The following is a 72,089-nucleotide window of genomic DNA, read 5'->3' as shown; positions in this document are numbered from 1 at the left end:
TACTTTATGTAATACATATATATTTGAACAAAACACAATAATTGCATTCCTATATAAATCACATTTTATATATCACCATTTGAATATACTCATATAAAGCCTTGTATATATTTGTCCTCATTATGTGTATATATTATCCATTTTCATATACACCGGAGGTCTGTGTGTATGGGTGTGCATGTGACCACAGCTCGTCCAAAAGAATGTCTATCATGTATTTTATAGTAAAGTGGAAAGTATGCTAGGGTTTAAATCATAAAACACAGTCTTTTCAAATGGGGTAAAAAAGGAGAAACAGTGTGTGTGTGTGTACAAATTATATGTATGTATATATATGTATGTGTTTATATATATCTATATAAAGTCATAGAAAGAAATAATTACTATTTGTAAATTTTTAGTTGTTGTATTTGGAATTTTTTACACTGGCATTTTAACCTCAAATCACTTGTGCTGCCAGGTTTCTAAGTCATGTGGTACCACTCTTAATTCAGAGAGGACTATGCAGCAGGGAAATCAAGTATATTGTGATAGGCAGCAGGCTGGAGGGTATGGAATAGAACAGGCACTGAAAAATCAGTGGGCAAGCAAAACAAAACAAAATAAATTTTAAAAGAAACAAAATAGGGAAAGGTGATGATGACGTGCAGGGAGGGTGGGGGAGATGATAAATGCTAGAGGAAACAGAACTCGCCACAAATAAATATTACCATAATCTTTCATCGAAGGCTTTCGTAAGATATTAAATCTGTCTGTGAGACCTGAGCTCAAAGCTTTTTTGGGAGGTAAAGTAGCCAAGAGAGGATGATCTGATAATACATTAAAAGAGTATTTGAATCCAATACGATGTGATGAGATGATAATAAAAACAGTGAAAGGAAACAAAACAAAACAAACAAGCAAAATGCCCTGCTAGAATCCAAGAAATATGTATGAAAGTTTTGGGGTAGAAAAATATGTCTTAGGAAATTTACACAGTAGGGTTTTTTGATATTTAGGCTAATTGCAGAATGTGTTCTATAACATATCAACCAATGCACAGGCATTAGAGATTTCACTAGGATTAGCATTTCCAAAAAAATTTACTGAAAAATACCAACTTTCAAAAATTTCAAAGGGAAATCCATGGGTTTTATTTCCCCAAAGCAGTGATGTAAGCAGACAGGTTCGGTTGCTTATAATCTTAGAGTGTAAGGATTCACCTGCTGCCAGGAAGAGAAAGGGGTGCCGGGATGTGGACTTCTTGTCATCTTCTGGCGAAAATCTAGCTTATATTTCTATCCTGTTTCATAAGAATTGAGTTTATAAATTCCAAATTATACCTCATTAAATTTAAATTCTCCCATTTGGTTGTTTATCTAATTATTGAATTATGACTACTTTTAAAATTTTGTCACTCTTTTCTCTTCCTGGTCAAGCAGATTATATAACATAACTCCTAAAATGTGCAGAAATCAAACAAAAGCAGTTTTGTCCTGGCCGGTGTAGTTCAGTGGTTAGAGTGTTGGCCAGTGCACTAAAGGGTTACGGGTTTGATTCTGGGTCAAGGGCGAGTATCCTGGTTGCAGGTTGGATCCCTGGCCCAGGTCAGATTGGGGAGAGTGTGGGGGGCAGCCAATTGATGTGTCTCTCGCACATCAATGTTTCTCTCTGTCTCTTTGTCCCTCTCTTCCACTCTATCTAAAATCAATGGAAAAACACCCTCCAAGAAGGATTAACAAAGAAAGAAATGAAAAGCAATTTCATGTTAATATTGTGCTCTCTACTTATAGACCCAGCATCGCTGAGTGCTGCAGAATGGTCGGGTTTCAGACAATGCTGAGGTTACCACATTAGGGAAAAAGCTTTGGCTTATTGTTGCCACTACATGGAGGAAACAAGAAAATATGTTCTGCCAGCAACCTAGAAAGAAAGAAAAAGTTTGTTTTTTTTAATAATTCATCAAAATGTACTTACTTAAGCATCCCTTTAAATATGGCCCTCATGACATTACATAAATAAAATCAAGACTACTGGTTGCTGATCTTGTACTTAAAATTTCTTGCTCATGTCTGTTTTTACAAATTTCTTGACACAATTATGGTCAAGAGGCCTGGTTTACTTTGACAAATTATTTTGGGAGGGGATTTTATTTCGCAGAAAATACAAGGCTTGTGAAAAACAAACACATTTTATCACTAAGAGTTGCAATATGTTTAGAAGCTCTTATCTGAGTGATCAGCTCTAGAAATTATTTTTTTTTAATTAAGCTAATAATTTGAAAAAAAATTTCTCCATTTTATTTAATAAGTAAAAAATGACATTGCTAACAGTCAATCTAGCTAAAATTAACTAATTAACAAATCCCTTTACCAACATGGGTGTCTTTGTCATTCTGAGTTTTAAGAATGTTTTTATTTGGAGCCTTTCCAATTCTTTTTTATTTATTTTAATTAATTGATTTATTTTTGTTACAGATGTTTCTCCTTTTTTCCCCTCCAGACACCCTTCTCCCTATTCCAGCCACCCCAAGCATTATTGTCTATGTCCATCAGTTATTATGCGTATATGCACATAAGTTCTTTGATTTATCTCATTCCTCCCCCTACCCCGCTCCTCTGAAGTTAGTCTGAACCATGCTCCTTTCTATGTCTCTGGGCCTATTTTGTTCATCAGCTTTTTTTGTTCAGTATATTCCACAAATAAGTAAGATCATGTGGTATTTGTTTTTTGCTGATTGGCTTATTTCACTTAGCATAATGCTCTCCATGTCCCTCCATGTCAACTTAAAGGATAAGAGATCTTTTTTTCTTACAGCTGCATAGTATTGTGTGTATGTACCACAGCCTTTTTATCCACTCATCTATTGATGGACACTTGGGCTGTTTCCACATCTTAGCAATTGTAAATAGTGCTGCTATGAACAAAGGGGCCCATATATTCTTTCTGATTGGTGTTTCAGGCTTCTTAGGGTATATTCCTAGAAGTGGGATCAGTGGGTCAAATGGCAGTTCCATTTTTAATTTTTTTGAGGTAATACCATACAGTTTTCCATAGTGGCTGCACCAATCTGCATTCCCACCAGCAGTGTACTAGAGTCCCCTTTTCTCCACACCCTCGCCAACACTTGTTTGATGATTTGTTGATGGCAGCCATTCTGGCAGGTGTGAGGTGATACCTCATAGTAGTTTTAATTTGCATCTCTCTGATGATTAGTGATGTTGAGCATTTTGTCATATGTCTCTTGGACATTTGTATGTCCTGTTTGGAGAGGTGTCTATTCATCTCCTCTGCCCATTTTTTAATTGGGTTCTTTGTCTTCTTTTGTTGAGTTGTATGAGTACTCTATATATTTTGGAAATTAACCCCTTATTTGATGTATCATTGGCAGTTATGGTCTCCTATATAGTGGGTTCCCTTTCCATTCTGATGATTGTTTCTTTTGCAATGCAGAAACTTTTGAGTTTGATGTAGTCCCATGTGTTCATTTTTTCCTTTGTTTCTCTTGCCTTAGGTGTTGTATCAGTGAAAATTCTGCTGCATATGATGTCTGAAATTTTGTTGTCTACATTTTCTTCTAGGATTTTTATGGATTCATGAGTCACATCTACGTCTTTTATCCATTTTGAGTTTATTCTTCTGTATGGTGTAAGTTAGTGGTCTAGTTTTATTTTCTTGCATGTATCTGTCCAATTTTCCAAACACCATTTATTAAAGAGGCTGTCTTTACTCCACTGTAAGCTTGTGCCACCTTTGTCAAATATTAACAGAGCATATTGTCTTGTGTCAATTTCTGGGTTCTCTGTTTTGTTCCATTGATCTATATGCCTGTTCTTTTGCCAGGACCAGACGTTTTTGATTACAATGGCTTTGTAGTATAACCTGATACCTGGTAATGTGATCCCTCTTACTTTGCTCTTCTTTTTCAAGATTATTGTGGTTATTCTGGAATTATTCTGATTCCATATGAATTTTTGAATTATTTGTTCTAGTTCTGTGAAATATGTCATTGGTATTTTAATGGGGATTTCATTGAATCTGTAGATTGCTTTGGGTAATATGGACATTTTAATGATGTTAATTCTTCCAAATCATGAACACAGTCTATGCTTCCACTTTTTTATATCTTCCTCTATTTCTTTTTTCAATGACCTTTAGCTTTCTGTGAAGAGGTTGAAGGAGTTCTGAGGATCACGAAAGTGAGACCCACGTACTAAAAACAACTAAGGGCAGCTGCAATCGGCTGAACCTTATTGTGTTCCTACGATCATGCCTGAAGGTTTGCAAATGAGCTCAGGCGCTCCTACGCTGCAAACGGGGAGCCTGAAGGAGCAGTTGCACGCACTGACCTTCCTGGGAACATTCTTACTAAGAACAGTATGTGAACAGACAAAGGACTGTGTTATTCAGATAAAGGGTTCAAGGAAAGAATGAGGAACAAAGTGCAATAAAGCTGCTAAGTAAGCAGGACAGGTTGCCAAACTTTTGCCTTTAAAAATAAACTGCTGCAAGCACTCCGGGCTGCAGCCATGTACTGTCTGTGTGTGTCTTGTCTTCTGTGTGTCTTGTGTTCTGTGTTCATTCCCTTCTTCCTATTATAAAGGAACCGCAACAGAAGTCCTTTAGTTCTTTGGTTAAGATTATTCCTAGGTATCTTAATATTTTTGCTGAGATAGTAAATGGGATTTTTTTTTAGTTTCTCTCTCTGTGAGTTCATCATTGGTGTATAAGAATGCCAACAATTTCTTGATGTTAATTTTATATCCTGCTACTTTGCCAAACTTGTTTATTAAATCTAGTAGATATTTGATGGAGTCTTTAGGGTTTCCTACATACAATATCATGTCATCTGCAAATAATAACAGTTTCACTTCCTCCTTTCCAATTTGGAGCCCTTTTATTTTTTCTTCATGTCTAATTGCTGTGACTAAAATTTTCAGTACTATTTAAATAAAAGTGGAAAAGTGGGCATCCCTGTCTTGTTTCTCTTCTTAAGGGAAATGCTTTTAGTTTTTGCCCATTGAGTATGATGTTGGCTGCAGTTATCTCATATATGGCCTTTATTAGGTCAAGATATGGTCCCTCTATTCCCACATTGTTGAGGGTTTTTATCAGAAATGGGTGCTGTATTTTGTCAAATGCTTTTTCAGCATCTATTGCTATGATTACATAGTTTTTATCTTTTAATTTGTTTGTGTGGTGTATCACATTTAATGATTTGTGAATATTGTACCAGCCTTGCATCCCTGGGATGAATCCCACTTGGTCATGATGCATAATTTTTTAAAATATTGCTGGATCCATTTTGCTAATATTTTGTTAACGATTTTGGCATCTATGTCCATCAGGGATATTGGCCTGTAGTTTTCTTTCTTTATAGTGTCTTTATCTGGTTTTGGAATTAGAATTATGCTGGCCTCATAAAAAGAGTTTAGAACTCTTCCTTCTTCTTAAATTTTTTGGAACAGTTTGAGGAGAATGGGTGTTAGTTCTCCTTTGAATGTTCAGTATAACTCCCCTGTGAAGTCGTCAGGGTCCAGGCTTTTGTTTGCTGGGAGAGTCTTGATTTCATCTTTAATTTCCTTAGTTGTTATTGGTTTGTTCAAGTTTTCTATCTCTTAACGGTTCAGTTTTCGGAGACTGTGCATTTCTAGTAATTTGTCCATTTCTCCTAGATTGTCCAATTTGTCGGCGTGTAATTTGTTATAGTAATTGTTAACAATCCTTTGTACTTCTGTTGTGTCAGTTGTTGCTTCTCCTCTTTCATTTCTGATTTTGTTTATTTGGGTTCTCTCTCTTTGTTTCTTGATAAGTCTAACTAAGGGTCCATTGATCTTGTTTATCTTTTCAAAGAACCAGCTCCTTGTTTCATTGATCTTTTGAATTGTTTATTTAGTTTGTATATCATTTGTTTTTACTCTGATCTTTACTATTTCTTTCCTTCTACTTGCTCTAGATTTTTCTTTTGGTTTGCTTTCTAGTTATTTAAGTTGTGAGGCTAGATAGTCAATTAAAAATGTCTCTTGTTTCCTGAGGTAGGCCTATAGTGTTATGAACTTCCCTCTCAGAACTGTTTTTGCTGCGTGTCATAAATTTTGTGTTGTTGTGTTGTTGAAATCATTTTCATTGGTTTCCAGGAAGTTTTTAATTTTTTTCATGATCTTCTTGGTAACTCATTTACTGTTTAATACCATGCTATTTAACCTGTATGTGTTTAAATGTTTTTGTTGTAATTGATTTCTAGTTTCATGCCATTGTGATCTGAGAAGATGCTTGATATGATTTCAATCTTCTTGAACTTATAAAGTCTTAGTTTATGGCCTAACATGTGTTCTATCTTTGAGAATGTCCCATGTGCACTTGAGAAGAATGTGAATTCTACAGTTTAGGGGTGTAGTTCTCTGCAGATATCTATTAAATTCATTTGATCTAGTCCATCATTTAGAGCCGTGGTTCTCAATCTTCCTAATGCCATGACGCTTTAGTATAGTTTCTCATGTTGTGGTGACCCCCAATCATAAAATTATTTTTGTTGCTATTTCATAACTGTAATTTTGCTACTGTCATTTCTTAGGTGACCCCTGTGAAAGGGTTGTTCGACCCCCAACGAGGTTGCAACCCACAGGTTGAGAACCACTGATTTAGAGTCTCTGTATCCTTGTTCATATTTTGTCTAGAAGATCTATATGGTAACGTCAGTGTGGTGTTGAAGTCTCCTGCTATGATTGTATTGCTGTCGATTTCTCCTTTATAGTCCTCCATAAGTTTTTAAATATATTTTGGTGCTCCTATATTGGGTGCATATATGTTTACCAAGATTATATCTTCCTGTTGGATAGATCCTTTCAATATTATGTAGTGGCCTTCTTTGTCTCTAGTTATGTGGCCTTCATTTTGAAATCTGTTTTATCGGATATGAGTATTGCTACCCCAGCTCTTTTTTCTTTCTGTTTGCTTAGAACATTTTTTCCATCCCTTCACTTTCTATCTATGTGAGTCTTTTGTTGTGAGGTGGGTCTCTTGTAAACAACATATAGATGAGTCATGCTTCTTATCCAATCAGCTACTCTGTGTCTTTTGATCAGAGCATTCAATCCATTTACATTTAAGGTGATTATTGATATGTACTTATTTATTGACATTTTTGTTTATTGTTTAATTTTTTTTCTTATTTCTTCTAGTAATTACAGTAGTCCTTTTAACATTTCTTGGACTGCTGGTTTGATGCTAATATATTCCCTTAGCCTTTTTTTGTGTGCCTCAGAAGCTCTTTATTTCACCTTCTATTTTGAATGATAGCCTTGCTGAGTAGTGTAGTCTTGGATTCAGATCCTTGTGTTTTATTACCTTGATTACTTCATGCCATTTCCTTCTAGTCTGTACTGTTTCTCTTGAGAAGTCAGCTGAGAGCCTTTTGGGAGTCCCTTTGTAGATAACCTGTTGCTTTTCTCTTGCTGCCTTTAGGATTCTCTCTTTGTCTTTAATGTTTGGCATTTTAATTATTGTATGTTTTGGTGTGGGCCTATTTGGGTTCGTCTTACTTGGGGCTCTCTGTGCTTCTTGAACTTGTATACTTTTTTCCTTCACCAAGTTAGGAAAGTTTTCTGTCACTATTTCTTCAAATGTATTCTCTATCCCTTGCTCATTTTCTTCTTCTTTTGGATGTCCTATAATGCTGATGTTGTTATATTTCATATTGTCTGACAGTTCTCTTAGGCTGTCTTCCTGTTTTTTAATGGTTTTTTCTTTTTGGTTTTCTGATTGGGCTATTTTTTCTACCCTGTCTCTTAATTCACTGATTTGATCCTTGGCCTCCTCTATTCTGCTGATTATTCCTTTCAATATTTTCTTTATTTATGCTATGTCATTCTTCATTTCCAATTGGTTGGTTTTCAATGCTTCTATACCTGTACTCATGCTGTTGAGCTTCCTCATGATTATTATTCTGAACTTTCCCTCTGATATCTTACTCAATTCCCTTTCATTTATTTCATCTTCTGTTGAATTATCTTGTTCTTTCATTTGGGATTTATTTCTTTGTTTCACCATTTTGGCTGTCTCAGTGGGTTTTGGAGCCTGCCAAATTTTCCCTGTGGGTGTTGGTGTTCTACTGGTTGTGACACCCTCTACTAGGTTTGGATGAGTGTGGGAGGGCCCTAATTAAATTCTACTGTCAAGTCTTACTTTCCTGGGTAGATTTGCAAGCCCAAGAAAAGTTAACTTATCCTCTAGGTTTTTGCCTGGAGGCTATTTTTCTCAGTTGCTTGATAATCCTTGGGTTTTAGCCCTAAACTAAATGAAAAACTGCCTCAGGTGTTCAGGGTAAGAGGATCTCCAGAGGGTGAGGCAGATGTTTACTGGCCATTAATAATGCTCCATTTGCATTTCTCTGTACTGGCCAGGTGGTGTTAAATTTCTGAGAGAGGAGCTATTGCTTTTCCTTGGGGCTCTGGGACTCTTTGAGTAAGATGGCTACTGTCCTTTGATGGAGTGATTCAGCACAACACTCCCAGTGCCCTTCAAATCCCAAGTCTCTCAACACAGTTTTAGTCTAGTCTGCCCTCCCTCTGCCCATGCCCAAAGTGAGTGGCTGTAGCTAATTTAGTGTTCTGTCCTGGCCCTCTGCACTGTGGAGCCGATTTGGGATATTAACCCCATGGGAGTGGCTCCTAGGCCACCCTGTTGTGCCTCCGCAGTTAGTACCATGCTCAATTTGTGTCTTTTCTCTGTCCCTGGTTATATGGGTCCTCACTAGTTGCTTTCCTGTTGGTTTTTCCTGATGATTTGTCTTTATTTTAGTTGTAATTCCAGTTTGGTCCTGGGAGAAGGTATGTGTAGCTATCATTCACTCCACTGTCATGTGGAAATCTCCCACTCTTCTAATTTTCTACATGTGAGTTAGTACTAACTGGTTTTACTCAGACAACTAAGAAGATGTGATATATGTTTTATCAATATTTGCTGTAAGTTTGTGTGGGTGTGTGTGAATGTGTATCTATTCTAGTATTTGAAATGGGAAGAAATATAAGGAAAACTGTTTTCCTTGCTTGAAGTTTTCTAAAGTCACAATATATCAATGAGCACTTTAAACAGACAGATTTTGTCTCATCCTGAGATCTGATTCAGACCATTCATCATGCCATTCTTGACAGAATTCCAAGATTTCACTTTTTCTGGATGTATGGTGTTACATTTACTCTTCTGAGAATTCTGTGAATGTAACTTAAACTTCTGACATTCTTATCTCTTACTCTGTTATCATTCTTGATTTTTTCATACATTTCTAAGTTTATATAAGAATAATGAAAATGTTAGCATAGCTCATGTGTATTTATAATATTTCCACATAAATTCAACACTGGCAATAAATTGCCTAAAGGTTTCATAAGCAGATGATCTGAAGAAAATCCACAAAATTTTTCTCTCTCTGTGGGACACCCAGATAGATACACTGACCAATGAAATTTTTCTCAAGGAAAAGTGGAAAGATCTTAAGAATCTGGCCCATATGGCTTTAATCAACCACAGATATTTGTGTTCATGTGGCAAGTTGTTTAACTTTTTCTGGGCCTCAGTTTTCCCAAGTGAAACATGATTTATTATTTATAATAATCCCAGGGATTTCAGAATTCATAAGATGCCTAAAGATAAGATAACCACACTATATATATTACTTATCATCTTTCACTGTTTCCAGTAGTGACAACTTCCTAATTCTACAACTGTGACACAACATGACATTTTCCTGATTAAATAGTAAATGTTAACACATTTTTAAAAAAGTTTTTTTTTATGTTTTTTTTTTTCCACAAGTATCTATAGTTGGTTTTGTTCACTACTACTTTTTATTTTATTGATAAGCATAATGAGATCTTTCATAAAGTTTGCCCAGCTGGTGTGTCTCAGCAGATTGAGCACTGTCCTATGGACTAAGAGGTCCCGGTTTGATTTTCAGTCTAGGCACATGCCTAGATTTTGGGCTCAATCCCCAGTAGAGGGCATGCAGGAGGCAGCCAGTTTCTCTCCCACATCAATGTTTCTATCTCTCCCTCCCTTCCTCTCTCTCTAAAAAATCAATTAAAACATATTTAAAATAATAATAATAATAATAATAAATTGGAAACTATGCTGAAATTTCTTTGCAGCTAATTCATACATTAGTTAGGAATATTTATCTCGTCTCTAAAAACTAAGATTAGATAAAAAAAATTAGAATGTAATTACTTTTTATACACTTTTAAAAAAAATTTTGCTTTAATTTAAGCTACCGAAGAAAAACTCAATGGTTAGTCAGTGTTAAATTTGACTATCACAGTGTCAGTTTATGATTAATCTTTGCAACATCTCTTTACTTACCTATTCATGATATCATAGTAAGTAGAATATGTGTTGTTTCCTCTGACAGAACCATAATTTCCTCCAGGAATTAGAGAAAGACATAGCTATTTATAGACTAGCAACTGTATCCATATCCCCCTTTTTCTCTGAAACACAAGGTCTACACATGTTAACATACGGATCCTCTTGATCCTTCACTACAATTAAGAAGTGTTAATAATTAGCCCTGGACAGTTTGAATTAGTGATTAGAACATCAGCCCTCAGATCATGGGTTTGATTCCTGGTCAAGAGCACATGCCTGGGTTGCAGGTTCAATCCTAGCCCCAATCGGGGTCATGCAGTAGGCAACCAATCAATGTGTCTCTATCACATTGATGTTTCCTTCTCCCTCTCTCCCTTCCATTCTATAAAAAAAAAAAAAAAAAAAATCAATGGAAAAAACATCCTTGAGTGAGTATTTTAAAAAGAAGTGTTAATAATTAGAAAGGTTTTTGAATCACTCCATATGATATTTTCAAATTCGTTTAGTTTCTAATCTTTCTCCTCTGAATGATTTTTCCACTTAGGCTTGTCACTAAATTAAAAGCCTCTATTACTTTTTAATTATTGTCTCCTTCAGAATCATGATATGGATCCCCAAATTTAAAGCTAATGATTATATAGACTTTTATTATTATTGATATTGTTGCTTATAGATATTATTTTGAAAATACATAGACTTTTTTAACCTGTATATTCAAGCTTTTAAATAATTTTTCCAGCCTCAACAGTAATGAGTAATATTTGTGTAAGAAGATGTTATAATGAGATGAACATTTATTCATATCATATTTTATTACTTTAATATAGTACATCTCTGAGATTTTATGATGCTACCAAATTAATTGATGTTTGATGCAAATTAAGACAAATTTCAGATTAAATTTTACTAAGTTATAGAATAAAATAATATTATAAAGCATTTGGCCAAATCTAGTGGGAAAATTATAAGGACATTATTTTAAATCATTATTGACTTTTTAACACTAAAAGTTTTTGTTTTATCTTCCTGTATCAACTAAAAAGGAATCTTTGGGATAAAAATGGGACTATAGAAATCATTTATAAAGAAAGCAATTTACTTTAGAACAATTTTAGTCTTTTTGCTGAAACTTTAGCATAATGTGTAAAATAGAGATGGTTTCAATCACCTTTTAATATGCATTTATTTTCATTTCTTCTTAGTAAAACTGTATTTAACCCAATTTTTTCATGTTCGTAAAAACATTAAGTAATTTGTAAGTCTATTTCAGTTACTGATTTTTAAAAATACATTATAATATTCAAAAATATGAACCATTAAGAAATATATAATCAAACTTTAATATAAGACCTTTCTTTTACAGATTTCAAAGACAATGTCCTCTTTTGTTGTTCTTTATTAGCTTAAATTTTATGCTAGCTAATTATGTTTCTGGCAAGATTTTTACCATAACTTGCTCAAAGATGTAAAATATTAGTGATCACACATTGTTTAAAGATTTAACAAAACATGTACAAAAAAGTAGCTTGCAAGTCTGTTTAGAAAAAAATACTTGAAAGCACTAATGTGATATCATCACAATTGCTATATAATTACTATATATCTTTGTGAGTTAATATAAATCTAAGAGCCAATGAAACGTAAAAAAAAACTTTTAAGAGATACCCCAAAATCATTTTAAGCATTTATGTTTTCTAAACTTGAAATGAAATGGGGTGGGAGGGATGGAAAGAGATGAACCAAAAAACTTATATGCATATATGCACAACAAGTCAACATGGACATTAGGCTGGGGAAGGCAGGAGTGGGGTGGGAGCGGGAAGGGGGGGGGTCAATGGGGAAAAAGGGGGCATCTGTAACACTTTTAACAATAAAAGAAAAACAAAAAAAAGAAATGGATAAGTTGCTTTACTAAACACTTTCCTGAAGTGAATACTGTTAGTATCTATACTTAAAAATTAAATTTAATGTCAAAGGGAAATCTTATTACCCATATTCTATACATTGATAGAGCTGTAACATTTTAAGCTGTCACTAACTAGAATTTTCAAGAGTTTAAATTTATTTTGAAACATGAAATAATATTTAATATAAAATCTGGTAAATACACATCTACATAATTAAAATCACATAAAAATTAAAACAGCTAATGATATACATGAAGTACAAAGAAATCCACAAAATTCACCAATTACTGCAATCTAATGTTCACCTAAACCAGAGTTGGCAAACATTTTTCTGGATGGGGTCAGATGACAAAGGTGAAGAATTTCTGAGCAACTCTAACTGCTCTTGTGGCCAAAAGCAGCTGTAGACGGCGCGGAGTGTGGCTTGTTCCAATGACACTCAGTTACACAGGAGAGCCCATGGTAGCTGGTCTCTTCCAACAATACATAGCAACTTTAAGCTCACAGATTCTAACTGAAACACTTTTCTAGTTGAAAGGTGTGTGAACTGAACATTTCATCAGAGTTTATTCATATTCAACTCAATTGTGTGATATAATAGGTTATTCCACATAGTGATGATATTAAGGGAAATAATAACTAGCGTTTACAAATGGAGTTTTTAAAACTTGGAGAAACTTTTTTAAAGGAATACTACTAGAGAGGGGAAAGGATACAAATATATCATATGGGATTATGGTTAATAAATATATTTAAACAACCAATTTCTTAAACACTGATATTTTATGCTAGTATGATATGCCCATAAAACATCAATTGCAGAACTACTTTAATATATGTATATATATATATATACACACACATACACACACACATTTATACAAATACACACAAATATGTATATATAGTTATCTAAGTATATATTCACATCAGTTTGTTAGTTAATTTGGTGCCAGTAACATATATTTATACTTATGTGTGTGTGTGTGTGTGTGTGTGTGTGTGTGTGTGTGTATGCTTGTAAATTCCAAATTTAATTCTGTTTTTAGGGGGGTTTTTGGTCAAATATCTGGACATATAATTCACATATGGTATTTAAGTTTCTAGGTTGTTTTCTGTTTGCCTGGCACTAAAAAACATAAGCAAGAAATGTAAACTTTCACTGTATCTATACTTTTCAGAGTTATCGCTAAGGTAGATCTAGCACATTGGCTTCAATACTGTGATGCTCAGATTAGATTTCAACATGTGGCTTTAAAACCCCAGGTATGGTGCAGTTCTCTGAATCCCTCACACATAATCACTCCGGGGATCATATTTAAGCATGATGGGAAGTGCCTTAAAGCAGGCAGCCATGAGGAGTCTTGTTCTGTAGTCGATATTCAGAATATATTAAGGATGATGATAACATAATGTTCACGACCTAAATGTGTTAAATCTAACTATTCAGAGATAATGGCAAAGATGATGATTTCAGATGCCTCAGATAAGCATTTAATCATCATTTTCTCCACTTACTTGTTACAAGAGGAGTATACATTTAAAAAGAAGAAAAAGACTAATTTGCTAAGTGGCGTTGATTCCACATAATACATAGTCAGTTAGAAATGTCCATCAAAAGTATGACTATAAAAAATAATGGAATAAGTAAATTGTCTCTTAAAATAATAATAGAATATTATTACTACTAATAGTCATGTCTTTTTAATGAATGTGCATATTATTTTCAGAATCGAAAAGAATTACAAAATATATAAGCAAACCTATGTTTTAAGTAATCCAAAATGTATATGAATTTAGATGAATATTACAAATGATTTGGCACAAGGTAGACTTTCCTAAGCAACTGACCTGGCCGGTTTGGCTCAGTGGTTAGTATGTCAGTGCGAGGAACAATGAGTCTCAGGTTCGATTCCAGTCAAGGGCATGTACCTCCTTTTGCCCCTCAGAGTACAGGGAGGGGCAAAAGGAGGTTTACAAGGGTTTCTATGGAAAGTCATACAATAATTACTCAATAGTACTATAAGAATGAACTGTGTGTCGCATACTCACAACTGAAAGCCTAATTTTGCCCCACCCTGTATATGTTCGAAGTCAAGAAATGCATTTAAAAAATTGTCAGCAAAGAAATAGCAAAAAGGAAGATGGCAATAAAAAATATGTCTACCAATGATCCTAAAATCATCTGGGAAAACCAATATTAACTCTATTTCAATAAGTATATTTTGATTTGTTTTTGCCAAATCTTATGTTACCTTTAGTGAGAACTGAAGGATGTGAAAAGAAAAAAAAAACATTTTTAATTAGGCAAAGACTTTTAATTTTATCATTTAATTAACACTAAAGCATAAATAAAATATTTATAATAATCATTTTAATAAAATAAAATTGTTCTTTTTTGATTTTATTAAATTTGCTACATATAAGACAGTTGCTCCTGGGGTGGGGGGGGGGGAGTTATAAGAGGTATAATTTAAAGTTATATTTAGGTAATTATTTAGTATAATTTCTATTGATTTTCTAATATGAACCTTATATAGTGTTTTTAACAATTAGTCAGGAAATGCATCCAAGATTCAAAATAAATAAATATATAACACATACATTTTATGTATTTTTTTCCCTAACTTTAGAGTTAACAGCTGCTTTTCTCAAAGGCTATTTTCTTCCATAGAAAACATTATATTTGAGAAAATTTATTTTATACTCAATGAGTACACAACTTATTAAATTTCTGGTTGGCTTTAAGCTAAAAGGTATCTTGGAGGTTACTGTGAGAAATAAAATAAAATAAAGTGAAATAAAATAAAATAAAATAAAATAAAATAAAATGAGGTCATTTCATCTGAGGGAAAATGTTTCCCAGCCTTTCTAACATAAAGCCATTTTTTAGTAAAAGGTGCCTATGATATCTACAAGATAGTTGTATTTCTTCAGGCCCTATATTCTCAGCTTTCTGAAAGGAGAAGCATTTGTACTTAAAAAATTTAGTGTCCCACATTTATAAGCTCTTCAAAAATATTTGTTGATCTAATAATGATTGCTACTTTGCAAGTAGTTTTTATACTAATTTGAATGACTACACAATATATTTCTTTGAAGGTATTCCTTAATTCAAAATTTTCATTCAGCATGATTTTTCAGTAATTTTAATATAAAAAATTTCTCTTAATTGTGAAAGAAAATATACATGAAACAATGACAAAAATGATCTCCAATAATTGGAGGAATTGTGAAGAGTAAAGACATTCTACGTATTAATATGATTCTAAATTCATATTGGTGAATGTTAATAAAAGGATTAAAATACCAGGTACCTGAGTTAGTATATGTAAAGTGTGTAGAAGAGCCCTGGCTGGATTGGCTCAGTGAGTAGAGTGTCAGCCCGCTCACCAAATGGTCTCAGGTTTGATTCCTGGTCAAGGGCATATACCTGAGATGCAGGTTCAATCCAGATCCTGTCCAGGGCTCATGAAGGAAGCAACAAATTGATGTGTGTGTGTGTCTCTCTCTCTGTCACTTTCTCTCTCTCTCCCTCTCCCCTTATCTCTCTTCCTTCCACTCTCTAATAATCAATGAAAAAAATATCCTCAGGTGAAGATTAACATAACTAACTAAATAAACAATAAGTAAATAAATAAATAAATAAATAAAGTATGTAGAATAGTACTTAGCAGCTGGAAAAGCCAATACAAGAACTTTTAAAACTCAATTAAGAAAAAATCATAAAAAAAACAAACAAATTGAAATATGGGTAAAATGAACAGAAATATCACTAAAAAAGATGTACAAATGGCACATAAGCATATAAAAGATGTTCAACATCATATGTCATTAGAGGATTCAAAACCAAAACAAAATGAAATACTACTACACAGATGTTAGAATGGTAAAAATCCCTAACACAAAAATCACAAAATAATAGCAAAGCTATGGAGCAACAAAAACTCATTCATTGCTGGTGGGAATGAAAATGGGTACAGCCACTTTGGAAGACATGGTGCTTCTTACAAAACTAAACATACTCTATCATTAAACAGCAATCGTGTTCCTGGACTTTTACCCAAAAAAGTAAAAATCTTACATCTGCACAAAAACCTGCACATGATGAATGTTTATAGCAGCCTTATTCGTAATTGCCAAAACTTGGAAGCAACCCAGATATTCTTCAATGAGTAGATGGAGAAACAAACTGTGTACATCCATACATTGGTATATTATTCAGCACTAAAAAAAAAAAAAAAAAAAAAAAAAAAAAGATTAATTATCAAGCCATAAAAAACAGGGAGGATCTTAAACACGTACTGCTAAGTGAAAGAAGCCAATCTGAAAATGCTACATACTGTGTTTTTCCAATATGACATTCTGGAAGAGACAAAACTATAGAAACAGTAAAAAATAAGTGGTTGTCAGGGTCTCAAAGGGAGAGGTGGATAGATGAATAAGTAGAACACAGGAGATATTTTAGTTTTTCAAAATCCATAAAATGTTCAACCCAACTGTAAGGCCAGTGAGCTCCGGGGAGTCACATGACCGGGAAGTCGCATGACCCGGAAATGGAAGCCAGAGGAGAAATCGAACCTAACTTGGGAGGCTCCAGCTTACCCGGATGTGGCTGAGGCGACACTCCTGGTCACGTCCCACCACCCTTCTCAGCCAATCAACATACACCACGTTGGAATCTCCCCAGCAGCTAGCCAGTCACCTGACGCCTCACCTAATCACCCCACCCAGTCCCTAATGTTTCTATAAATCTTCCCGGGAGAGTAGCCACGGACTTCCCCGGCCCCCACCACGGGGACCAGTGACCTTCGCTCGGGAACCTTCAGTAAAACTTTTGCCCGCCTTTGCGGCTCCATTTCTCTATCTCATTGTTGTGAGATACCTTACAACAATGAATATACCCTAATGCAATATGAACTGTAGTTAATAATGATGATTCAATATTGATTCTTCAATTGTAACAAATGTGCTGTACTAATGCAAGATGTTCTAAACAGGGAAAACTGGGGGGGGAGAAGAAAGAGATTTATGGAAACTCTCTGTACTTTGTGTTCAATTTTTTTCTCTGAATCCAACACCGAACTAAAAAAAAAGCAAATAAATTAAAAACAAAAATAGAAATCAATGTACAAGAAATATTTATATCTTATAACTACACAGCTCTGGGAACTTTATGTAGCAAGCTAGTTACAATATCATGAGTATTAAATAAGATAATGCACTTAAAATGCCAAATGCCTATGAGACATCTAATAACCATCAATAAAAAATTGCTGTTTTGCCCTGACCTGTTTGGCTCAGCTGTTAAAACATTGGCCTGCAAAACAATACATCAATGTTTCTATCACTCTACCCCTTCTTCTCTTCCAGTCTATCTAAAATTCAATGGAAAAATATTCTCAGATGAATATTCCAAAAACTTTTACAATTTTGTTTAATAATTGTGTACTTGTGAGGATTGTTATCTGAAAAGTCACCATCAAAATTTAAATTCTATGAGATCATAATTTGAATATATTTAGAAAAATTGGAAAGAGTAAAATATTAATTTGGCATTTCTGAAGAAGTCGGGGAAGTTAATGATTGAAACTAATAAGGCAAAAAATAGTTTTAAAATTGGAATAGATTCTCAAAACAAGCAAATAGATCCCACTGAATAAAGAAATAATGAAATATCAGTTGAGGACCAAGAACATACTCCTGATTCTCTCTAATTTGCTTTTGCCATCTCCAGAAAGAATTGTGCTCAAACTGCAAAAAGTGGGAAAAAACATTAAAAACTAATTATACTCAAATATTGAGGCAGAGGTGGGGAAAAAATAGGTGACAAGAATTTAATACTTTCGAGAGAGTTCATGTCTATGCATCAGAAGCACAGATGCCTCTGCCCTTCAGAAAAGCAGCCAGTGAAAGGAACCACAGAGCAGTGGAAGTGCTGGAGTAAAGACAGAGATTATTGCAATTTTCCAAAATGAGAACTAAGGGTATTTTAAAACTATCTATCAGTTAGCCAGTAAGCTTGACATGTGTCTTTGGCAAAGTTCTGAAAACAGATTATATGGCAGATGCTTTGTGAGCATTTCATAAGTATAGTGTTGATCACTAGGCACAAACATAAATTTGTGCTGATTTGTTTATAACCTCATAATTGATGATTGGTAGATTATTCTGCTGACTTGTTTATAGCTCCATAATTGATTATTGGGAAAGTCACTGTGTGCCCTCTAGCTGAGCCTGTTTTGTAAAGACCCCTTGAACCAAGAAATTGTTGGGAGCCAGCTACATGTCTGACAGAGTCCACAGAGCCTGGAGGTTTGAGTCAGAGACTCGACCTCCCTCACAATCTCAAGGATTGCATTGTGTTTATGCAGCTCAGGGCTAAGTGTGACCCAATGTACCTTGAAATGCCTGGGTGTTCCTGGGTGTGCCTGGATGTTCCTGGGTGTGCCTGGGTGTTCCTGGGTGTGCTTGGGTGTTCCTGGGTGTGCCTGGGTGTTCCTGGGTGTTCCTGGGTGTGCCTGGGTGTTCCTCGGTGTGCCTGGGTGTTCCTGGGTGTGCCTGGGTGTTCCTGGGTGTGCCTGGATGTTCCTCGGTGTGCCTGGGTGTTCCTGGGTGTGCCTGGGTGTTCCTGGGTGTGCCTGGATGTTCCTGGGTGTTCCTGGGTGTGCCTGGTTGTTCCTCGGTGTGCCTGGGTGTTCCTGGGTCTGCCTGGGTCTGCTTGGGTGTTCCCAGATGAGCCAGGGTGGGCCTGGGTGGGCTTGGGTGTTCCTGGGTCTGCCTGGGTGTTCCTGGATGAGCCTGGGTGGGCCTGGGTGGGCCTGGGTGTTCCTGGGTCTGTCTGGGTGTTCCTGGATGAGCCTGGGTGGGCCTGGGTGGGCCTGGGTGTTCCTATTATCTTCAAGGCAAACTAATTCTTCACAGCATTGTTGTAGCCCTGGGCATTATATCAAGAAGATCCTATTTTCTTATATCATTAAACTTTTGCTGTAAGGTATAAAAGGCATGTAATAAAGCATATTGGGGCTGATTCTGAAGACTCTGTCACAGGAGTGTTCGAAATCAGACTCCGGCCAGCTAATAAACAGCTCTTATTTGGACTTCAATTCTCTAGTGGTCTTTCTTTGACTCTGTCACATCACAACAAATTCACCATGTCTGATTCGCAAATCATATTAAAATAATTGCATTTGTACTATCGAGTGACATTTAGGCCAGTGGAATAGGGGGATAAAGAGATCTTAACATCTTGAATACAGCAAATAATTTTGCAAAGGTTTTTTTTTATTCTTACCTGAGGACATTTTTTGTTTGTTTGTTTTTTGTTCAGATAGAGTGGGAGGGAGAGAGAGGAGGAGAGAGAGGAGGAGAGAAAGATCAATGTGAAAGGGACACATCGAGAGGTTGCCACCTGCACAACCCAACCAGGGCCAGGACAAACTGCAACCGGGGTACATGCCCTTAGCAGGAACTGAACCCGGGTCTCTCTGGACCAAAGGTCGACGCTCTAACTGCTGAGCCAAACTGTCCAGGGTGAGATTTATATCAAAATTCACATGTGTTCCTAAAATGGTGCTGGCATGAAAATGCCATTATATAGATTTTTTTTTTTGTCATTGAATAACTACAAAATTCTTGTTTAAATAGTTCTGAATAAGCATTATATCTCAAAAATACCTGTGGAACATTTTCTAAAAATGTGTTTAGATCCAGACCCTACCCAGGATATGCTGATTTATTAAGTCTGGTTATACCTAGATGATTTCAAGTAATAACTTTTAGGGTATGGACAAAAAGGGGCCACATACTAAACCTGACAAACTCAGGGGAGACCTCCATGGTGGCTTTACAAACTCAAAGACCTAAAAGAACCACAAAGGATGGCCTGAAATTAAACTTTTTAATTAAAAGCAGTTTACTGTGGGTAGTCATGTCTTAGGCCTGTGTTTTCCCTGACAAAGGTCAATTTTCACCTTAATTGAGCCTATTGTCTTTTTGCATCTGAGACATGTCATTGGGATGTCAGGGTAACTTCCTTTTTCCAGACCCCTCAGGGCACAACCAATACACCAGAGATGAGGCCACAAATCCCCTCATTGTTATTATTATCATGTTAATTGTTCACTGTTAACCTACTATACCCACCTATGTAAAAATAGTACGTGTCTATCATTTTACATTTTATTCAATTGCATAGATTCCTCCTACCCTTTAGTTTCTCCCTTCTCCCTAGTTTATCACCAATGGATTTCATGTAACTCACTTACGTCTCTTCTTTTGATTGTAATGTATAAAGTAAAGTACAAAACTGCTATTCTCTGGATGCTATTTATAATTATCTTTTTAGTTTTGGGGCTATGCTATTTGTTTTACAAATGACTTTATTCTATTTTAATTATTCTATAGCTATTCCCTCTATAATTCAAATCACAATAATTCTATTATTTTTAATTTTTACATTAAGCTTGATATCCTGCCTAGTCTATGTGGCTCAGTGAATTTGTTGTGGCAGAAATTTGGTCGGCAGAAACAGACAGACTACACACACTGAGAGGATTAGAACAGGACTGTTTAATGAGCACTGGTGCTGGCCCAGTGGAGTCACCTCCAAAAGTCTGAGCCCTGAGCCCAGGTTCCAGCTGCCTTTTATACATAATAAGCCTCCAGGCATTTGGAGGCCTTCTAGTTCCACTGTAGTTTAGGTGGTTGGCGGATGTAAAGGGATTACAAAAGCCAAGGGCTGCCCCTGACTTGCCTTCTCATTCCCCCCTCTTGATTCTCAAGCTGCTCCCAGTAGACTTAGAGAACATCTTGGACAGGGAGATCCCTTAGTGCTGCATAAGGAAGAAGGGTGACAATCTCTCTGACTGCTTCCTGCTGAAATAGGGGCATAGAAGGGGAGGGATGCAGCAACTAGAGTTTTTCACTTGGGAGGAGAGTAGTTGGGGTCCTTATTTGAAACATCATTTGCTTCAAATTTATGGTTTCTATGTGAGAGAAAATGAAATGGGTTAGCATGTTGAGATACAAGGGCCAAACAGGAATGCTGTAAAAAGCATTAAGAGAGGACAAGCTAATAGGATACACAAGATGTCCAGTATTTGCTCTTTTAACTGCTGGGCCATGTCTAACTATTTCTGACTGGTTAACATGAAAGCAATATTTCTCACATAAGAAGCATATTCCTCCTTTTTCAGCTATCAGTAGGTCTAACCCCCTTCTATTTTGCAATACTACTGCAGCTAAGGAGTCTACTTGACTCTGTATGGCTATAAAGGATACAGAGTCCAGTGCTGGGATCAGTCCAGCAGGTGATGACCCTTGATTCTACTGATGGAGTCCTCAGGTGGTAGACCGATCAGCAGGTTTCACTGTCCTCTTAAGGGTGACTTGCAAAGGATTGTTCTGGCTGGTGGTCACTCTCCAGGCAGGTTGGTTGTTGTGTAGCAGGTGAGCTGCCCTCATCTATGAGTGGTAGATCCAGGTATTTAGACCTGCAACCTTGAGAGCTGTAGGAGTGGTTAATATAACTAAATAGGGCCCTTTCCAGGTTGGCCGTGTGCAAATTCCACTGGATGCCTAGAGTTTGAGCTACCTATTGTACTATTTCTGCTACGAATGCTGGGCCATTGTCTGATCCTATAGTCAATGGCATTCTATATCTCGGGATAATGTCTCTCAGAAGAGCCTTGATTAATTCTCTTGCCTTTTTCATATGTGTGGGGTAAGCATCAACCCAGCCTGAGAAAGTACAGATGAAAACCAGGAGATATTTATTTCCTATACTGGGTCCTATTTTTGAGAAGTCTACCTCTAAATCTTCAAAGGGTGCTTGGCCACAGCGCTGGATCCCAGCAGGCCCAGTGGGGCCATGTCTGGTGTTGTTTTGAGCACAGAGGAGACAGTTTGGGAGACCGAGGCACAGAGGGATAGAAGTTGAGTAACTAGGTAGTACTGGCTTAATAAGACTTCTAGGGCAGTTTTTCCCAGATTGGTAGGTTCATGTTGTTGGAGGACTAACCTATGGGCTAATTGTTCTGGCACATAGATTCTGTGGTCTGGGAGGACCCACCATCCTTCCTTCATTATATTTCCCCCCTCTTGTTGTGCCATTTTTATTCCTGGGTCACGTATTTTGGAGTTGCAGGTAGTTCTGAAGCCTGCATACTTTTTGATGGGGTGTCTGTTCTCTTGCAACTTGTTTAGCGGCAGCATCTGCCTGATGGTTTCCTTCTGACACGGAGTCTTTTCTCTTTTGGTGTTCCTTGCAGTGGATGACTGCTATCTCTCTTGGTTCCCAGACCAGCTCCAACAACTTTAGAATTTCCCCTTGGTTTTTTATTCCTTTCCCCCCTGCAGTAAGGAGTCGTCTTTCCTTGTACGTAGCCCCATGTATATGTAGAGTGACAAAGCCACAGCACAAGTCAATATATATGTTGGCCCACTTATCATTGCTGAGTTCTCACCAGGGCCCATAGTTCTGTGTCATAGTCTTTGTCAGGTAAAGTCACAGGCGGGTGCAGGGGAGCCTCTGGCTTGTCTAAGCCAAGGAGTCTGTGATGAAGCAGGCACTGCACGGAGACCAGGGCTCCTCAGGGTTCACGTGAGCCATCACAGAAGCCATGACATGATGAGAGGTGCTCCCGGGCTTATTCAGCCTGACACCTGGAGCACAGCTCCAAGCTGGGTCACACACAGTGCCCACATCAGCCATGCCCAGGATGTCACAGGTAGAGACCCCACACCAGTCATGATGGGTAAACAGCAAAGGTATCTTGGTCTGAGTCCTCAGGGGTGTTGAGTCCTTGCTGCCAGGCACAGAAGATGTGCAGGGTCTAGGCAGTGCTGGGTTCCACCTGGGGCCCTTCCTCCCCTGGCCCAAGAACCACTAGCTGAGCCGCCACCAAACTGACAGGGTTGTGGATGCTCAGATACTTGAAGGCCTTGGCTGTGGTGGCCATGACTGTGAGCAGGTGGTGCTTCAGCCCTGCACCCTGAAATGCTGCCACCTCATCATCTGCCACCACCAGGGTCTCCATGAATCCACTCAGGAAGCAAAGTGCTTGGCTCTTTAGGGGCTGAGCCTGGGGTTCCCAGGAGAAGTATTGATGCTGCACATGGGGCCCTGGCTGCTGGTGGGGCTCTTCCGGCAAAGGATGTGAGTCCCAGGCCCCCTTGCAGAGTTAGGGGTGCCTCCCTCCAGGGACTGGATATGGTGTTTGGTCCCCTGATACTGCAGCTCCCCTAACAGGGCTCCACCCAGCAGCTCAGGCACCTGGCCCAGGTACTGCACTGTCAGCCCCTCGACCCGCACGCCTGGGTCTTGCTCCAGCTCCAGCAGCAGTGTTGCCCCAAGGGCAGGCAAACGGTACCACAGCCTAGCAGGGTTGTTCAAACCAGGCAGGACCTGCTGCTGAGCTTCTGTGGAAACACGATCTCCTGGGGGAGGTGGCTGGCCAGCCTGCTGCAACCAGGTCGGTTTACTTGGAAAGGTGAGCTACCAGCCTCTCCCAAGGACCAAATTCCTGGGATAAGACTCCCAGGGACATCCAGAAGTTCTAAGGCTGGTGCCTCCATGAGCTTGATAAATGCTTTCTCAATTGAGTCCCCAGACAATTTTTCTACTTTCAGGGCCTCATATAAGGGTTTTGCCAGTTCAAAAAATTCAGGGATCCATATTCAACAGAACCCTGCTGCTCACAGAAATTCTCGAATCTGTCAATGGGAAGTAAGAACCGGCATAGCGCAGACTGCCTGTTTCCCTTCAGCCCCAGTAACCATTTGCCTTGGGTGATCTTGAAACCTAAGTCTGGTGTGTAGCAGCTGGGTGGAGAAGAAGTTCCTGTTGTTTCTCCCTAGCTATTGGGGCACTCATCTTTCCACCTTCTGCACGCCCCCCACTGGGGATTGGGCCCATAACCTAGGCATGTGCCCTGACTGTGAATCAAACTAGGACCTCTCAGTCGACGGGGAGATGCTCAGTCCACTGAGCCACAGCAGCCAGGCTGAGGGCAGGAGGGAGGCCAGCAGCAGCAGGAGCAGCCAACCAGCCCAGGGAAGTTCACAGTGGGGGCAGCAGATGGAGTTAGGCTCCCCACAGCCAGCAATCTGTCCAGCCCCTCCTGGGATGTGGGTCCAGCTGGGATATGTCAGGGGGCTGACGCTGGAGGAACTGAAGCTGTCTGGGCACTGAGTCCTGGTCCTTCACACCCTGGCTTTGTAGAAAGCTCTCTGCAGCCTGGGGCTCAGACTAGCACCAGGGTCAGAGGCAGAGTTTCAGAGGGGCTGGGGACCTTCAGATGACATGGAGAAAACTTGCCCCTTGGCTTAGGAGACGTGCCTAGTGGCCCTGCTCCTGCAAACCCTCCTCTCCTGTATTATTGTCTCTCCCTGCCTGTCTCCCACAGCGTCTCTAGCTCCCCTCTGTCTGCCCCAAACTCTGGCATTGCCTCTGTGCCTTTGTCTGTCTCTTTCCTGCCCTCTCCTGTCTCTGTGGGTCTCCCTGAAAGTCCCTCATCAGGTAAGGCCTCTCATGCCAGGGCTTCTTTGTCTAGATGTCCAGCTGGTGCCCGGTTCTGGAGACACTCTCTGGCTTCTGTGACAATCCGCTGCAGTCAGTCCAGGGGGATGATGAGTCTGGAGAACTGCTCCTTACTCTTGTAGGGTCCTGACAAGGCCTATTCTCTGTGGCCCCCTTGTTTCCTGCAGTGGTAATTGCATTGCTGCTGGGGGTTTTGGTCCTTGGGTCACTGACATGATACATCTTCTCACTGGCTCCAGCGACCCTGGCTCCGGCGGTGCAGTGGCCGGTTTAAGGGTGAGATGGATGGAGGTGGGCTGCCGGGCAGGTGAGGCTCCCCATCCTTAGGTAGTGGGGCGTTGGTGGGGCAGTGGAGGGGCCTCTTCTGAACCCCTTGTAATACAGGAGGCTACTTAATTCACCGTGAAGTCTTCCTTTCACCTTGTGCCACGAGGACCTTACACTGTCCCTGACTAGCAACACAGAATTGGACCCAAGGAGGCCTGATTTGAGCTATTTCCAACCACTGGTCTATGTAAAAAACTTGGTTGGATAGCCCACGTCTCCGGTGACTACCCAAACATGGCCTGGACTGCGGGGACCTCAAGGGTGCCTTCAGAGGGTTATTCCACACCAAAGGTGGTCATTTTAATTCACAGAGGAATGCAACTTTCTGGGGATCAATTTGACCCCATAATCTCCTGAGAACCCCTTTATAAAATTCTTCTTTTTTTTTTTATTCCTCATCTGAGAATACTTTTTTATTTATCATCAGACTGGTTGCCTTCCACATGACCCAACCAGGGCCGGGACAAACTGCAACTGAGGTATGTGCTCTTGACTGGAATCAAACCCGAGACTCATTGGTCCATGAGTGGATGCTCTAACCCCTGAGCCAAACCAGCCAGGGCTATAAAGTTCTTTATCATGAATTCCAGAACAGTGGGATTAGAGGAACTTCCTCCCATAATGATATTTAAGATGGTTAAGCAAACCTCCCGGTGAATGGTGTCACAAGACAAATGGGAGAAAACTCTTGATTCATCCTCCTGGCTGCTCCCCTCTCAGAGATTTAAGTGCCTCTTGGCATTGGCAGGTCAGTATGAGCCCCTGACTTGGACCAGGTTCACTGGAGGAGACAAATGTCCCCAAGAACCTGATACTGCCCTTAGCTGTATGAGGTCACCACAGATGCTCAGGTTGGGACTCACACAGGCTCTGTAACAGGCCTTGCGGAGCACGGTCACTCACACACACAATCACACAGAATTTAAACTTCCACCCAGAAATTCCCAATCTTGTGCTGCATCTAAGCAGCTTAGGAGGTGATCAAGCTCCCCTTCTGCCTTACAGGTGGGCCCGAACTCGGTCCTGGGTCCCTGGGGACACTTACTGATCCGATGTCCTGACAGGCTTTTATCCTTTCCAAAGTTCATTCGAGCACGGTGGTGGCTGACTATAGTCGGGCCCAGCGAGGGTCAGAGTCCAGTGAAATCATCAGTGGCTCACCTTTCTTTCAGTCACAGGGGCCCCAAATTAGTGGGTCCTTCCGTCCAGCTTCCAACAACAGTGGCTCAAGGGACCAGTGTGGCTGTCAGTGTACCAAATGTTGTGGCAGAAATTCAGTCGGTGGAAAGAGACAGACTACATGCACTTGGAGGATTTGTAAAGGACTGTTTAATGCACACAGATGCTGTCCCAATAAGGCCACCTCCAAAAGCTGAGCCCCGAGTCTGCATTCCAGCCACCTCTTATACACTATAAGCCTCCGGGCAATTGGGGGCCTTCTAGTTCCACTGTTGTTCAGGCAGTTGGGGGATGTACAGGAATTACAAAAGCTAAGGGTAGTGTCTCTGCATTGCCTAAGGGGCTGCACCTGGCTGGCCTTCTCAGATTGAACATTGTACCATAGACTGAGACGTCCGGTTCAATTCCTGCTCAGGCCACATACCGGGGTTGCAGGCTTGATCCCTTGTGGAGGTCATGCAGGAGGCATGTGATCAATGTTTCTCTCTCATATTCATGTTTCTCTCTCTAAAAAAAAAAAAAAAATCCATAAAAACATATTTAAATATTATATCCCAACATTAAATCTATTTTTAAAGCAGCATGCCAAGTAATCATTGAAAAGATAAGTGATATTATATTAAGGATACTCTCAAAAACCTTCAAGAACTTCTCTTCTCATTTCCAATAAAACCTATACCCACAATGTTCAGTATAACCGAGCTCCCCATCCTCTCTCAGATCTCCACTCCTAACGACTTTCTTCTTTCCTCCACGTTAGCCAGACTTGCCTTTCTTATTGGTCCTCAAACAAGCCAGAAATGCCACCATCTTGGTGTCTCTGAATTTACAATCCCTCTGCTCCAGATATCCATATGGATTGACCTATCCTTTATTTATTTTATTGTCTGTCTCCCACACAAGGATTTCTGTTTATTTTGTTCAATGACATATTCACAGATACTTGATAGTGTCCATATATTAGATAAAACAGGTATTAATGAATGAATACATAAACAAGTTACCTTTATCTCTGTGTCCTAAAATATAATTACTGTTTTTACTTAAAATTAATTACAATATTAAGTATATAAGTTATTATAGGGTTATGAGATATCATTCTACTGCATGTTGCCATCATCAGTAAAGCATATTTAATGATAAGAAAATTAACATTAATAACACTAATAATACTTTAAAGGACAATATATCTTAGTCATTTGATTGCTTTATTTAAAATTCTGACATTCTGTATTTTCAATCTGACATTCTATAGTAGAACAACTATATATCACATACAAAAGAATACATTTTAATCCATATCACACATTATATAAACATTTAAACTCAATTGAATCAGATTTAAATGTGAGGGCTAAAATTGTAAGCAGTCTTGAGAAAATGCATGTAATAAATTTTAGTGGCCTTGTGTTAATAAAAACACAAGCAGAAAAAAAAAAATCAAACTTCACCAGCATTTTTTTTTTTTTAATCCTCACCCAAGGATATTTTTCCATTTTTCTTCTGATAGAGTGGGAAGGGGAAAGAGAGGGAGAGAGAGAGAGAAACATGGATGTGAGAGAGACACATTGATCGGTTGCTTCCCACACGAGCCTGACCAGGGCCAGGGACGAACCACAACCAAGGTACTCGCCCTTGACCGGAAACAATTCCATGACTCTTGGGTCTGTGAACCATTGCTCTAACTGCTGAGCCAAACCAGCCAAGGCATCATCAACAGTTTTTAAAATTGTGCTTTAAAAAATGCAATCATGAGATGAAAAATTAACTTACAGAATGGGAAAAAATACTTGCAAATTATACATCTATTAGGACTATTTATCTGGTATATACTAAAAACACACACATATGCAAAAATGAATCAAAAAGATAAAGACAATAATCCAATATAAAAGTCAGCAAAAACTTTCATACACATTTATCCAAAGAAAATATACCAGTGGTCAATAAGCACAGAAATAATGTTCAAAATTGTTAGTCATTAGGGAAGTACAAATCAAAAAACAATGAAATACCACTTTATGCTAACCACGATCAATAAAAAAAGACAAACATTAACAAATGTTGGCAAGGAGATAGAGAAAAGGGAACCCTTCTACACTGCTGATGTGATTGCAAAATGGTCCAGCTGCTTTGGAAAACATTTTGCCTGTTCTTCCCAATGTTGAACATACATTTATTGTATGATAAGGCATTCTATTCCTAAATACATACTTCAAATTGGTAAAAACATACTTCCACTTAAAAACTTGAACACATATTCATAGCAGCTTATTAATAATAATACCTGAAAACAACCAAAATATCTATTAACTGGTTAATGGATAAACAAAATAAGGTGTATCCATATAATAAAATATAATTGGCAATAAGAAAAGAAAAGTTCTGATATATGCTACAACATGGATGAGCCTTGAAAACATTATGGTAAATAAAAAAGCTAGTCACAAAAGTCCACACTGTATGTTTCCATTTGTATTTCTAAAATAGGCAAATTCATAGAGACAGAAAGAAAGTTAGTCGTTACTAGGAAATGGGTGGGGAGAGGAGGCCAGGGAAGGATTGCTAATGTGTATGAGGTCTCTTTTTCAATTGCAGAAAATCTACTGAAATCAGATAATAGTGAAGTTTGCAAAACTCTGTAAATACAGTAAAAATAAAAAACAAAACCCTAAATTGCACACATTAGAAGGATGAGTTGTATGGTACATGAATTGTATCTCAATAAAGCTGTTTATAACATCAATTTTATAACATTGTGACTAATTTCTAATATTCTTTTTGGAAGATGGAAATGCTTAAAGCTTTTTGAGAAGGTTTGAGTTAGATTTCTGTACAGTAAAGTTGATAATGAGAGACCACTTTTTTTTTTGCTAATTAAATTTTGGTTGACTAATAGGTATGTATAAAAAAGGTGGTTCCCACTTTTATTTTCTTATTCAAAAGTCTGAGTCTTATAACAGAGTCTGGTATATTTTGCATGCATAAAACAAACTTTTTTTTCATACAAAACTGCACACTAAACATTCCTGAATAAACCTAGGGCGGTGCCCATTCTCAGGGCTGAAAAGCTATGGATTAACTGGAGAGCTCTGCTATTCATCAGAGTCACTGGACAAAACCTATTTTCTTTCCGTTTTGTTTTTCCTAGGAAATTTTTTATAAGGCAAACAAAATAGATTTGGTTAAAGACTAGATAAATAGAATAAAATAAGCACAATACTTGAAGCAGAAGTAGGGGAGGGCAGGATGCTGGGATAGGAAGAATTCAGAGTCGTGAGTAATAATGCATGGTGAAGAACCTAGACACAGAGAGAAGCATAGGAGGAGGATCTGGACCATAGACATGGTAAATTCTAGAATTGCTAATATAATTCTAAGATACTAGACAGCTACAGCTGTACTGAATCCTAAAAGGCATTAAACAATGTCTCATGAGGCCTACAGAGATGGCTTTTAGTTTCACTTATTTCCCCGTGAATTCACAAAGCATATCCTGTAATCAAAGATAATGGAGTCCCCAATCCTTGTAAGCCGATGTGTAAATACAGGTTTTTTTTTGTTGTTTTTTTTTTTTAGTTTTTTATTACTTTTATTTTATTTTATTTTTTTAAAAAAACCATTTTTATTTTTTTATCCTCACCTGAGGACATTTTTTCATTTTTTGTTCAGGTAGAGTGGGAGGGAGAGAGAGGAACAGAGAGAGAGAGAGAAACATCGACGTGAAGGGACACATCGAGTGGCTGCAACCCGCACAACCGACCAGGGCCGGGGACAAACTGCAACCGAAGTACGTGCCCTTAGCGGGAACCGAACCCGGGTCTCTCAGGACCGCAGGCCGACGCTCTAACCGCTGAGCCAAACCGGCCAGGGCTAGTTTTTTATTACTTTTATCTAATGTGATGTATCAATATCCAACATTTTTTTCATACATTAGTCAAATCATACTAAAGTAACTTTGGAAATACACACTTTTCCCCACCCCCCAAATGCCATATACACTGTTTTAAAATTTCTTATCCTTTAAAATATTTTTTCTGAGCTTACTCAGATCCTAAGCTATCGTTTCTAATTTCACTATATTTTTTTCTTAAAGCCTTTCCCATTGGTAATTTTTTTCATCATTTTAAAATCTCTGCTACTCTGATATCTTTTATATCTCAAAAGATCTCATCTAAGACCATTTCTAGTTTTAATTTATACTGTCTTTTTTAGTCAAATGTAATTTCTGCTTTTATGATACTATTTATATAACTACCACTGTATTTTCATATTTATCATTAACACATTTCTTCTCCCACTACAGACATAGTACCTGAAGTATTAAGGGACACTAAAAAGATTTAATGTTAGCTTTCACTATGCTAGGTAAATATTGGGTAGTTTAGTTTGCATTCATGTTTTCTTCCTTAGATTGTTTTGTGGAAACAGAAAATAATTTTTGTCCTGTACATTTTCTCATAGATTTTTTTTTTCTTTACTGATGTTAGAGAGAGGGAGAGGGAGAAGGGAGGGAGAGAGATATAGAAACATCAATGAAAGAGAACATCAAATAGCCGCCTCCTGCATGCCCCGCACTGAAGATTGGGCCCACAACCTGGGCATGTGCCCTGACTGGGAATTGAACTGGCCACCTCTTGGTGCATGGGTCAGTGCTCAACCACTGAGCCACACCAGCCAGGCAGTTTTCCTTGTTTTATTTTATTATTTTAAGGCTTAAACTGTGAAACACTTTCTTCAAATAAAATTTTATTTGGAAGACTGACATGTAAAGTAAATTAATACTTAGTTGTCCTGTGGCAAACTAGAATAATTCCTGGGCAACTGGGGTAGGGAAACTGAGGCAAGAAAATTAAACAAAGCCACTAATTTGAACAATTTACAGCCAGCTGGTGAATCACAAGACTTTACCTCCCCTAACAAAGGACACTTGAGACACTTGGTTTATACCTCCCCTCCCTAAGCAGAGAATGAATACATAATTAAAATCACCCTGGTCTGGGAAATAGAGAACAAAGGACCCAATTAATGCCATTTGTACCAGCTAAACCCAAGGACAAATGAAATTGGGGAACAAATAACAAAAACCCCATTAAAGCCAGACAGATCTAAGATAACAGTAAAACACACCAAAAATAACCCATTTCCCCTATGTACTCATTTTGATGCATAAGTATATTTAAAATGCACCTGGAAAGTTAATACATATTCTACTGAAACCTTCCCAAGATTCTCACCTGCAAGGAAAAAAAAAAGGATTAAAAGCCCTCAGGACAAAGACTCAGTGTGGGCTTGCTCTACAGCATACCCACGCCCCTTCTTGGCCATGAACTTTTTATTTCTAAGGTTTCCCATGAGAATTGCAACCAGGGGAGCAGCAGTGGGCAGCTTGACCAGGCTCACAACCCTGATCCTGTCTCCAAGGCCCCCTTTTCTCTGACTTCCCAGTGAACCAAAGCAGCCCCACCTGAGCTCACGTCTGCCACTGTGACCTTCTCTTCCCAGTGAACCAACGGCAGCCCCGCCTTTGCTCGCTTCTCTCCTGTAACCATTCTCGGAGCCAGAGCAGAGCACCGCCTAGGCTCTCCCTTGTTTCTTCTCCCGAATTTCTCCCTTCGTTCCACTGCCTCCAACTTTAATAAATGTGCTCGTAAACCCATCTGGACTGGCTTTGTGAGATCTTTCCCACACAGTCAAGAACCCAGACTCTACAGGCCAGTCTGAGGCAGGCCCACTCCGGGCATGTGCCTGTCAGGTAACATTCCTGCGTAAATTCTGTCTTCTCAGTTAGTGCTTCCTTCCTTCCCATGGTAGTTTTCAGCATTTTGGAATTCCTTGTAAAACAAACTAAAAACCATTATTTTAAAATAACCTTTGAGTTTGCATGCTTTCATTAGAACAACATCTCTCATGCAGGATAACTTTACCTCCACTCTGGGGGCATTTGTTATTTGTTAATATCTGGAGACAACTTTTATATTGATTATTTTAATTAAATTTATTGGTGCGACATTGGTTAATAAAATTATACAGGTTTCAAGTGTACAATTTTATAATATATTATCTGCATATTACATTTGTGTTTATTACTCAAAGTCATATCTCCTTTGTCACCATGTTTTTGACCCCCACAATTCTTTACAACACTTCCCACCACCACCCTTCCTTCTGGTAACCACCGCACTATTGTCTGTGTCTATGAGTTTTTGTTTGTCTTGTTTGTTTATTTGTTGCTTTCAGGTTTATACTCTACATATGAGTAAAATCATATGATTCTTAACTTTTTCTGTCTGACTTATTTTGCTTAGCATGATATTCTCAATTTTCATCTCTATTGTTGCAAATGGCAGTATTTCATCTTTTCTTATGGCTGAGTAGTATTCCATTATATATATATATATCTCACATCTTCCTTGACTAATCATCTATTGTAGGACACTTTGGTTGTTTCCATGTCTCGGCCATGGTGACATATGAATAATGCTGCGATGGATGTAGGGGGTAGGTGTGTATATATCTTTGCGAATAAATACTTTCAAAATTTTCAGGTAGATTCTTAGAAGACGAGGTGCTGGATCGTATGGTAACTCTATTCTTAAATTTTTTAAGAACCTCCATACTGTTTTCCATAGAGGCTCTATCAGTTTACATTTCTACCAGCAGTTTACATTTCTCCACAACTTCCCAACACTTGTTAATACTTGTCTTGTTGATAACATCTATTCTAACAGGTGTGAGGTGGGATCTCATTGTAGAGGACCTGAACAGACACTTCTCTCAAGAAGACCTACAAGTGGCAGCCCTGGCCAGTTTTGCTCAGTGGTTAGAGCATTGGCCCGCAGACCAAAGAATCATGGGTTTCTGGTCAAGGGTTTCTGGTCAAGGGCATGTACCTCAATTGTGGTTCATTCCTGGCCCTGGTCAGAGTTGTGTGGGAGACCACCAGTCGATGTGTCTCTCTCACGTTGATGTTCTCTCTCTTTCTCTCTCTCTCCCTCCCACTGTATCTGAAGATAAATAGAAAAATGTCCTCAGGTGAGAATTAAAAATAAAAAAAGAAGACCAACAAGTGTATGACAAATGTATGAAAAGATGCTCAACTTGCTCAGCCGGTGTGGCTCAGTAGTTGAGTGGAGACCCAAGCATCAAGAGGTCTCCAGTTCAATTCCCGGTCAGGCCACATTCCCAGGCTGTGGGCCAAATCCCCAGTGAGGGGCATGTAGAAGGCAGTCAGTCAATGTTTTCTCTCATTGATGTTTCTATCTCTCTCTCTCTCCCCCTTTCTAAAATCAATAAATAAATTTTTTTTTTTTTTTTTTAAAGAAAGAAAAGATGCTCAACTTCACTAGCTATCAGGCAAATACAAATGCAAATCAAAACTACAATGAAGGTAACTACACTATGATGTAGTATTCTTCAGACATCTAGAAAGTAGAGGTCAGAGATACTGTTAAACATCCAACCATGAATAGGACAACCCCTCACAATACTTATCCAGCCCCACATCAAAAGCACCATTGTTGAAAATCCCTATTTTGAAAATTTATTATAAATAAGCATTTATTCGGCCAACAATATATATAATCTTGTTTTGGTGATGATGCTTCATGTCCTGTTTACAAAGTTATAAACCAATATGAGAAATTATTTACCTATATTTGTATAAAACACTCTTTAATTCTTGGTAATGATAAGCAACTATATCTGTAAAGATGTTTTCCAACCTAGAAGTAAAAATTAAGAAGTGGGTCAAATTTTAAATAAATCACATTTGACTTTTATTCTTAAACTTGTTCCTGTGACATTGTTTTACAATACAGCAGATAGCCAAGTGCTTTAGACAACAATTTTAGTCATCCATTACCTTTGATTGCTTTCTTTCTCTCACATGACACATCTCATTCAATAGGAAATTCTATTGTATGTGTATAAAATAGTTATAAGTGATCAGCTTTACATACACACACACACACTGACCATTTCTCCTCATTTCCAATTTCATCGTTTTGTAACAAGCCATCTGGGCTATAGCAAATGCCTCCAGATTGACAAACTAGTTTCTGTGCTGCTTCTTCTCTCACATGCTTTGCATTACCCTTTGTCACTTTGCCATGAGACAGAAATAGATTTGTGTTAATTTTTTTCAAACCTCTACTATATATTCTCATTATATATAACATTAAAGAGAAAAAAGTAACACTTCATCAAAGAAGCTATATAAATGCCAAATACACATATACAAAGATGTTCACCATTATATATCAATAGAGAATTGTAAATCAAAATGAGATACCACTACACTTCTGTGACAATGGCTAAAATTCTAAACACAGACAACATCAAATGCTGGCAAAGATGTGGAGTAATAGGAACTCTCATTCATTGCTGGTAAGAATATAAAATATTACAGTCATTAAAGAAGACAGTGGCAGATTTTTAAAACCTAAACAGAATCTTAAAATTCAACCAACAATTGTACTCCTTGTATTTCCTCAAATTAACTGAAACTTACCTCTATACAAAAACCTATGCATAAATGTTTAGAGCAGCCTTATTCATAATTTCAAAAACTTGGAAGCAAGCAAGCTGTCCTTTCAGTAGGTGAATGGATAAACAAATGTGGTACATCTAGACAATGGAATGTTATTCAGTGCTAAAGAAAATGAACTATCATGCCATGAAAAGAGAGAGAGAAACCTTAAATGTATGTTGCTAAGTGAATCTAATAAGGCTACATTGTATTTTTCTGCTAGGGATGTCATAGCAAAATACCACAGACAGGAAGGCTTGGTGGAAATTCAATTCTCACAGTTGTGGAGGCTGAAAATCCAAGGTCAAGGTGACTTGACAGTAGGTTTGGTTTCCCCTGAGGCCTTTCTCCTTGGCTTGGAGAGAGCCATCTTCTTGTCCTCAAAGAGCCTTTTCTCTGCTTGTGTACATCCCAAGGTCTCTTTCTATTCTTATGAGGACACCAACCATATTGGATGAGTCCCACACTTAAGGTTATCCAAATAACCTTAATTACTTTCTTAAAAAAATCCATTACTAAATACAATTACAATGTGGGTAATATTTCAACACATAAATTTTGGGAACAAAATTCAGTTCTTAACAGCCATATTCTTTAAGATTTCTACTGCATGACATTCTGGGAACAGCAAAACTATGGAGACAGCAAAAGGATCAGTGGCTTCCAGGGATTATAAAGGAGTAGAAAAAAATGAATAGGTGGACAAAAGAGGATATTTATGTCAGTGAAACTACTCTGATACTAAAATGGTGCACATATGTTATTACACAGGAGTGGGGCAAAAGTAGGTTTGCAGTTGTAAGTATGCAAAACAGTTTATTCTTGTATTACTATTCATTAAGTATTGTATAATTTATTTGTATTACAATTGTAAACCTACTTTTGCCCAGCCCTCCATACATTTGCCAAATCCTATGGAATTTATAAAACCAAGAGTAAATCCTAAATTAACTGTGTACTTTAGATGCTAATGATGTGTCAAAGTAGGTTCATCACTTGTAACAAATGTACCACTCTGGTGGGGATGTTAATAGTGTGGGAGGCAGAGGGTGTGTAAGTGCAGAGGGTATATGGTAACTCTGAACTTTCTGCCCAATTTTTCTGTGAAACTAAAAATTCTATAAAGTCTAGTAAAAAATAAAAAAAAGACAAAGGTACTATACTAGTTTCCTAGGGCTGCTTCAACAAAGTATCACAAACTGGGTAGCTTAAAACAACAGAAATTTGTTTACTTAGGCATCTGGAGGGTAGAGTATAAAAATCAAGGTTCTGGCCAGGCCATGATCCCTCTAAAACCTGTTGGTGAATCCTTCCTAGTTTAAGGTTATTTGCTGCCAATCTTTGGCGTTCCTTGGCTTACAGCTACCTACTCCAGTCTCTACCTTTGTAAAGATATAGCATTCTCATTTTTGTCTCTGTGTCTTCACATGGACTCTTTGTAAGGGCACCAGCATGATGGATTAGAGGCCCATCCTATTCCACTATGACCTCATCTTAATTAATTGTAGTATCAATGACCCTATTTCCAAATAAGGTTACTTTCAGTGGTATTGGAGGTTAAGGTTTCTACCTATGTTTTGGGGGTTAGGGTGGGAGGCAGGGCACAGAATTTGACCCATATCATGAGTACATAGTTGTTTACGATGTGGCTTCTGACTTTCCCTGAATTCACTTTCTGCCCGTTTGTTTCTTATCCATTGTGAAGAAGCCACTTGGGCCTCATGGTTGGTCTGCACTACGTTTCTACACTAGGAAGTTGTAGTTTCTTCTGCTTGGAATACTCCTCCCTTGGGATAGTTGTGTGCTTCACTTGTTCTCTTTATTCAGATCTCAACTCAGCTACAATCTTCTGAGAAAGCCTTCTGTGGGCAACGGAGCTGCCACGCTGAATCTCCTTTATTTCTCATCTCAATGACTCCTGTAATGTGATATGTCTTTTATTTATTATACACTACCATCTAAGAATATTATATCTTCGGACATTGGATTGGCTTAGCATTAACAGATATATACTGATTGAGTGAATGATGAAAGTCTGATGACATAACATTAGGTAAATCACCAACCTAATCATTGTACCCTCATTCCATAACACCCCAGGATAACCTCAACACTATTTTACTCTTTGCAAGTGAGTAACTTTTGTGTCTTTCTCTGTATCTTCCTTAATTGCTGGCTGGGAGTCTCTGTTACCAATTAAATTGAAGTTCTCTCTTTTGCCAGGGTTGGTTCTTAAAATTAGAGATTAAAGACAAAACCTTATATTATAAAATGCTATCTCTAAAAATCCTTTAACCCTCCTAGAAGTATAATTTTGTCATGATTTTAGAATATAAAACCTTGGGTAGTAAAATGTGTACATAAATGTAAAATATATACTGTAATTCATGACACATGTTCAAAATATAATTTTGCAGCATCTACAATAAAATAAATACATCTTGTACCACTGAAATTGTGTAAGTTAAATGCGAAAATAGACTCTCTCTGCTCCTGACAAGGCTTCATAATATAACCCTCAAACTAACATCCATCTGTGGTAGTTGTGCCTGTTTATGTTATTTTCCTGGGTAGTGCTAATTGCTGTTCTTCACAATGCTGCACTATGCTGATGTGAGGACAAGGTTAACTTTATTTTATTAGTGTTACAAGTAAATTTGTGCTCTTGGTCTATCATAATATTCTCTGTCAAATAGCTGCTATACTTGATCAACCCTTTTATTTACTTGGCCTCTTGAGTATTGCATTTCCCTTGGAATACACTAAGAGTCCATTTGTAGGGCCCGCTGGGGCAGCACACACAATGTTACACTCAGGTGATCCCAGGTGATGCCTCTGATGTTGCTAAACAGAGCTGAGGCCCACTGCCTCTCCCCACAGGACACGCTGCTTTTGCATTGAATGCACTAGCCCATAAAGTAAAGGAAAACCTCTTTCACTTATTGTACAGTGAGACCTGTAAAGCCTGTCCACAAAATTGCTTCTTATGTCTTTCTTATTAGACTCACACGATTATGTTAACATTGTCCCGACTCATTTATTTTCGTTAACCACACTCTCTTGAACAAACTGAGCAATGCTTTATTTGAAAGAAGTCTACTATACATTTGTTATTTATTATCATAGTTCTAAATCACTTTCTCAACATCTTTCATGTCCTTATTACTCCTTGTTTCTCATTCTCCAGTCATATGACTTAATTGTGTCCACAACTTCTCCTTTGAAATTGACCTTCTTTCCTGTTCATCATGATGTAACCTGGCCTCCTCCAGCAATGACCCTGGATAACCTCCTTGGCTATATGTCCTACAGCTGCCTGGTGCCAGTACTCATTTGTTTTTGCAACTCTTAGAATACCTCGCCCCAGCATTTCCATGTGCAGCTTGAAATACCGTAGCTTCATGAGTGAGAACTGGGAAGACTCATAGGTATTGTGACTCACTTATTGTTCATACAAAATAGCCCTTTCCGCCCTTTCCTTCTGTCGAAGCCCACATACACACATCCCAGTCCACTTGCTCTTCGTAAATGTTCTTCTGAGGCCCTGTACAAACAAGCTACTACCATCGATAGGCATATTCAACTACTTGTTTTCTCAGTAGTGAAGAAGTTTAACTTTTCTGTCCATATGGTCACAACATTCTCCTGTGACTAAGGACAGGCATTTATAAAACAGTCGTCTAGATTTAAGAGCTCTTGCTGTAAACTAGAACAAATGCCGCAACCTGGAATAAAACCCCATGACTACGTGTTTTAGGAGAGTTCTCTAATGAACAGAAATAAATATGTCAAAATAAGCCAACTGCACCTAAAGCTATGGTTATTTTCTTTATATACACTTTTGAGTTTTATGAAAATCGCTCAAGTTTGAGGATTTCCTGCATAAATATGTTAAATCCACAGAGAAGAAAATAATAATGACTTCAGTTGCAATTCCCAAAGAACCAAAACAATGATATTAGAAGAAATTGAACTTGACCTATTTGTGATTAATCCTCATTCTTTGTGTGATGAATTATTTTTCTCTAAAAAGAGCTACCAGAAAAGAACTGTTTATTTTTGTTGTTGTTGTTGTTGTTTATGGGGGAAAAAAGGCATACATAATATCAAATAATAACATAAATGTCATGTTTTTAAAAAATCAAGTTTTTAAGTTTGGGTATATGTTAGCATTAAGCAGAAGATAATAAAACGCATATGCATGTTCATGAAAATTTAGAAACCCTGAATCTAACATTAGACCATCTAAGGATATATTTTTAACACAACTACTATCTCTCCTGTTTTAATTAGGTAGAAATGAGCTCCAGTATGTCCTTCTTCAATTTGTTTCAGCTATGATCAATAGCTGGCAGAGACCAGAGAAGTTGCTCAGGAAATTTTGAATGGAATTAATATATAATTAATAACTTTAATTCATTGAGCATCTATTATATGTAAACCTTCTACTCATAGGCTATATACTTTTAAATAATTAATTATTGAGGTATAACTTACATGGAATTATTTGGTCTGACTTCTTTTGTTCAGCATTAATTTTTAAAAATCCATATTTCATTAGTTTGTTAATTTTGTTGCTGGGTACATTGAATATACCACCATTTGTTTAATCATTTACTTTTTGTTGGCCATTTTGGTTGCTTTCAGTTTGAGAATATTATGAATAAAACTGAAAAAAAAAATATTGTGCAAGTTTTTATGTGGATGTGTGTTTGCATTTCCCTTGGGTTTTTAGGTGTGAGTTTACTTGTTTGTATAGTAAGTATATAATTAGTTTGATGAAAGGTACAGATTCATATTCTCACCACAGTGTATGAGAGTTCTGGCTGCTCTGAATCCTAATCAATACTTTTCATGGTCAATCTTTTTTTTTAATCTGCACTTGAGGATATGTTTTTATTGATTTTAGAGAAAGTGGAAGGGAGAGAGGGAGATAAATATTAATCAGTTGCTTCCTGTATGAACCCCAACTGGGAATTGAACTTGCAACCTAGGTATGTGCCCTGATTAAGAAATGAACCCTAAACCTTTTTGGTGAATGGGACAATGGTCCAACCAACTGAGCCACCTGGCCAAGGCTCATGGTCAATCTTTAAAACTGTATTAATTCTAATGGATTTTGTGATATCTATTTACATTTTCTTAATGATCTTAATTTTCTTAATAAAAATTTACATTTCTCTTAATGAGAGTAAATATCTTTTCATGTGTTTATTGGCCATCTGTATCTTTTCTTTTTGTAGAATGCCTGCATAAATGTTTTTCCAATTTGGTCTTTTGTTCTTCTATTAATATTTGTAAAGATTATTTATATATGAGGATATAATTCTTTAATCAGATAAATATTATCTTCTAGTTTTTGTTTTCTTTTTTTCCCCCACAGTATCTTTTAAAAAACACATATTTTTAATTTGATTAACTGTAATGTATCATATTTTTAAGTTAGTAATTTGATTATTAAAATTTTGGCTTTTCTAGGTACTTGAAGTTTTCATATAAACTTTAGAATAGATATGTTTATTTCTATAAACAGCCTCTTGGAATTTAGATTTTGGATTATTTTAACTTCTTGAATATATTTTTAATAGCAGTTATAAAGTTTTTGTCTATCATCTCTCTCGTTTATCGATGTGTTTCTATTATGTTGATTGATTTCCCAATTATCTGCATGTCTATTCAATTTTACTGTATGTTGAACATGGTAGATGTTACTTTATGAATATCTAGAGTTTACTTTTAAAATTGTTCTTTAAAGAGTGTTGAATTTTGTTCTGACAAATAGGTAATTTAAATATAGTTCAGCTTAATCCTTTCAAGACTTTTTTCTAAATTTTCTTAATGTGGGCATAGAGTAACCTTTGTTTTGGGAGTAGTTTATACCTACTCTCATTGTAGGGCCTTTCTGAAGTCTATATCAAATATCCCAGATGTTCAATTAGATCATTTTACTCTTGTTACATAGCTTATATATGTAGCAGAATATACCACACTAAAATATGCCTCTTTGGCATATGGATTATTCTGAGAAATTGCAGACACAAGAGAAGCTCTGAAAACAGTAGAAATTACCCTTTTGTAAAGGAGATTTACATTAGAAAGGGGGCCTGCACTAGGAGAGATGAAGTTTACACCTGAGAGATTTATCCAAAGTGCAAGGCAGTCTTTGATTACCAAATATTTCTTATCTTCCTTTGAATTTATCCCCACCCCCCCACCTTTGAAACCATAGACTCCTATATTTTTTCTTAGCTGAAGATGCTATATAAACCTCAACCATCTGGCTACCTTATGAGTCTCACATGTTTGTGGGGCTCCTATTTGAACATAGATACAAAATTAAAATTATTTTTTCTCATTAATTTGTTATTTATTACAGGGTGATCTCAGCCAAGAACTGAGAGGGATAGAAAGAAAATTATTTTCCCTTCCCTACACTTAGTATGTAGTCAAAGACCTAAGAGAAACTTTATTCAAATTTCTGGAATTTTTCTCTGGTTCTCTTTCTCTATTTTATCTTGCTAATTTCATCTCCCTCCATGTCCCTGAATTCTGATGTCTGTCTTATCTGATATCTGTTAGTGAGATGGTCAGTTCTGTTTCATTCTTAACTGTCTGTAAGCTGGGATAGTGACATATCTCCAGACAAGCAGCTCAGACAATTGTAAGCTTCATCTGGTTTGCTTTTCTTTTTATTATGATCCCTCAGAGATAATCAGCTACCATTATCCACTAAGTGCTTTTGCAAGTAGAAACTGCCCAAGACCAAGCAAAGAACAGGCTTCTGAGGAAATAATAGTAACAAAGGCCTGGCCGGTGTTGCTCACTGGTTGAGCATCAACCCATGCACCAAAAGATCGCCAGTTCAATTCCCGGTCAGTGCACATGCCTAGGTTGTGGGTCAGATTCCAAGTGGGGGGCATGCAGGAGGTGGCCAATCAATGTTCTCTCTCATTGATGTTTCTATCTCTCCCTCTAAAATCAATAAAGAAAAAAAAAAAAAATATATATATATATATATATATAAACAGTAACTAGTAAAGAACAACTACAAAGAAAGCACACAGTGTTTTAAGACACCTGAGATCGGTCCTGGCTGGTTTGCTAAATGGTTAGAGCATTGACCTTCAGACCAATGAGTTGTGGGTTTGATTCTAGTCAAGGGGCACTTACCTTGGTTGCAGTTTATCCCTGGCCCCGGTTGGGTCGTGCAGGAGGCAACCAGTTGATGTGGCTCTATCACATTGATATTTCTCTCTGTGTCTCTCTCTTCCTCCCACTCTATCTGATGATAAATAGAAAAGTATCCTTGGGTGAAGAATAAAAAATAAAAAAAAAAAGACATGTGAGATCCAGGCAAAAGAATTGTGTCTAAAAGGTCTGAGCCGTCAGGAGATCACATCCACAATGCAAGGCCAATGTAGAGCCAAACGATTTTATTGCATGCACCTGGGTGCAGGCAGACTGAGCCTGAAGAGGGGTTAGCCTCGAATAACAGTTGGGGTGTAGGTTATATACTGTACTTTTAACTTCCAGTAGTTCCTGCTGATGTACTCTGCCTGGCCCATTGTCCACTTTGCAGTTGGACTGGTCTGATATCACATCCTTCATCTGCTGGGTGATTCATGTTTTGTGGATAATCCAGATAATCCTTACTCAACAGAAGGCAGAGCAAGAGCCATGCAATCAATGCATTTTTCAAAGTTTCTGCCTTTTACAAGCTTTTGCCTTTACCCTTTAAAACATTATTAACCATTTCAGTGACTTCCTTGAACACCTGGAACATTCAACAGAGACTCAAGAAAGGCCTGGAAAGCAGAGACAGGCTACTTCCAGAATAAAGATTATATCTGCACTAAGAAAACTTAGAAACAAGGCCTCTTAAAAATGAAGCTGGAAGCAGAAAATTGTAAGCCTTAGGGTAAAATCAGAATTGTTAGCATTTTGTTTAGGCCAGTGACATGGACTTGTGAAAGAATTCACAACTGAGAGAAAAGAGAAAAGGGAGGACATTTTATTTTTCTTTCCCCATAGACAGGGAAAAGGCTGAGCACCAGATGGTACTGGATGACAAATGATAGGGTGAGTTGCCCTTTTACTGGAAGGGGTCATATTTTAAGTCACACAGATGAGGGGAGTTGGTTGCTTTGAGGAGTTTTAGTATGTTGATTTTTAGTAGACAGTCTGGCCAATGCCAGGGTGGATTTCCTATCATATCTTTATCAGGCAAGGGGGAGAGATATGGGCTGGGGCTACAGGGGCTGCTCACCAGTGAGTTACCATCACGGGTCCAGGGTCTAGTGTCCCAATAATCAGGTTGTTAATCTTTTCATGACGACAGATAGCCCCCCTTGTCCTCAGATCAGGAGAATGGAAAGCATTTCCGAGGTAAACTCTTGAGGCACATGCCTCCTAGCCAGGTCAGAGTGAACTCTTCATTAATCAGAACAAAGCAAACATGACCAACACTAAAGGATGATTAACATTTCTCTATCTATGGCTAGTACCCCACTATAATTCATTTTTTTTAAATCTTCTAATATTTTCTATTACTTCTAATATTGTTTCCTGCCCCTTTTAGTTGGGTAGAAAGTCAATTTGAAGTTGCAGACACCAGCAATCTCCATGTTTAATTACCAGGTGCTTCTCATAAATTGTAGAAAAATTATAAAAAAAGAAAAGAAAAACCTGTTTTCTGTACTTACAACTCCCCCTTCTATGTACTAGAATTGTTTTTCTTAACAATGGACTCAAAATTAGGGAGCATGGGCAAATGCCATTCTTCTGTAACTTCTTCAAGCTTAGTTAGGATGTATAACTGTCCTTGCCTGTGAGTCCCAATAGTAGTCACCTAGAGGGAGGGAATAGTAATGGACAGCTTTAAAGGCTAGCGCTGGGGCAGGAGGGTGGCTATGCTATAAGCAGTGGATTAATGTCCAGTCATTATATTACTTATCTGTAAAAGGTTTTTTGTTTTTGTTTTTCTTGAAGAGAAGCTTGAGGTCCTCGATGGGTTCACAAGAGTAGGTCTCAAGTTGAGGTTCCTGTGGAAACTTATAAGAAATAGATTTAATGTGAGATAAGTGATCTATATTGTGTAAAGTTGTAGGTATATATCCTATGAAAACAGAAAGAAGAACACTATAGTTAATTGACACAGCAAATCATAAAACAGTTTCTGAGTCCACAAGACTGTCAGTTGATGAGGCTGAGAGCTTCTTTTGCTGGAATGAAAGCCAGCAGTGACGATTGGAAAGCATCTGATGCTCAGGTGAGTTCTGTGTGGTTGACATTGTATCAGGTATTTTTAATAATTCCAACTCAAAGGATAGGAGAAAAGAAGTAGAACATTAGTTTGGAGGGTTGATGATAACTAGAGGATTTCAGGAATCAGTTGAAGACAATCAAATGTGCTAGAGTCCAATACTCACAATTGAGCATTGTGGTTTTCATTGAAACACAATTTCTCTCCCTAAAATCACCCTCATTTTTATTAAAGAGACTGCATTAGGTCCAGTTTCAATTTGGCCTGATTATTTGCATAAACATAACAAGAATTAGCAATTGATGAGCTTTCTCCAAATTTGTTTGGCTGAAATGTCAGTTATTCATAAGGAATATTTAGATTAAGCTCTACGGAGCAGCCAGCAGTCAGCCCCTCACAGTTGAGAAGCCAATGTCACAATTGCCATCAGGCTGTGCCTGGAACACCTGCAGATTTGGATCATGTCCTTGAGGTTCCCAATGTGTTGAGGTTCCTTTTCTGCCATCTTTCAAGGAAGCAACCTTGATTCCTTACCTGGAAAGATTGCCATGAACTATTGACCAAGCAAGGTACCCAGCCACTCCCTGTAAGTGGCTTCTGATCAGTTTTGATCACTCTTGAGAGTCAATTTCAATTACTTAAGGTTTTTTGGTGATATCCGGAGTCCAGGCATGTCTCTCTTGAACATGACATTCCAGTCAAAGACTCAGTTAATAAAATTACAACTGGAACCTAGTTTCATGTGTTCTATTTTAAAGAGAACAGATTCTTATTACATTTATGCAAATAAACAAATTGTCATGAAAATAATACTCACTCATTGAAAATTACCAAATTCTGGGGAGATTGGGTAGAGGGAAAAATATAAATGCTTCAGTATTGCTTGAGAATATAATTTCCCAAATTGTTTTAGGGAAATAAAAATGAGCTCCCTTATATCTGGGAAACAAAAATATTTTTTCATGAATCCAGTTATTTCTTAAAATATTATATTTCAAAGAGATGACCTGCTTAGAAACCTGTAACTTAGAGAAAGTCAAAGTTCTTTTCATGAATTTTTCAAAGATGTAACATATTTACAAGTGCATCAGAGTAAAACAATGACTATCTATAAATGACAAAACTTAAATGACACAGTTATAGACTTGAGTATAATACTATTGATAAAGAATTTTGTTTTTTGGTAAGATATAACACTCCATAACAATTTCTTAGTAAATAATAATTATTATAAAATGACCTTAAAAGAACAACATAAAGCTCACATTTTCAGATTCAGTACACAATTTCAATATATATAGAACAAATAATATATATAAGATTTTAAAACACTGCACATGGCTTATTGGAAGTGTGCACTAAGCACTGGAAACAATTCATCAACACCTCAATGTGTAGATCATAAACACCTAAAGTATCACTGCAGGATGCCTCCACAGGGAACCATCACCTTTGGCTTGCCCAGTGTCACTGACTAGACACCTTGAGAGTTTCTTGTTTGACCCTGGCTTTGAATCTTGGTAAATTCCTACCTAGAGCAGACTGAAATTTCTAGAACATTTATTTTAATCCTGATTAGTTTTAAAAACTTTTATAGGAAGAGAGAACAAATCCTTTTGATATTCCAGGGCTCATAGAAAAAACTCAAAGTAATTTTTAGGTTAAAAAATCATCTTAAAATTTAAATTTTGGGAAGATTGTCAACTATACTTAACCAAAAGATTATGCATAAACTCTTTGTAAATCTAGATAAAACAAATATATATTTTATGATAATAACTCTAAAAAACATCAATCAAAATTAAACTGGTTTTATTATCAAAGATTTTATCCAGACTACAAGATCTTATTTAACCTACATAAGTATTTAATCTCTTTAGGCCAATAAAATACCATTTCTTAGTAATGTCATCCAGAGGCAGAGAATACATCACATACAATACAGAGAAACACGTATCACATTAAGAACATATACATATGTGGGGGTGGGGGGGTTGGTAGGTGGACGATTTGTAACCTTGTGATACACATTCTTGCAACCTGGCCAGCCTAGGATCAAAGTCGGTGTGTGGACAGACAGGTTTGACTGATAAACAGGAAGATTGCCTTGCTTGCATTGAATGCTTCTTTTGCATGTGAATAAGAAAAGGTTTGCAGAGAGCCATCTCAAGGAAATAATTTACATAAATCCACTTGTAACCTGGGGGAACCAATCTGTAAATAAATGGGACTGTGTCCAAAGATCTAGAGCATTTGTTCCCTTGCAAAGTTCCCCCTTACTCCAAACAGTGTGTGCTTGTAGTTCATTGCCTTGCACCCGTCCCGGCAGGCTGAGAGCCAGCACACATAATCTGAATTACTAATTTTTGTAATTTTGCAAGATTTTTCTCATTTGCTTTTGATGACTTTTAAAAAGCTAAAAAGGGGATAAAAGGTCCTAATTACCAAGCAGGAAGACCTGTTAAGTTTCTCAATGGACGTGTCAAAGGATGTGAATGAGCCATGGAAATTAAGAAACTAGCAATAAGAAAGCCTGGGTTGAGCTGCTTCCGCTCCCTAGAAATAATATAAAATTAAGTGAGGTTGGGCAGGGCTGCTTTGGCTTACTGAAAAGTCAGAAACCCTGGTGACATAAGATGTGATATGACAAGAGTGGGGTTGTCAAAATGAATATAATAAATGCTGCAGATGTGAGTAGCCTCTGGACATGTTTACCCCTTGCCCTGAAGGTGGCCTTAGTCATGACCAGGACATTGGCTAAATGCCCCTGAGGATGTATTTACCCCACTCAGGCAGGAACTCAATTCCACACCAGTCAAACAAGCAGGAGGGAAAGTGTCCCTTCTGACATCAGGGGTGATCAAGTAGGTCCTCAGGACTCACAGGACCAAGTCACCCAGGTGTTGCCTGGGGATGGTCATATGGGCAGATGACTCTGTCCAGTGGGCAGGTTTACCTTCCATCTCAACATTGATGCATCTTGAGCAAGAACTTATTTGGCAGCTGGCAGGTAGATGTCCCCCACACCAACAAGAGCAAGAGAAAATATAATAAAAGAAGTTATAGGCCCACTAGCAGGAAATTAGGTGGAGGAAGGGGACTGGAGCCTCATTGGTTTTTCTATAGACTTAAAACTTTCAAGAACTTTTATAATCTTTATAACCTTCTACAATTATTTCTACAATTTGCATAACCTTTTTACCCATTCTGGAATAACCATCATTAGAATAACTCACTTTCAATCCTTGTAAAAAAATGGTATTTCTATATCTTATGACTGTTATAACTCAGTGCCATTGACCTAAACTCCCAGAGGCCTTCAGGACAACCAAAGGGGTTGTCAGTTTACTCATTTACTGAAGAACATTCTTCACTAACTAATCCCTAAGTAATCGCTAACCCTGGTGTAATAACTAGCCCTTGAATAATCTTGGGCGGCGTCAGGGATAATCTATTGAAAACATCTTGACCTTTGAGATGTCTGGGAAACTGAGTAACAGGTAATTAACTAACCGCTATTCCGCTTCTATAACATGCTTGCTTACATGTAGCACCCCCCTTACAAAATCCTATAAAAAGGAGCCATTTTAGCTCTCCGGGCCGCAGTTACTCCTGTGTGGGACATACTGCAGGTGCCTGAGGACTTAGCTCAATAAACTCCTTTTATTAAACCCCATCTCGGCGTCTGAGTTTGGTCGATCTCCTGGGTTACAACATGACTTCTATTGTCAAAATTATATAATTTCTTTCCAATTTAATATGAACTTTTAGAAATATCAATGCTCAATGATGACCACAGAAAGAAAGTAAGCAATCAGTGTTTTCTAGATTGACTTTTATGAACACATTTAAACACATTCTCACCTTCAAGAGACACACCTTCAACAAAGCACAAGACGTTACATCAACAGCTACAAATCCACTTGACAGACTTTCTGCAATAAACAGTCAAAGGCAGGCAAACTTAAGATTTATTGGCAATTGTTTCAGTATTTCATTTTATTTCAAACCATGTAGATATTCAACAACTTTTATCAAAATTTATAAATTTAGAAAAGAATGGCTGAAATAAATGAAATTGATCTGCTCCCTTTTGATAAGAATCACCTTTCAGAAATTTGCATTAAAAAAAATGGCTCAGATGGGAGCTCTGGGTGAAGATCATAAATTTGCATTTCAAAGGACCTGGGACTTTGGTTTCCTAAAGCCAATTATCTATTAGCCCCTTGAGATGAATAGGGAAGATTCTGGGAAGGTAAAAGGATTGGGTGGGCTTTGAATTGCTTCTAGAGCCAAACCTCTGCCTTGTGAAGACTTCAATTGTAAACCAAGAATAGTCTTTTTCAATACCTCAGGGACTAGGTTGCTACCCAAATGTTGGGAACAAACTGACAAATGTATTCATTCATTTTTGAAAGGTTTCTTCCCATTTGGGTACATTTTTCCTAGTTTACAGGCAGTATATAGCTTATGTTGTGGCAGAAATCTGGTCAGCAGGAAGAGACAGACTGCACGCACTCAGAGTGAGAAGGCAAACTGGAATGCAGACAACCCCCTTAGGCAATGCAGAAACCTCATCCCTGGCTTTTGTAATTCCTTTACATTCACCAAATGCCTAAACTTGAAATCCCCCAAATGCCAGGAGACTTATTATGTATAAAAGGCAGCTGGAACCCAGGCTCCCGGCTCAGCCTTCAGAGGGGACTACACTAGGCCAGCACTGGAGAACATTAAAGTCCTTTTCTAATCCTTCAAGTTCCCACTAACCAAATTTTTGCACAACAAGAAGATTAGAAAAAGACTGTTTAATGCATACCAGTGCTGGCCCAGTGTAGTTACCTCCAAAGGCTGAGCCCCAAGCCTGGGTTCCAGCCACCTTTTTTTTTTTTAGCCTCACCAGAGGATATTTTTGCATTTATCATCAGATAGAGTGGGAGGAAGAGAGGGGGAAAGAGAGAGAGAGAAACATCAATGTGAAAGAGACACATCAATTGATTGCCATCCACATGACCCCACCCGAGGGAGGGGACAAACTGCAACTGAGGTACTTGCCCTTATTGGGAACTGAACCCGGGACACTCTGGTTTGCAGGCCAACACTTCAACTGCCTAGCCAAACTGGCCAGGGCTCCAGCCACCTTTTACACACAATAAGCCTTCGGGCATTTGGGGAATTTCAAGTTCTGCTATAGTTTAGGCAGTTGGTGGATATAAAGAAATTACAAAAGCCAGCGGCAAGGTCTGTGTGCTGCCTAAGGGGGTTGTCTGCACCCAGCATGCCTTCTCATTCCCGCCTCTTGATTCTCAAGCTGCTCCTAGCAGACTTAGAGAATGAATATCTTGGACAGGGGTTGCCTAAGTGCAGCGTGAGGAAGAGGGGCGACAATCTCTCTGACTACTTCCTGCTGAAATAGGGGCATTGAAGGGGAGGGGTGTAGCAACTAGAGATCTTCACTGTCCAGAGGAGAGTAGTTGAAGCATCATTTGGAGTTCTCTTGTTTCTAAGTGAAAGGAAATAAAATGAGTTAGCATGTTGACCAAACATAAGTGCTATAAATGCATTAATAGAGGACCAGCTGATGAGAGTACACAAGATGTGCAATTTCATATGTTACTTCAGGAACTCCAAGTTTCTGATAATTCCTGTCTTTTGTAATTAATTCCTTTAACTGCTGGGCCATGTCTCTATTCCTTATTGATTAATATAAAAACAACATTCCTTGTTTAAGAAGAGGCATATTCCTCTCTTTTCAGCAATCAGTAGGTCTAACCCCCTTCTATTTTGTAATACTACTGCAGCTAAGGAGTCTACTTGGTGCTGTAAGTCTACCAAGGATACAGAGTTCAGTGCTGGAATCAGTCCAGCAGGTCGATGACCATCCATTCTACTGGCAGAGATCTCAGGCACTTGTCATTGATCAGCAAGTTTCACTGTCCTCTTAGGGGTGACCTGCAGAGGATTGTTCTGGCTGGTGATCACTCTCCAGGCAGGTTGGTTGTCATGTGACAGGAGAGCTGCCTTCCCCTGTGAGTAGTGGATTCAAGTATTCAGACCTGCAGCCATGAGAGCTGTGGGAGTGGTCAGTATAAATAAATAAGGCCCTCTCCAGTCGGTTGAGGGGTTCCTTTTTCCAGTCTTTTATCCAGACTTGGTCCCCTGGTCTGTTGGGGTGTTCAGTTATTTCCAGGGAAATGGGTATTCCATCAGTTATCCACTTATATACCTCAATAATGGTTTTTCCTAGTCCTTGTAGTTGTTTTTGGATTTTCAAATTTCCTAGTTCTTTTATATCCCCTTTGAATTTGATCAATGGGAGAGGTCTCCCATATAAGATTTCAAAAGAGGAGAACCCTACCTTTGCCCAAGGGGTACAATGTACTAGCAGGAGAGCTAGGGGCAGTATATCAGTCCAAGGCAGGTTGGTGTCTTGACATAGTTTTGCCATGGCCTGCTTTGTTAGATTCATGCATTCTACTTTTCTTTAGCTCTGGGGCTGGTTGGCCATGTGTAAAAACCATTGGATGCCTAGAGTTTTAACTATCTGCTGTACTATTTCTTCTATGAAGACTGGGCCATTGTCTAATCCTATAGTCAATGGCATTCCATATCAGGATGATGTCTCTCAGTAAAGCTTTGGTTACTTCTCTCGCCTTTTCTATACATGTGGGGTAAGCTTCAACCCAGACTGAGAAAGTACAGATGAAAACCAGGAGATATTTATTTCCTATACTGGGTCTTATTTCCAAGAAGTCTACCTCGAGATTTTCAAAAGGTGCTTGGCTTCAGCGCTGGATCCAGCAGGCCCAGAGGGCCCTTGTCTGGTGTTGTTTTGAGCACAAGGAGGTAGTGTTGGGAGACCGCAGTACAGAGGGATGAAAGTTGACAGTGAGGTAGTACCAGCTTAATAAGCTTCTAGGGCATGTTTTTCCAGATGGGTGAGTTCATGTTGTTGGAGGACTAACTGATGGGCTAATTGTTCTGGCACATGGATTCTGTTCTAGGAGGATCCACCATCCTTCCTTTGTTATATTCCTCCCCTCCTGTTGTGCCCGTTCTTCTTCCTGGGCCATGTGCAGTCCCGGAGGAGACTGAACACCACCCCCCATCTCCGAGAGCAGTCGACCCAGGATCCCCAACGACCCCGGCCACCAGCCTGTGGATCTTAAAGTCTTGAAGCTGATCCACATGGAGGCAGTGGCCACCCGTGCAGGCCTGTGAAGCCCACATGGGCTGTCATCTTGAGATGCCCAGAGCATCAGAAGGTAGCACAGGGCGGCAGCAGCTGTGGACTGTGGTGCGAGTCAGGCCTGAAGGTCAGCTGGCACCGGCAGTCTGCATCATAGTCTTTGCCAGGGCAAGTAACAGGCAGGTGCTGGGGAGCCTCTGGCTCAATCAAGAGACAGTGCCCATAGTCATTGTCCAGGAAGTTTGTGATGAAGCGGGCACTGAAGGGGGACCGGGGCCCCTTGGGATCCATGTAAGTCATCACAGGAGCCATGACATAACGAGAGGCCTGTTCAGACGACTGACACAGGTTTTGAGTTGTTATGGAGCATGTTGAAGACGTGGTCAAGTTCATGAGCAGTAGTGAAGGTCGATTGGAGCCCGTCATCTTACATGATAGTCAGATCCAAGCTAGGTCACACACAGTGCCCACGTCAGCCATGCCCAGGGTGTCACAGGTAGAGACCCCACACAGTTCCTGATGAGTAAACAGCAAAGTGATCTGGGTCTGAGTCCTCAGGGGTGTTGAGTCCTTGCTGCCAGGCACAGATGTTCAGGGTCTGGGCAGCGCTGGTTTCTACCTGGGGCCCTTCCTCTCCCGGCACTAGAACCACTAGCTGAGTCACCACCCAGCTGACAGGGTTGCAGAGGCTCGGATGCTTGAAGGCCTTGGCTGCAGTGGCCATGACTGTGAGCAGGTGGTGCTTCAGCCCTGCACCCTGAAATGCTGCCATCTTGCCATCTGCCACCACCAGGGTCTCCACAAATCCACTCAGGAAGCAAAGCACTTGGATCTTTGGGGACTGGGCCTGAGGTTCACAGGAGGAGTCTTGATGCTGCACATGGGGTCCTGGCTACTGGTGGGGCTCCTCTGGCATAAAATCTGAGCCCTAGGCCCCCTTGTAGAGTTAGAGGTTCCTCCCTCCAAGGGCTAGATGTGGAGTTCAGTCCCCTGATACTGCAGCACCCCTAACAGGGCTCCCTTGTCCCAGTGCAGAGATGCCACCAACTCTGGATCTCTGTTCATGGTGCCAGTGAGGTAGGTGCTCAGCTCTGCCCCACCCAGCAGCTCAGGTGCATTGTCAGCCCCTCAATCCACACACCTAGGTCTTGCTCCAGCTCTAGCAGCAGTGTCTCCCCAAAAGCAGGCAAACGGTACTAGCAGTGATGCCCAAACCAGGCAGGACACTGCCACTGAGTTTCTCAGGAAATACAATCTCCTCCTCCCATGGGAGGGGCTGGCCAGCCTGGCTAAGGGCCTGAGGAAGACCAGCAGCAGCAGGAGCAGGCACGCCAGCCCAGGGAAGGTCACAGTAGGGAGCAGCAGACGAGGTTGGGTTCCCCACAGCCAGCTGCCCATCCAGGGCCTCCAGGGATGTGGGTCTGGCTGGGACATGGCAGGGTGCTGAGGCTGGGAGGGACTGAAGCCATCTGGGCACACATCCCTCTCACCCTGGCTTTGTGGACAGCTCCTCTCTGGAGCCTGGGCTCAGACTAGTGCCAGCGTGAGAGGCAGAGTTTCAGAGGGGCTGGGGACCTTCAGATGACATGGAGAAAACTTGCTCCTTGGCTTGGGAGAGGTGCCTAGTGGCCCGGCTCCTGCAATCCCTCCTCTCCGGTGTCTTTGTGTCTCCCTGCCTCTGTCTCCCGCAGCGTCTCTGGCTTCTGTCTGCCCCAAACTCTGACTTTGCCTCTGTGCCTTGTCTGTCTCTCCTGCTCTCTCCTGTCTGTGTCTGCAGGTCTCCCTGAGGGTTCCTCTCCAGGTAAGGCCTCTTGTGCCCAGGCTTCTATGTCTGGATGTCCAGCTGGTGCCCGGCTCTGGAGACACGTTGTGGCTTCTGTACAATCTGGAGGTGTTCTGTGTTGAATAGGGTGAGTAAGAGTTGTCTACAGGAGACAACTTAGTTGGGTGTGGTTAAAAACAAATAACGTAGCCCCAGGTATTTATAGGGGCCTTAGTGGTTTCTCTTTTTATGATAATTTCAATTTCTCCCAGACTATTAGGGAGGAAGAGGGGAAAACAAAACCCTATGCTTGCTTTTGGTTTCTTTTCTAAGTCGAATTGTGGTTTTCTACAATCCTTTTTAAGATAACCTGGCTTTCTGCAATAGGAACCTTTATAGTTTCACACTGACCTCATTTAGCAATCCTGTTGCCTTGCTCCCAGAAACTAGTAAGAATATTCACTGGAATAGGTCAGAATAACCAGCACCTTCTTTTTAACAGTAAATGAAATTTATTTGCAAACCTATCAGGGTCCTAATTGCTGTTCCCCTCTTGCCTGAAACCAGCCTTTCTGTTTTGTTGTTGTTGTTGTTGTTGTTGTTGTGTGTGTGTGTGTGTGTTGTTATGTAATTGACCTTACTCCTTCCAGGAGCTTCTAATTTGCAATCAAGACAAGCTTCCTGCTCATTCACTTTTAATACCAAAACCGCTTTTTCTAATTTGTATAAAAAAAATTGATTTAGGCATCAAAATAAAAGTTACATGTTAGCCATCTTAAGTTGATATCACTTCTAGTTAAATCTTCCCATTTCTGTAAATCAGGAGTGTTAATGGTACTGGGGAGATTATGGCCTTGGGGGCAAAATTTCCCAAGTTGATTTCAGTTTTATTTTGAGATTTGTAGAATCTGAATAAACCTCCAGATACATTACGTACTGGGTTGAGGCGTGTTGCCTGGGTGCCGAGCTCCAAGTCCTCTCAAATGTCCCATGTGTCTCAGCCTTCCCTCTGCCTCCACAGAGACTCAGCAGTTGCCTAAGAACCCCTGAGATTCAAGCTGAAGTGGGAAGGGTAGGATGTGGAGGTCGAGTGTCCGAGGGTGGTGAGAGGTTATAGGTGGAATTATCTCAGTTTTGGAGGCTGAGGGATGGAGGCAGAGAGGCTGCAGCAGAAGGAACAAAGTTCAGGGTGATGGCAGAGTTCAGGGAAGGCCTGAACATAGGGACCCTCAGACCATTTGGCGAGACAACGGCAGTATAAATCCAACTGAAGAGTGGTGTCATGTTTGAGAAGACCATTTTGGGGCTAGACCTCCTGATTGTCTGATTTATACTGTGGCCATGCTGTATTGCTTTAAAAGGCAGCCAGGGGGAGTTCTTGGCGGGGTAGACATTGAGTTGCCCGTGGTGGTGCTATGAACAAAGCAACTGCAGAAGGGAGAGTGGTATGTGCCTTGTGAGAGGAAAAAAGCAAGAACCATGTCCCAGGCCTGGTTACTGCCTCTTTCCTTATGCTGAAACCAATTCTAGAAAGCATCCCATCACTAGAAAAAGTTTAGATTGGACCAAATCACTCCCCAGCATCTAGGGGAAAAATAGCGGCGTCGTCCATATTTAATCCCTAGTGCAAGTCATACTGATCGGACTCAGACCGGTGCGCTACCTCCCCCTGAAACTATGAAATTGGCAATGCCAAGGCTCACAGTTCCCCGCAAAAAACCCTACCAGGTGTTTTGGGCTGGGGTTTGGGCAAGTGTGTGCTTTTTTATAGTGTACTTCGCTTGCTTGGATATTTACTTGAGCCTGGCAGGCTGCCTAATGCAATCTTGCCTGATCCAAGTCCAGTTTATCATGGAAATCTTCTGGTGGCAGCCACCCTAGTAGCTTTTAAGTGGCTGACCTGTGCCTGCCAAGTGGTGGCCCTGAGGGAAATTGAGAGCCTCAGTCCCTAGTGCCCTCTTCCCAAGAATGAAGTGGCTCACCTGTTGGTAGAAATCAGAGGGTTTGACTATCTGGCATTCCTGCTGCCACTCAGGAGTCCGGAAGAACTTGGTCACATTGGACCCCAAGAACAAAAGTCTCTAAGGGCAGGGGAGGAAGGGAAAAGGAAGGGGGGAGGAGAGGAGGGCAGGAGGGGAAGGGAGAAGGAAGAGGGGAGGAGAGGAGGGCAGGAGGGGAAGGGAGAAGGAAGGGGGGAGGAGAGGAGGGCAGGAGGGGAAGGGAGAGGAAGGGGGAGGAGAGGAGGGCAGGAGGGGAAGGGAGAAGGAAGGGGGAGGAGAGGAGGGCAGGAGGGGAAGGGAGAAGGAAGGGGGGAGGAGAGGAGGGCAGGAGGGGAAGGGAGAAGGAAGGGGGAGGAGAGGAGGGCAGGAGGGGAAGGGAGAAGGAAGGGGGGAGGAGAGGAGGGCAGGAGGGGAAGGGAGAAGGAAGGGGGGAGGAGAGGAGGGCAGGAGGGGAAGGGAGAAGGAAGGGGGGAGGAGAGGAGGGCAGGAGGGGAAGGGAAAGGAAGGGGGAGGAGAGGAGGGCAGGAGGGAAGGGAGAAGGAAGGGGGGAGGAGAGGAGGGCAGGAGGGGAAGGGAAAAGGAAGGGGGAGGAGAGGAGGGCAGGAGGGGAAGGGAGAAGGAAGGGGGGAGGAGAGGAGGGCAGGAGGGGAAGGGAGAAGGAAGGGGGAGGAGAGGAGGGCAGGAGGGGAAGGGAGAAGGAAGGGGGAGGAGAGGAGGGCAGGAGGGGAAGGGAGAAGGAAGGGGGGAGGAGAGGAGGGCAGGAGGGGAAGGGGGAAGGAAGGAGCGGTAGGAGAGGAGGGCAGGAGGGGAAGGGAGAAGGAAGGGGTCAGGAGAGGAGGGCAGGAGGGGAAGGGAAAGCTTCCTTAATCCCCATATGGGGCACCAAAATTAAAGGAGAAAGTCAGTGGGTTGCAGTGTGCAGGCATGCTAAATAACAATCTCAGATGGTGAATAAAGAAAAATTGGGTTTATTTAAAGAAAAGTTGATGGGGGATGAGGATTTCCAAAGAGAAGGGCTACACGTCACTGAGCCATGGGGTGTTGGGTCGATGATGACAGCCCCTGGGAGCTGGAGTTCCGTCCTTACGTGCGTCCATTGGTGGGAAGCTTTTATCGTCAGTGGGTTTTGAGGTCTCGGTTTGTGGGCTTGGGAAGGGGGTGGGTCTACAGGAATGAAGATCTGTGAGTGGGCGCTGCTTTGGTTCCTAGTGTGCGGCAGCAGGTCTGGTGGGCCAGCTCTTCCGCGGTGGGAAGCTTGGTTTCCCCTCGGGGCGGGAGGCTTGCACCACGGCCATTAGGAAGCAAGTCGCCGTGGGTGGTCCCAACTAGAGCGAGTGCTTGGTTTCTGCTTCTGTGGTTTACTCTCTATGAAATAATCAACTCAAACTATTTAAAATGTGTTTCTAATCTTGAAATTTAAAAAATAATTATTCCTTTTGACCCTTTGTAGATGAGATATTTCATCTCTTGCTCCTCCATTTTGAGACCATATCTTCCTGTCATTCTCTATTAAAGTTAATTTTCTTTTGATAGACTTAGTTTTCCTTTTAAAATAGTCTTCATATTAATTTTCATTTCTGAATTGATGCTTGCCATACACACACACACACACACACAGATATATACACACACATATATATACCTTATTTTAGTTCCATTTTCATTTTTGAATTAAAAAATTTTTCTTTAGATAGTTGATTCAATTACTATTAATTGCATTAATGATTATAGAAATTATTTCAAATTCCTCTTCCTAACTTATTTCTTTATTTTAAGGTAATATGCTCCTAAATACTTAAAATTCATATTAATTACTCATTTCCCCCATATTATTCTTATATTATATTGAATAAATTCAATAATTCTGACAGAGCACATAATGAATGAAACATTCAGGAACAATAATATCTGAGATGATTTTAAAGTTTGTATTCATACTTAAAATATTCAATTCCCCAAATCCTTACTTCAACTTACAAAGGAGACCTATAAGATAGTACGTCATCAAAAAAATTGGGGAGATACAGAAAAAGACATAAATCAGGCCTTCTCCAAACATTAATGCAACTCCTGAAGTGTGAACAGGACACTTAGAACATAAATTCCTTCGAGAGTGATCAGAGCGTTGTTTCAGGAAACAAAGCATTTTCAAAATAACCCAGTGCTAGCCTAATGTTTTCTTGTCTGGGGTTCAGGAGCAGGTTTGAACACTAGAAAATCAAAAAGAGCCATTTTGCATGAAAGTATGAAATAGACTGATGAATCTGAGAGGGAAGAGGGGATGGCAGGAAGAGTTAAACCAAAGATTGTGTATGCATATATGTATGACCCATGGACAAAGACAACAGTACAGTGAAGGACTGTGGTGTGGGGGGCAGAGAGGAGGGGGGTCAATGGGGGAACAACAGTATCTATAATACTTTCAACGATAAAGATAAATTAAAAATAGATAAAAAGAGTCCTCTTGGAATGTAGTTTATCTCAAAATAACTCATTGGTTGGAAAAGGGGACAAGACCCACTCCTTTGCAAATCCAGCATCATAGTGGTACTTCAGTGTCTCATCACCTATCCTGAGAAATTCAGCTGCATCCCACAGTTCAATATAGTTATCATGACGATGACATCCACATTTATGGTACCCACTGTTCTACCCAGGGTTGAATTTCTGAAAAGAATTGAACGTGGAATAGCTCTTTCCACTGAAAAGCCTCCAGGTTTAAGAACTGTTACCAATAACCTGCTTGTTAGCTCAAAGATTCAGAACCTTGTCTAGAGCCCACAAATGATTTCAGGAAAACTGTAAACCATATGTGTGGTTAACTCCTGCCTGAAGTGAGAGGTCTGAGGAAAGAATGGTGTGTATATAATTGGAACCCAAGTCTTACAGGTCACCAAAAATGGAATTTTGAAATTAGTTCTTGTGCTGTACAGATGGGCACATGACCTTTGCAGCTTTTCTAAGTCAAGCCACTTAATAAAAGAGTAGTCAAGATAGATTATATAAAGATATTTGGAGTTCTTAAAAACTACATATTGTGTTGGTTTCTCCTATTTGATGTATTGAAGGAAAATGAAAGGGAGCGCTGGTGTCTCTTCTTCTTCCTATAATGACACTAGTTCTGTTGCATTAGGGCTCCACACTTACGACCTCACTTACCTTCATTTATCCTTTAAAGGTCCTATGTCCAAATACAGGCCCCTTGGGTGTTAGGACTGTACATGTGAGCTTTGGCGAGGGGATACAGTTTGTCCATAGCAACCACTGTTACAGGCATCCACATAAATGAAATTCAGAACCAGAGTATAAAGTGAAAAAAACAAAAGGCAGATATTGTAAAAACATTTATAAAGTTAAAAAACACACCTACCATATAAAACACTATATATTTGGGGGATATATACATATATTAAAACTATAAGAAAAGAAGAAAAATTATAAATTTATACTTGGTTAATTCTTAACTTCTGCTCTAGTGAAGAGAGGGAAGGAACTGGCGCTGAACACACAAGAGATGTCCAGTATGGCTGATGTTCTATTGCTTAGCTTGGCCACTGGGTATACGACAATTTATTTTAGTATTCCTATTTACTTCCATTTCAAAGTCCATACTTCTTATCCTAATATCATTTATTATAAGATATATTCTTAATTCAGATATGTTAAAGTGGAAAAATATATATCTGATTACTAAAAAATATAATAAATTCTTTTATACAGAGAACATATTTACTATTTAAATTGTGAAACAATTTTCTATCAAATTGATTCCATATCATTAATGTATTTTCTATGAATTTTTTCTAAATACAAGTAAGTTAGCCCTGGTCAGTTTGACTCAGAGGTTAGAATGTCAGCCTGAAGACCAAAGCATCTCAGGTTTCTGGTCAAGTACATGTACCTGGGTTTCAGGTTTGATCCCAGCCCCAGCTGGGGTGATGTGGAAGGCAACCAGTTGATGTGTCTCTCTCACTTCAATGTTTCAGTGTTTCTCAATCTCTTTCTCTCTCCCTCCCTCACTCCTTTCCACTCTCTCTAAATATCGATGGAAAAATATTCTCGAATAAGGATAGAAATAAAAAAAGAAAGAAAGAAAGAAAGAAAGAAAGAAAGAAAGAAAGAAAGAAAGAAAGAAAATAAGTTATATATATTTCCATTAGTTAAAACAATAGTGTATTTTTCCTCAAAGCACAATTTTGATTTTCTATTATACTTCGACTTAAGCACAATTAAAAAAGTATCTTAGTATAATTTCACATGTAATATTTTATTGTTCCTTGTTTCTTATACTGTACTTTTGCACAAACAAAAATCATATTCATATACTTAAGATATCCACAATTATAAGTGAATTTTTTCTACTTTTTTGGTAAATTTATTTTTTATTTAATTTATTGTGGTGACATTGGTTAATAAAATTATACAGGTTTCAGGTGTACAATTCTACAATACATCATCTATGTATTCTATTGTGTGTTTACCACCTTAAGTCAAGTCTCTTTCCATCACGATTTATCTGCTCTTGACCCTCTTCTTCCCTCCTCCCCCTCTTTCCTCGGTAATAACCATGTTGTTCTCTGTGTTCATGAGTCTTTTGTTTTTTTCTTTCTACTTTTAATTGCAGATTAAATTGTTTTTATTTCTGTTGGTCACCCCCACTTCAATACCCATTCTCTAAATTACACAAGGAAGTAGAGTGATAACCTTTCAGCTTATGTAATTGGAAATTGTATCACTTGTCTGTGTCACGTTGTCTAAAAAAGCATTATGCTTATTTTGGTAATTAACTTCAATCCCTTTACAGTCAGTTAAAATATAACTGATAGTAATCTACTGAAATGTAAAAAATTTAAATGTCTGTCTCTATCCCAAACTCTGCTAAATTATTTTAGCAGAAAGGCTGTCAAATTTCCAAGTAAACATATCATTATCTAGCACTCATGCATTATGGATTTTTTCTTCTTTTTTAGTTTTACATATCATGCATTTCATTATCCATTACTCAACTAGAGAGCATAGCCACTCTACATATTTCACATAGTATGCCTGTGTGAGAACATGTAGTTGAATTAATAGTGCAATGATAGAACCAAGAATATGTGGTTAGGTATTTTACAATTAATTCAGTATAACAATACTAATTTAAGTCTGAATCAGTACTCCTTTTTAAACATGCTGAAAAAGTAATTGCAGTGTACACAGCATAAATAATAGGAATGGCTTGCCCAGTTTATTACTCTACAAAATAATTAGTGTGATGACCAATTAAAAGATGCTTTTAAACATAGTTACATTGTTTATCATGCAGAACTAACTCAAGAAAGGTTAAAGGTGTTATTAAAATCATTAATTTAATTTTTTTATAATTGACATAAAATTATCATAAAGCATAATATATGGTCATGGAAGAACATTTTAATGAAATCTTGGACTAATTAAAGGGGTTATCATGATAATATGCTACTGATAAAATGAGAAGTCTAATAGCACGTTTTCTTTTTCTTATTTTCAAAGTAATGTGATAAATGTGATAAAATTGGCTTCTCTATCTTGTATTTTATATAATATATATTATATATACACATATATTTTATTGGTAGTAGTAGCAATTTTGTGTTTCTTTGTTGTCATTGTTAAAAATGGCTGCTTTTATTCCAAATGTATGAAGTAGAAAATGTTGATCTGCTCTAATATTGACATTGACTATTTTTTGTTGTCTTTCCAGGCAAAGTGGAGTTAAAGGCAACACAGGCAAGGGCAGAATTAAAAATCAGAATGGATGAAGGAAAAAAAAAAAACACATCCCATTTCTGCTTCCCCAAAAACTATGCTTTAACTAAATTCCTTTGTTAGTGTCCCAGAAAACAAAGTATCTGCCCTTACATGCTTCCATTAGTGTTCCTCAAAACCTTTTTTTCCTTTTGAGATATTGCTTGGTATGCTGTAGGAAAAAAAATGTTCATTTTGCTTTTATTGCTCATTGTTTTGTGTCCTAAATAAATATAATACAGTATCTAACAGAAAACTCCTGAACTTTTTAAATAGCTGCTAATAATCTTTATGAATTTCTAATAATGGGAAATACATTTTATTATTTCCTCAAGACAATTTTTATTAAAAGGATAAAGCACCTCTCAACATTTCTAAGAACATTGTATATTATAAAACATCTATATAATTTAGTTAATTGGATAAAATAAAATTCTAGTTCTCAAATACCTAACAATTTCTACCTTATACAGACTACCATATATTATTTCTCTCAGAAAGTCATTCAGAAAAATCTTCACTAAAACAACAACTGAAGTATAAGAATTCCATGGATTTAATAATAAACCATGTATTTGAATTATATTTTTCTCTCTTCACTCTTGAATACCAGAAATGTTGCATTTATTGAATATAATAGTTTCCAAATACTTTATCATTCATTTTTCACATAATTCACAAATCTATTTGTTTAGGAAAACAAAATGAATGCTGGAAGAGCACTTATTTTCTATTTTGAGACAACTAATACTGCAGGTTTTATATTTATATTTATATTCATAACCAACTAAGAAGTGCTGATTTATGGGTAATTATGATTAGCGATTACTTAAGCAATATCAGAATTAATAATGAATAAGGGATAGCTTCATCTTTATTATTTTAAAAAAAATTATTATTATTATTATTATTATTATTTTTTTAATCCTCACCCGAGGACATTTTTCCATTTTTTGTACAGACAGAGTGGGAGGGAGAGAGAGGAAGAGAGAGAGAGAGAGACATCGACGTGAAAGGGACACATCGAGTGGTTGCCACCCGCACGACCAACCAGGGCCGGGGACAAACTGCAACCGAGGTACATGCCCTTAGCGGGAACCGAACCCGGGCCTCTCCGGACCACAGGCGGACGCTCTAACCGCTGAGCCAAACCGGCCAGGGCTAAAAAATTATTTTCTTTATTGACATTAGAGAGAAAGAGAAGAAGGGAGAGGAAGAGAGAAAGAGAGAGAGAGAGAACCATCAATGAGAGAGAACATAGATTGGCTGCCTCCTGCATGTTCTGCACAGGGGATTAGGCCCACAAACGGCATGTGCCATAACCAGGAATCAAATCAGTGACCTCTTGGTGCATGGGTCAACGCTCAACTACTGAGCCACACTGGCCAGGCAATAGCTTCAACTTTAATGTATAGTTGAAATATATTGTAATAAAAAATATATCACTCTGAGTCCATGGATCAACTTGTTAAGAATATTCTAATCCAGATGAGAGTGATATTTATCACAGATCCTACAAAGGAGAGTAAGAAAAAATTTCCTGTTGAAACCCCAAAGAGATACATCAAAATTTACCCATTTCCTTTCCTTTATACTAATCTCTACTGTTATAAAATATGAGTTATTTTAGCAATTCTGGACCAGAATAGAGTTATAGTAGGTGTTTTAAATTAGGATGAATTGATCCTATTTAAACTTTAAAGACTTACTTTATTTTGAGACATAACTTTACCTCCAGTTGCTAATTCATAGCATGGTATTAATAATAGCTAACTTTCTATAAACCAAATTGTTGTAAGTCATTATCATCTTATTTTATTTATTTTACAAATATATTTTTATTGAGATTCCAAGATGGCGGCGGAGTGAATGGAAGCTACACAGACTGTCTCCCAGGACCAAAATGGAATTACAACTAAAATAAAGACAAATAATAGGGAAAAAACAACAGCAAAATAGCTTGCCAGGACCCTATAATCAGGGACACTGACTCAATCCTGGTAGGATTGTGGAGAAGCGAGAGGGGAGCTGGGAGCCCACAGACAGGAGCAGTCTGAGCTGTGAGCAGCACTCTTGGGGTTAAAGTCCCAAGCTGCTCCACAGCACAGACCTGGGACAGATGCTAAAATAGCCACAGCCACTCACATTGGGCTCAGGCAGAGGGAGGGCAGACGGGACTGGAACTATATGGGGACACTCGGGATTTGAAAGGCACTCAGAGCTTATGTTGAGTTGCAGCCATGCAGGACGGTGGGCATCAACTCCTTCCCAGGGTTCTGGGAAGAGGCAGTAGCCACTCCCTCAGAAATTCAACCCCACCCAGGTGGGCCACTGAAATGCAAATTGAGGCTCATTAACAACCAGCATCTGCCCCACCCTCGGGAAATCCCCTAACACTGAGAACCTGAGGGAGTTTTTCATTCAACTGAAAGCCCAAGGCTCTTCAAGTAACCTCGACTAATAGCCTCCAGGCAAAAAGCTAGAGGATAACTGAACCATTCCTGGGCTTGCAACCTTGCACAGGAAAGTAAGACTTGGCAGTGGTATTTAACGTGGGTCCTCCCATGCTCATCCAAACCCAGGAGAAGGAGCCACAAATAGGAGAAATCCAACATCAACAAGGAAAAATTGGCAGGCTCCAAAGCCCACTGTGATAGTCAAAAGGGTGAAACAAAGAAATAAATGCCAAATGAAAGAGCAAGAGACCTCTACTAAAGATGAGATAAATGAAGAGCAGTTAAGCAAACAAAGATAGAATTCAGAGCCACGTTTTTGGGGAAGCTCAACACCATGAGTAAGGACATCAACACCGTGAGTAAAGACATGGAAATGTTGAAAATCAATCAATGAGAAATTAAAAACCACCAAGAAGAAATGAAGAATGACATATCAGAAATAAAGAACACATTGGAAGGTCTAAACAGCAGAGTAGAGGAAGCTGAGGACCGGATCCGTGAATTAGAAGACAGGGTAGAAAAAATTAACCAATCAGAAAAACAAAAGGAAAACACAATTTAAAAACAGGAAGACAGCTTAAGAGAACTGTGGCATAACTGGAAATGTAATAATATTCGCATCATAGAAATCCCTAAAGAAGAAGAAAATGAGCAAGCGTTAGAGAATATATTTGAAGAAATAGTGACAGAAAACTTCCCTAATTTGGTGAAGGAAGAAGCCATTCAAGTTCAAGAAGCACCGAGAACCCCAAGTAAGAAGAACACACACAGGCCCACACCAAGACACAGAGTAATTAAAATGCCAAAAATTAAATGCAAAGAGAGAATGCTAAAAGCAACAAGAGATAAGCAACAGGTTACCTACAAAGGCACTCTCATAAGGCTCTCAGCTGACTTCCCAACAGAAACACTATAGGCAAGAAGGAAATGGCACAAAGTAATCAAGGTCATGAAAAACAAGGATCTGAACCCAAAACTACTCTACCCAGCAAGGCTATTATTCAAAATAGGTCAAATAAAGAGCTTCCCAGACATATAAAGGCTAAGGGAATACATTAGCACCAAACCAGCACTGCAAGAAATGTTAAAAGAACTGCTGTAATTAGTAGAAAAAATAGGAAAAATAGAACCACACTAAACAAAAATGGCAACAAATAATTACATATCAATTATCACCTATAAGAAATGGTTTGAATGCTCCCATAAAAAGACAGAGTAGCTGATTGGATAATAAAGCATGACTCATCTATATGTTGTTTACAAGAGACCCACCTCACAACAGAAAACTCACATAGGTTGAAAGTGAAGGGATGGAAGAAAATCTTCCAAGCAAATGGAAAGAAAATAAAAAAGCTAAGGTAGCAATACTCATGTCTGATAAAATAGATTTCAAAATGAAGGCCATTACTAGAGACAAAGAAGACCACTACATAATATTGAAAGAATCTATCCAACAGAAAGACATAACCTTGGTAAACATATATGCATCCAATATAGGACCACCAACATATATAAAAAATCTTCGGGAGGACTTCAAAGGAGAAATCAACAGGTATAATCATAGTAGGGGACTTCAACACCCAGCTGACATCACTGGATAAATTCTCTAGATAAAAAATTAGCAAGGAAACACAGACTCTAAATGAAGCACTAGACTGAATGGATTAAATAGATATCTACAGAGAACTACACATCAAGCTGCAGAATTCACATTATTCTCAAGTGCACATGGTACATTCTCGAAGATAGACCACATGTTAGAACACAAACTAAATCTCACAAGTTCAAGAAGACTGAAATCATATCAAGCATCTTCTCAGATAACAATGGCATGAAACAAGAAATCAATTGCAACAAGAACATGCAAAGACATTTGAACACAGGGAGGCTATTTATAGCATGTTATTAAACAATCAATGGGTTACCAAGGAGATCAAGGAAGAAATTCAAAAATTCCTGGAAACCAATGAAAATGAACACACAACAACACAAAATCTGTGGGATGCAGCAAAAGCAGTTCTGAGAGGGAAGTTCATAGCACTACAGGCCTACCTCAAGAAACAAAAAAAAATTTCTAATAAACTATTTAACCTCACAACTAAAAGAACTAGAAAGCAAACAAAAAGAAAACTCCAGAGCAAATAGAAGGAAGGAACTAGTAAAGATCAGAGCAGAAATAAATGACATATAGACCAAAAAAAAAAAACCAAAAAACAAAAAACAATTCAAAGGATCAATGAAACAAAGAGCTAGTTTTTCGAAAAGATAAAGAAGATTGATGGACCTTTAGCCAGACTCACCAAGAAACAAAGAGAGAGAATCCAAATACACAAAATCAGAAATGAAGGAGGACAAGTAAAAACTGACACCACAGAAATACAAAAGATTGTTAACAATTACTATGAACAATTCTATGGTAATAAATTCGACAATCTAAGTGAAATGGACAAATTTCTAGAAACACATAGTCTGCCAAAACTAGACCGGCAAGAGGTAGAAAACTTGAACAGACCAATAAGAACTAAGTAAATGAAAGAGGTAATCAAAACTCTCTCAGCAAACAAAAGCCCAGGCCCAGATGGCTTCACGGGGGAGTTTCACTGAACATTCAAAAAAAGAACTAACACCCCTTCTCCTCAAACGATTTCAGAAAATTCAAGAAGAAGGAAGACTAACAAACTCATTTTATGAGGCCAGCATAATTTTAATTTCAAAACCAGAAAAACACATTACAAAGAAAGAAAGCTACAGGCCAATATCCCTGATGAACATAGACACCAAAATCCTGAACAAAACATTAGCAAATCAAATTCAACAATACATCAAAAAAATTATTCTCCATGATCAAGTGGGATTTGTCCCAGGGATGCAAGACTGGTACAATATTTGCAAATCAATAAATGTGATACACCACATAAACAAAATAAATAATAAAAACCACATGATCATATCAATAGATGCTGAAAAACCCTTCGACAAAATCCAGCATCCATTTCTGATAAAAATGCTCAGCAATGTGGGAACAGAGGGATCATATCTTGACATAATAAAGGCCATAAATGAAATACCTACAGCCAACATCATACTCAATGGGCAGAAACTAAACGCATTTCCTTTAAGAACAGGACCAAGTCAGGGATGCCCATTTTCTCCACTCTTATTTAACATAGTACTGGAAGTTTTAGCTACAGCAATCAGACAGGAAGAAAAAAAATAAAAGGGATCCAAATTGGAAAGTAGGAGGTGAAACGGTCATTATTTGTGGATGACATGATATTATACATAGAAAACCCTAAAGAGTCCATCAAAAATCTATTCGACTTAATAAATGAATTTGGCAAAGTTGCAGCATACAAAATTAATGTCAAGAAATCAAGGGCATTCTTATACACCAATGCTGAACTCACAGAAAGAGAAACTGAAAAAACAATCCCATTTACCACTGTGGCAAAAAAATTAAGATACCTAGGAATAAACTTAACCAAAGAAGTAAAGGACCTATTTGCAGAAAACTACAGGACATTAAAAAAAGAAATAGAGGAAGATATAAAAAAGTGGAAGCACACAAAAATGGCGGCGGAGTGATCGGAGCTACACAGACCGTCTCCCAGAACCAAACTGGAATTACAACTATAACACAGACAAATCGACGGGAAAAAGCAACAGAAAAGCAGCTTGCGAGGACCATACAACGAGGGACACTGACTCCATCCCAGTAGGCTTGCGAAGGCGCGAGACGGGGCTGGGAGCCCACAGTCGGCAGCTCGGCAGCGGCCTTAGCTGGGAGGGGCGCCCTCGGGTCACACTCCCAGGCGGCTCCACAGCGCAGCCGGGACAGAGGCTGAAACAGCCACAGCCACTCACCTTGGGCTCCGGCGGAGGGAGGGCAGACTGGACTGGAGCGATGTCGGGACACTCGGGATCTGGAGGGCACTCAGAGCTTTGGCGGAGTGCAGCCACTCAGGACAGTGGCCACATTGCTCCTTCCCAGGGCTCTGAGAGAGGCAGCAGCCCCTCCCTCGGAGATCCAACCCCACCCTGTGGGCCATTGAAGTGCTAATTGAGGCTCACTAACAACCAGCATCTGCCCCACCCTCCTGAAAGCCCCTTGGCTGAGCACCAGAGGGAGTTTTTCAATCAACTGACAACCCAAAACTCATCAAGTAACCTCCACTGCTAGCATCCAGGCAGAAAGCTAGAGGATAACAGTACGTTTCCTGGGCTGGCAACTTTAACCAGGAAAGTAAGACTTGACAGTGGTGTTCAACGTGGGTCCTCCCTCGCTCCTCTAAACACAGGAGAGGGAGCCACAAACAGCAGAACACCAACACCCACAGGGAGAACTTGACAGGCTCCAAAGCCCACAGTGATAGCCAAAATGGTGAAACACAGAAACAGAAGCCAAATGAAAGAGCAAGACACCTCCACCGAAGATGAGATCAATGTGGAGCAATTAGGCATGTTAACAGAGCTAGAATTCAGAGCCATGATCTTGAGGAAGCTGAACAGCATGAGTAAGGACATAGAGACACTGAAAATAAGCCAATTGGAAATTAAAAACCAACAAGAAGAGATAAAAAATGACATATCAGAAATGAAAAACACATTGGAAGGTTTAAAAAGCAGAGTAGAGGAAGCTGAGGACCGGATCAGTGAATTAGAAGACAGGGTAGAAAAAATCAACCAATCAGAAAAACAAAAGGAAAAAACTATTAAAAAACAGGAAAACAGCTTAAGACAACTATGGGACAACTGGAAACGTAATAATATTCGCATCATAGGAGTCCCCGAAGAAGAAGAAAAAGAGCAAGGGATAGAGAATATATTCAAAAAGTGGAAGCACATACCTTATTTGTGGATTGGATGAATTAACATCATTAAAATGTCCATATTACCCAAAGTAATCTATAGATTCAATGCAATGTCCATCAAAATACTAACGACATATTTCACAGAACTAGAACAAATACTTCAAAAGTTCATATGGAAGCAACCAAAAAAGACCCCGAATAGCCACAGCAATCTTGAAAAAGAATGCCAAAGTAGGTGAGATCACAATAACACATATCAGGTTATGCTACAAAACTACTGTAATCAAAACAGCTGGTACTGGCCCAAGAATAAGCATGTAGACAAGTGGAACAGAACAGAGAACCTGGAAACAAACCCAAGACATGATGCTCAATTAACATTTGACAAAAGAGGCAAGAGCATACAATGGAGTAAAGGCAGCCTCTTTAATAAATGGTGTTGGAAAAATTGGACAGCTACCAACAAAAAAAATCAAACTAGACCATCAACTTACACCTTACACAAAAATAAACTCAAAATGGATAAAAGACTTAAAGGTGATCCGTGAATCCATAAAAATCCTAGAAGAAAATGTAGGCAACAAAATTTCAGACATCATATGCAGCAGAATTTTCACTGATACATCACCTAAGGCAACAGAAACAAAGGAAAAAATGAACACATGGGACTACATCAAACTCAAAAGCTTCTGCACAGAAAAAGAAACATCCATCAAAATGGAAAGGCAACCCACTGTATGTGAGAGCATAATTGCCAATGATACATCAGATAAGGGGTTAATTTCCAAACTATATAGAGTACTCATACAACTCAAAAAAAGGATGACAAAGAACCCAATTAAAAACTGGGCAGAGGAAGTAAATAGACACCTCTCCAAACAGGACATACAAATGGCCAAGAGACATATGAAGAAATGCTCAACATCCCTAATCATCAGAGAGATGCAAATTAAAACAACAATGAGGTATCCCCTCACACCTGTCAGAATGGCCGCCATCAACAAATCATCAAACAACAAGTGTTGTCGAGGGTGTGGAGAAAAGGGGACTCTAGTACACTGCTGGTGGGAATGTAGACTGGTGTAGCCACTATGGAAAACAATATGGTGTTACCTCAAAAAGCTAAAAATTGAACTTCCATTTCACACAGTGATCCCACTTCTAGGAATATACCCTAAGAAGCCTAAAATACCAATCAGAAAGAATATATGTAACCCCCTGTTCATACTCGCGCTATCTACACTAGCTAAGATCTTGAAACGCCCAAGTGTCCATCAGTAGATTAATGGATACAAAAGCAGTGGTACATATACACAATGGAGTATTATGCAGCTGTAAGAAAGAAAGATCTCTTATCTTTTGAGTCGACATGGAGGGACGTGGACAGTATTATCCTAAGCGAAAGCAGCCAAGGAGAAAGAGACAAATACCACATGATCTCACTTATTTGTGGAATATAATGAACATGACAGTCTGAGGAATGGGGTAGACCCAGAGGTGTGGAAGTAGGGTACCGACTGACATCCGTCAGAAGAGGGGGTGGTGGGGGGAGTGAAGAGATATACCACAGAACTTATATGCATGTACGCATAACCAATGAACATAGACAACAAAGCTGGGAACGGGGTGTGGAGTATGGGGAGGAGGATGTCGATGGGGTAAAAAAGGAGAAACATTTGTAACAAAAATAAAATAAAATAAACGTGGTCATCTTGAAAAATATATATATTTTTTCATTAAGATTTTTTAGAGAGAGAAGAAAAAAAGAGAGTGAGAGAGAGAGAGTGAGAGAGAGAGAGAGACATAGATGTGAGAGTAGAACACTGATTACCTGGCTCTTGCATGCCCACCACACGTGTGCCCACCACACGTGTGCCCTGACCGGGAATTCAACCAGTGACCTTTTGGTTCATGGGAGGATGCCCAACTAATCCAGCCACACAGGCCATTTTAAACTATTGATCCTAGGGAGACCAAAAGTAATGTGGATAAGAAGGGTAACATTCAGCAGTCATTTTCAATTCCCTATACTTAATGTCTTAAAATATCAGTTCAATATTGGTTATTGATATATAGGTAATAATAATTAATAATATATTTACTCTATTTCTTATTTGCTAATACAATAACTATAATAGTATCTTCTAATTCTGTTTTGCAAACTTGAACAATAAAATATGTACTCACCGTAATATTTCATTTTAGCCCTGGCAGAAATGTAAAATTTGATCTCATATGAAATTTACAGTCTAATTTTTCCTTTCGTACATCCTTGGCTATCCTAACCTGTTTCTATGCTAGTACCAATTCAGTGACATCAAGGCATCTGACCTTTCATAAATTACCTGGACTTTACCTATAATAGTTTATTTTTATTTATTTACAACTCGTTTTGAAATCTATGAATCAGTCTAAATGTTAAATACTAAATTATGCCATGTTTTATTCGGAGGAAGTTACCATGGAGATGTAAGAAGTAGTGAAAAATTCTCTTACTTTCTTAAAAACTACTCTTGTCTAGTACAAATGTTATTTTGAAATTATGATAAATTATTTTATATTTATTCGTACTATTAATTTAAATGTGCTTTTAGATGTGATTAATAGTTTAAAATGTGAGCAACTACTAACAGTTGTAATTATTGTTGACTCACTCATTAATCAATAGGCAGTTATAGAGTAGCTATTACTTAGGAAATGGTTTTAAACACTGTAGGATTTCAAGTATATTCAATAGTCCCTGACCTGAAAAAGAGATCATAGTTTATTTACAGAGTCTGCGTGGTGACATTGGCTCCAACACATTTGTTTTGCTACTAATTTATCCCTGAACAAATTGTTCATAAATTTTTTGCTTCTAAAGACGTTAACAACTCCAGTGAACAACAGTGTTCACTTTGTTTGTGAAGGATTCCTACTTGTTTCTAATATTCAGACAGTGAAAAAGGTAGCTATTATTTGCCTGCTTTCTTTTTTCTTGAGAAAATACTTATGCATGACTGTGAAGCTTGAAATAAAAGACAATGTTAAATTCAAATGTCATCATTAACATCAGCCACCATTCTCAAAGATAAACTGTGCTTGTCTCCAGGACAATGGTAAAAAAAAAAAAAAAAATTATACGTAACAGAAGATATGAGTATGCCTTTTAAGAAATAAATGTATTTTTAGTCAAGACAGTTGTATTCATTTGTATGTTTGCAATTTCAGTTACGTTGTCTCTGCCTATGATAAGGAGTGTGAGGATTAGAAGGCAGACGTAAAAAAACAAAGTAACATTTGTGTGTGTTTTTACTTATCTTTAGATAAACACTTGATAAAAATGATCATTATTACGTTTTCAAATGCAACATATTCCTGTCATATCATTAGAAAATCCTGGAATACCATCTAGTCAGGAAATAAATACATTACATGTCTAATAAAGGAAAATACCTTTACACAAGAATAACCACACTCAGGGTAGATTGCCTAGTATCATATTAATAGTTTCAAACTGTCTATAGTGTGATACATACATTTGAAAGTTTTAAAAATAGCTAGAAAGATGATGTTTTGAGGGGTCACTCAGTTTAGGAAACAGCACTGTTCTGTTTTAATTTAGCGCAGAGTGTGCCTCTCTCATTCCTACCCACCCTGATCACCCCAAAAATCTCAAGCTAAGTTAGTCTGTTCTTTAATGTCAATTAAAATAAATAAACTAAACAATAATTTATGTCAATGTATAGTTACATTTCTCAGCTTTTAAACAAATTGAGTAAACTCATTAAGTAGAATTCATACTACATGTCTTTGTGACTTGATTATTATTCTTTTTGGAAGATTATGTTTATAATTTTTGTCCAAGTGAATTCATCATCTGAAATGTGTTTCTTTTCACTCCTTCACAGTATCTAGCATAAAATATGCAGCAACCACTTGATTCACTTTACTCTCCAAAGTGCTCTTTCCAGTCATTGCTGCTGTTAAACAGCGTGCTCAGAAGCCCCTGCGGAAACGTTCCTGTGGCATACACACT

The 72,089-nt window shown here is 38.7% G+C and overlaps 1 pseudogene; it reads right to left on the bottom strand.

The window, feature by feature from the left end:
• Positions 1-51,111: 51,111 nt before the first annotated feature.
• On the bottom strand, positions 51,112-52,671 carry LOC118617027 (annotated as a pseudogene).
• Between the last annotated feature and the right edge of the window lie 19,418 nt (positions 52,672-72,089).

Source organism: Molossus molossus, unplaced genomic scaffold (genome assembly GCF_014108415.1).
Source record: "Molossus molossus isolate mMolMol1 unplaced genomic scaffold, mMolMol1.p scaffold_m16_p_5, whole genome shotgun sequence".
In the NCBI taxonomy this organism is placed as follows: Eukaryota; Metazoa; Chordata; class Mammalia; order Chiroptera; family Molossidae; genus Molossus; species Molossus molossus.
Note: the sequence above shows the minus strand (reverse complement) of the source record. Positions and strands in the feature narration are given on the sequence as shown.